The sequence below is a fragment of the Procambarus clarkii genome, chromosome 56, assembly GCF_040958095.1.
Source record: "Procambarus clarkii isolate CNS0578487 chromosome 56, FALCON_Pclarkii_2.0, whole genome shotgun sequence".
NCBI lineage: Eukaryota > Metazoa > Arthropoda > Malacostraca > Decapoda > Cambaridae > Procambarus > Procambarus clarkii.
This window is the reverse complement of record NC_091205.1, coordinates 32,741,484-32,813,572: the sequence shown is the minus strand read 5'-3', so window position 1 is coordinate 32,813,572 and position 72,089 is coordinate 32,741,484. Positions and strand designations below refer to the sequence as shown.

Genomic DNA, 72,089 nt, shown 5'->3' with positions numbered 1-72,089 from the left:
ATACCCGGGGTCGCCTCCTTGAGCCGTTTCTCCTCTCTTCTTCCCTGTCTCTTCTGAATTCTGGTGAGCCCACTCATTTGGACTCTCGAACTCGCACCCTTTCTTGTCTTGATCTTTCTCTCTGCTCTTCTTCTCTTTACTTAGATTTCACGTGGCAGGTTCTTGATGACCTCCATGGAAGTGATCATTTCCCCATCCTTGTTTCCTTTTTCTCTTTTCGCCCTTCCCTCTCTTTCCCTAGGTGGCAGTTTGCTAAGGCGGACTGGACCCTATTTTCCCTCAGTGCTACTCTCTCTGACCTCTCCCTTCTGCCCCTCTCTCGCGCTCTCCTCCTTTTTCATGACACTGTCTTCGACGCTGCCCTCCGCTCTATTCCTCGCTCTTCCTCTCGGGGTCCACGGAAGTGCGTTCCCTGGTGGAATGCGGACTGTGCTCGGGCTGTCCGCTGTAAGCGTGCAGCCTGGAAGAAGCACCGCCGTAGGCAGACGACCGATTCTTTTCTTTTCTTTCGGAAAGCGAGTGCGGTGGCCCGTAGGGCCATCTGTACGGCTAAACGTGAATGTTGGGCATCTTATGTCTCGACAATTACGTCCGAAACCCCTCTGGCCCAGATCTGGAAGCGTATCCGCAAGATAGCGGGTAAGTTCGTTCCCGATGTTTCACCGGTCCTTCACCTCCATGATACTCTTGTGGCGGACCCGTTGCAGGTCGCTTCCGAACTGGGTTCCCACTTTTCTTCTGTTAGCTCTGGTCTTCATCTTCCCCAATCTTTCCTTCTTCGTAAACCTGTCCTTGAGTCTCGTCCTTTAGATTTCTGCACTCATCTTCAGCTTCCCTATAATGATCCCTTCTCTCTCTCTGAACTTCGTTCTGCCCTGGCCCTCTGCGGTTCTACGGCGGCGGGCTCCGATGGTATTCATTATGAGATGCTTCGCCATCTCCCTCCGAGCACGTCTCAGTATTTACTGAGTCTGTATAATCGTATCTGGGAGTCGTCGTCAGTCCCTGAGGACTGGCTCGATGCCGTTGTCCTCCCTGTTCGCAAACCGGGGTCTCTGGGTACTTCCCCTTAGGACTTTCGCCCTATTGCTCTCACAAGTTGTGTCTGCAAACTCTTTGAACGTATGGTTAACGTTCGTCTGATGTGGTTCCTGGAACACCATCACCTCCTCTCCCCTTCTCAATTTGGTTTCCGCAAGTGCCGCAGCACGACAGATGTCCTGGTGAACTTGGAGGTCTATATTCGTACTGCTTTTGCTGCGAAGACCTCCGTTGTTGCCGTCCTTTTTGACCTAGAAAAGGCTTACGACACCACTTGGCGTTATCATATCCTATCTCAACTTCATTCTTTTGGCCTTCGTGGTCATCTCCCTCTCTTTCTCCGCAGCTTCCTCTCTCGTCGTTCCTTTCGGGTGCGCCTTGGTACCGCTCTGTCTCCCTCTTTTCAGCAATACGGTGTGCCCCAGGGTAGTGTTCTGAGCACTACTCTTTTTCTGGTTGCCCTCAATGGTCTTCTTTCCTCTCTTCCTTCTGGTGTCTTCCCCGCTCTCTATGTCGATGATCTTACCCTTTGTTGTCAGGGTGATGATTCGCCTCTCCTTCAACGCCGGCTTCAACTTGCAATTGATGCCGTGTCGTCTTGGGCCACAGGTGATGGCTTCAAGTTCTCTACTTCTAAGACTTGTGCCATGACTTTTACGCGGAAACGGGTTGTTTTTCGTCCCTCTTTGTCACTTTATGGTCATCCCCTTGAATACAAAGATTCCGCGAAGCTTTTGGGGTTATTCCTTGACACTCGTTTGTCTTGGTCTCCCCATATCTCTTACCTCCGTGTTGAGTGCTCTAAGGCCCTAACCCTCCTTCGGGTCTTGTCCCATACTTCTTGGGGGGCAGATAGGCGCACTCTCCTTGCTTTACATTCCCCTCTCGTCCTGTCTAAGCTCGATTATGGTTGCCCTGCTTACTCGTCTGCTTCTCCTTCTACTCTTCGCCGTCTTGATGCTTTGCACCATACTGGGTTGCGCCTCAGTTCTGGTGCCTTTCGTTCGACTCCCGTCCTTAGCTTGTATGTTGACACTGGCTTCCTGTCTCTCCAGGACCGCCGTGATCGCTACTGTCTTCGCTATCTTGCGCGGTCCTTGCAACATCCTTCCTCTCGCCTCTGTCGTGCTTTAACTTTTACCCCTCCTGCGGTTCCTGTTCCTCTTCACCACCTCCCTCTTTCTGTCCGGTTATCTCGCCTACAGGATTCTCTTTCCGTTCGTATTTCTGATGTTTCTCCTCGTGTTGTTCCTTCTTTGCCCCCGTGGAGGGTCCCTCTTCCGCGGTTTTGTACATCCTTGACTCGTATCACTAAAGCTTTTACCCCTCCTACGGTTCTAAAACGCCTTTTCCTCGAGCACTTTTCTTCTCACTCCCGCTCCGTTTCTGTCTTCACCGATGGGTCTAAGTCAGCGGACGGTGTTGGCTACTCTGTTGTTTTTCCTGATCGCACTTATATGTGTCGCTTGCCTCCGGAGACTAGCATCTTTACAGCGGAACTTTATGCTATTCTCTATGCTCTTCGTCTCCTGCTTTCTCGTTGTCAGTCTTCCTTTGTGGTTGTTGTTGACTCTCGTAGTGCCCTTATGGCTCTCGGGTGCTTTAATCCAGTTCATCCAGTAGTTGTCGAGATCTAGCATTGGCTGTTTCTCGTTCACAGTAAATTTAAGTCAGTTGAGTTTTGTTGGGTTCCCAGCCATATTGGCGTGTCTTTAAATGAGCGTGCGGATGCTGCCGCTAAGGAAGCTGTCCGCTCTTGTCCCATCTCTCGTAAAGGCATTCCGTAATCCGACTTTTACCCGGTTATCCATTCCTCAGTCCTTACCCGTTGGCAGGCTTCTTGGTTGTCTGTTACTGGTAACAAGCTACGTACTCTTAAATGTTGTGTTTCCTCGTGGCCGTCCTCCTTCCACCGTAACCGGCGGTGGGAAACAGCTCTGGCGAGGTTGCGTATTGGCCATACTCGCTTAACCCATGGTCACTTGATGGAGCGCCGCCCTGCTCCTTATTGTCCTAGTTGCATTGTCCCTCTTACGGTCGTGCATGTCCTTCTTGAATGTCCTGACTTCCAGGACGAGCGTGTGTCTTGCTTTCCGACCGCCCCTCGCGGTCACCTGTCCCTCGATAGAATTCTTGGTGACTCGGATACTTTTGATATCGTTCGCCTTATGCGTTTTTGTTCTCGTATTGGCATCCTTGGTGATATTTAGCGCCCTCTGATTATTTTGCGTATTTGATGGTGCTACATAGCCTTCCCGGTTTGGTGCCTTCTTTTGATAATTACTTACTTACTTACTTACCAATATTTCGATACTACTTCATGTTTTCTCACGATATGTGATTTGGCATTCTAATCTCAGAATTTCGCATATTTTGCATTTTTAAGCACGTTTTCTTGTATTTTGTTTTGTACTAAAAATCATCGAATTTAGCAATATTTTGACGTTTATCATCCCCTTTTCCTTTATGTGATTTAAACAAAATATTATCGAATTAGGCAATATCTTGACTTTTTTTACGTTTTTATGAATTTTCAGTTTGTTATTAATTCATTATATATACGATAAAAATGATGCAAACACATAATTGATATGAAAACAACGTGATTTTTATCATTTGTATTGGAAACAACAATTTCAAATGTTTTTTCATTTATCTAAAGAACACGATACCTCGCTTTAATATTTAAAGTAAAAATCCTCAAATTTGGTAATATAGTGAATTTTTTCACGTTTTTCATGTAGTATGATTTTAAGTAAAAAATATTCGTATATACCAATATTTCGATACTTCTTCATGTTTTCTCACGATATATGATTTGGGCTGCAAATCTCTGAACTTCGCACGATATTGCATTTTAAGCAAGTTTTCTTCCATCTTGTTTTGTACTAAAAATAATTAAATTTAGCAATATTTTGACGTTTATCATCCACTTTTCCTTTATGTGATTTAAACCAAATATCAACGATTTAGGCAATATTTTGCCGTTTTTCCACGTTTTTGTGAATTTGTAGTTTATTGGTATTTAATTAAATAAATATACGATAAAAATGATGCAAACTCAATAATAGACAACAAATTATCCTTAAATACTTTATTTTCAATAAACTATTGGACCTCCTAGAAACACTGAGTAGGATATTGAATAGGAGAGAAGTTCTGTTTTTATTGCATATATTGACGTTTCATCCGGATTAGAGCTGTTTTACGCATACATCTTCCATCGGTAATATAAACGGAAAATCAGGAACATTTTAGTTAATTCCAATGAAAACAATGTTATTTTTATCATTTGTATTGGAAATATAATTTCATGTCTTTTAAAGAATCTAAATAACACGAAACCTCGCTTTATTATTTGAAGTATAAATCCTTAAATTTGGTAATATAGTGAGTTTTTTCACGTTTTTCATGTAGTGTGATTTTAGCTATAGATATTCGTATATACTAATATTTCAATACTACTTCACGTTTTCTCACTATATGAGATTTGGCCTGCAAATCTCAGAATTTTGCATAATATTGCATTTTTAAGCAAGTTTTCTTGCATTTTGTTTGTTACTAAAAATCATCGAATTTTGCAATATTTTGACGTTTATCATCCTCTTTTCCTTTATGTGAAAAGATGTACGCGTAAAACAGCTTTAATCCGGCTGAAACGTCGATATATGCAATTTAAAACCGAACTTCTCTCCTATTCAATATCTTACTCAGTACTTCTAACAAGGTAAAAATAGTTGGTTGAAAATAAAGTATTTAAGGTTAATTTGTAATCAATTATGTGTTTGGATCATTTTTATCGTATATATAATGAATTAATGGCAATAAACTAAAAATTCCCAAAATCATGGAAAAACGGCAAAATATTGCCTAAATAGTTAATATTTGGTTAAAAAAACAGTAAGGAAAAGGAGATGATAAATGTCAAAATATTGCTAAATTCGATGATTTTTAGTACAAAACAAAATGCAAGAAAATTGCTTAAAATGCAATATTATGCGAAATTCTGAGATTTGCAGGCCAAATCCTATATATTGAGAAAATGGAAATGTTGGTAAATACGAATATCTTTAGCTAAAATCACACCTACATGAAAAACGTGAAAAAAACTCACTATATTACTAAATTTGAGGAATTATACTTCAAATATTAAAGCGAAGTTTCGTGTTATCTAAATTCTTGAAAAGACATGAAAATTTTGTTTTCAATACAAATGATAAAAATTACGTTGTTTTAAATACAAATGATAAAACTCACGTTGTTTACATTAGAATTAACTAAAATGTTCCTGATCTTCCGTTTATATTACCGATTGAAGACGTAGGATCTCTGCACGTATTCGCAGTTTGAAATTCCGTTTTTTTTTATACCGAAAATAAGCCAATTACTGAGAACAGCGGTGGGTCACATTTTCCCAAATCCCCTCTGCAGTTCTCTTAATATCCCAAACATCCAAAATTCAATGCCAGAGCCACATTTTGGAGCCAAAATCTGGCTCATTGCACGTATTCGCATTTTGAAAATTCAACTTTTTATACCGAAAATGTGCGAATTACTGAAAGCGGCGTTGGGTCACATTTTGTCCAAACCCACCTGCAGTTTTCATAATATCCCAAACATCCATAATTCGACGCCAGAGCCAAATTATGGGCGAAAATCAGGCTCTCTGCACGTAATCGCAGTTTGAAATTCCGAATTTTATACCGAAAATATGCCAATTACTGAAAGCGGCGGTGGATCACATTTTACCCAAACCCCCCTGCAGTTTTCATAATATCCCAAACATCCATAATTCGACGCCAGAGCCAAATTATGGGCGAAAATCAGGCTCTCTGCACGTAATCGCAGTTTGAAATTCCGAATTTTATACCGAAAATATGCCAATTACTGAAAGCGGCGGTGGATCACATTTTACCCAAACCCCCCTGCAGTTTTCATAATATCCCTAAAATCCTAAATTCGACGCCAGAGCCAAATTTTGGAGCGAAAATCTGGCTCTCTGCGCGTATTCGCAGTTTGAAATTATGAATTTTTATACCGAAAACATGGAAATTTCTGAAAGCGGCGGTGGGTCACATTGTGCCCAAATCCCATCTGCAGTTATCAAAATATCCCTAACATCCCAAATTCGACGCCAGAGCCACATTTTGGAGCCAAAATCTGGCTCTCTGCAAGTATTCGCAGTTTGAAATTTCGTCTTTTTGAACCGAAAATATGCCAATTGCTGAATGCAGCGGTGGGTCACATTTTCCCCAAACCTCCCCTGCAGTTTTCAAAATATCCCAAACATCCCAAATTACATCCCAAATTCGACGCCAGAGACACATTTTAGAACCATAATCTGGCTCTCTGCACGTATTCGCAGTATGAAATTCCGTTTTTTTTATATACCGAAAATAAGCCAATTACTGAGAGCAGCGGTGGGTCACATTTTTCCAAATCCCGTCTGCAGTTCTCTTAATATCCCAAAAATCCTAAATTCGACGCCAGAGCCACATTTTGGAGCTAAAATCTGGCTCTCTCCACGTATTCGTAGTTTTAAATTCCGAATTTATACCGAAAATATGCAAATTACTGAAAGCGGCGGTGGTCACATTTTGCCCAAAGCACCCTGCAGTTTTTAAAATATCCCAATCATCCGAAATTCGACGCCAGAGCTACATTTTGGAGCCAAAATCTGGCTCTCTGCATGTATACGCAGTTAGAAATTCCGACCTTATATGCCGAAAATATGCCAATTACTGAAAGCGGCGGTGGTCACATTTTGCCCAAACCCCCTTGCAGTTTTTAAAATATCCCAAACGTCTCAAATTCGACGCCAGAGCCACATTTTGGAACCATAATCTGGCTCTCTGCACGTATTCGCAGTTTGAAATTCCGGGTTTTTTATACCGAACATATGCCAATTGCTGAAAGCAGCGGTGGGTCACATTTTCCCCAATCCCCCTCGCAGTTTTCTTAATATCCCAACAATTCCAAATTCAACACCAGAGCCACATTTTGGAGCTAAAATCTGGCTCTTTGCACGTATTCGCAGTTTGAAAATCCAACTTTTTATACAGAAAATATGCCAATTACTGAGAGCAGCGGTGGGTCACATTTTCCCAAACCCCCCTTGCAGTTTTCATGATATCCAAAAATTCCCAATTTCGACGCCAGAGCCACATTTTGGAGCCAAAATCTTGCTCTCTGCAAGCATTCGAACTCTGAAATTCCAACTTTTTATACCGACAATATGCCAATTCGGAATTTCAAAATGCCAATATGTGCAGATTTTTGCTCCAAAATGTGGCTCTGGCGTCGAAATTGAGATGTTTGTGATATTTTGAAAAATACAGGTGGGTTTGGGCAAAATGTGACCCACCGCTGCTTTCAGTTATTGGCATATTTTCGGTATAAAAAGACTGAATTTCAAACTTCGAATACGTGCAGTGAGCCAGATTTTGGCTCCAAAACGTAGCTCTGGCGTCGAATTTGGGATGTTTGGGATATTTTGAAAACTGTAGGTGGGTTTGGGCAAAATGTAACCCACCGCCGCTCTCTGTAATTGGCATGCTTTCGGTATAAAATTCGGAATTTCAAACTGCGAATACGTGCATACAGCCAGATTTTGGCTCTAAAATGTGGCTCTGGCGTCGAATTTGGGATGTTTGGGATATGAAGAAAACTGCAGGAGGGGGGAAGGGAAATGTGACCTACCGCTGCTTTCAGTAATAGGCATATTTTCGGAATAAAAAACCGGAATTTCAAACTGCAAACACGTGCAGAGAGCCAGATTATGGCTCCAAAATGTGGTTCTGGCGTCGAATTTGGGATGTTTGGGATATTTTGAAAACTTCAGGGGGGTTTGAGCAAAATGTGACTCACCGCCGCTTTCAGTAATTGGCATATTTTCGGTATAAAAAGTCAGAATTTCAAACTGCGAATACGTGCAGAGAGCGAGATTTTGGCTCCAAACTGTGGCTCTGGCGTCGAATTTTTGATGTTTGGGATATTTTGAAAACTGCAGGGAGGCTTTGGGCTAAATGAGATCCATCGCTGCTTTCAGTAATTGGCATGTTTTTGGTATAAAAAGTAGGAATTTCAAATTGCGAATACGTGCAGGGAGCCAGATTTTGACTCCAAAATTTGGCTCTGGTGTAGAATTTGGGATGTTTGGGATATTTTGAAAGCTGCAGGGGGGTTTGGGCAAAATGAGACTCACCGCCGCGTTAAGTACTTGGCATATTTTCGGTATAAAATTTTGGAATTTCATACGGCGAATACGTGCAGTGAGCCAGATTTTGGCTCCAAAATGTGGCTTTGGCGTCGAAATTGGGATGATTGGGGTATTATGAAAACTGCAGGGGGGTTTGGGCAAAATGAGACCCACCGCCGCTTTCAGTAATTGGCATATTTTCGGTATTAAAAGACGGAATTTCAAACTGCGAACACGTGCAGAGAGCCTAACTGTGGCTCAAAGATGTGGCTCTTTTGTCGAATTTGAGATGTTTGGGATATTTTGAAAACTGCAGAGGTGTTTGGGCAAAATGTGACCAACCGCCGCTTTCAGTAATTGGCATATTATCAGTATAAAAATTCGTATATTTGCATATTTTGCATATTTTCGGTACAAAAATTTGAATTTTCAAAATGCGAATACATGCAAAGAGCCAGATTTTGGCTGCAAAATGTGGCTCTGGCGTCGAATTTGGGATGTTTGGGATATTTTGAGAACTGCAGGGGGGGTTTGGGCAAAATGTGACACACCGCCGCTCTCAGTAATTGGCATATTTTCGGTATAAAAATTCGGAGTTTTAAATTGCGAATACGTGAAGAAAGCCAAATTTTGGCTATACAATTTGGCTCTGGCGTCGATATTGAGATGTTTGGGATATTATGAAAACTGCAGGGGGGGGGGGGGTTTGGGCAAAATGTGACCCACTGCCGCTTTCAGTAATTTGCATATTTTCGGTATAAAAATTCGAATTTTCAAAATGCGAATACGTGCAAAGAGCTAGACTTTGGCTCCAAAATGTGACTTTGGCGTCGAATATGGTATGTTTGGGATATTAGGAGAACTGCAGGGGGGATTTGGGAAAATGTGACCCACTGCTGCTTTCAGTAATTAGCTTATTTTCGGTATAAAAAATAACGGAATTTCATACTGCGAATACGTGTAGAGAGCAAGATTATGGTTATAAAATGTGGCTCTGGCGTCGAATTGGGATGTTTGGGATATTTTGAAAACTGCAAAGGGGTTTGGGCAAAATGTGACCCTTAGCCGCTTTCAATAATTGGCATATTTTCGGTATAAAAACTCGGAATTTCAAACTGCGAATACGTGCAAAGAGCCAGATTTTGGCTGCAAAATGTGCCTCTGGCGTTGAATATGGGATGCTTGGGATATTACGAAAACTGCAGGGTGGTTTGGGGAAAATGTGACCCACCTCTGTTTTCAGTAATTGGCATATTTTCGATATAAAAATACGGAATTTTAAATTGCGAATACGTACAGGGAGCCAAATTATGGCACCAAAATGTGGCTCTCGCGTCGAATTTGGGATGTTTGGGATATGTTGAAAACTGCAGGGGGGTTTGGGCAAAATGTGACCCACCGCCGCTTTCAGTAATTGGCATATTTTCGGTATAAATTTCGGAATTTCAAACTGCGAATACGGGCAGAGAGCCAGATTTTGGCTCTAAAATGTGGCTTTGGCGTCGAATTTGTGAAGTTTGGGATATTTTGAAAACTGCAGGGGGGTTTGGGCAAAATGTGACCCACCGCTGCTCTCAATAATTGGCATATTTTCGCTATAAAAAGGCGGAATTTCAAACTGCGAATACATGCAGAGAGCCTGGTTTTGGTTCCAAAATCTGGCTCTGGCGTCGAATATGGGATGTTTGGGATATTTTGAAAACTGCAGGGAGGGTTTGGGCCAAATGTGACCCACCGCCGCTTTCAGTAATTGGCATGTTTTCGGTATGAAAAATCGGAATTTAAAACTGCGAATACGTGCAGTGAGCTAGATTTTGTCCCTAAAATGTGTCTCTGGCGTTGAATATGGGATGCTTGGGGTATTAGGAAAATTGCAGGGGGGTTTGGCGAAAATGTGACCCACCGCCGCTGTCAGTAGTTGGCATACTGTTTGTATAAAAAGTTGGAATTTCAAACTGCGAATACGTGCAGAGACCCAGATTATGGCTCCAAAATGTGGCTCTGGCGTCGAATTTGGGATGTATGGGAAAATTTGAAAATTGCAGGGGGGTTTGGGAAAAATGTGACCCACCGACGTTTTCAGTGATTGGTATATTTTCGGTATAAAAAGTCGGAATTTCAAACTGCGAATACGTGCAGAGAGCAAGATTTTGGCTAAAAAATGTGGCTCTGGCGTCAAAATCTGGCTCCCTGCATGTTTTCTCAGTTTGAAATTCCGACTTTTTATGCCGAAAATATGCCAATTGCTGAAAGCGGCGGTGGGTCATATTTTGCCCAAACCCTCCAGCAGTTTTCAAATATTCAAAACATCCCAATTTCGACGCAAGAGCCACATTTTCGAGCCAAAATCTGGCTCTCAGCACGTACTCGCTGTTTGAAATTATGACTTTTTATACCGAAAATATGCCAATTACTGAAAGCGGTGGTGGGTCACATTTTGCCCCCCCCCCCCCTGCAGTTTTCAAAATATCGTAATCATTCCAAATTCGACGCCAGAGCCACATTTTGGAGCGAAAATCTGGCTTTCTGCTCGTATTCGCAGTTTGAAATTCCGAATTCTTATACCGAAAATATGCCAATTGCTGAGAGCGGCGGTGGGTCACATTTTCCCCAAACCCCCCCTGCAGTTTTCAAAATATCCGAAACATTATAAATTCGACGCAAGTGCCACATTTTGGAGCCAAAATCTGGCTCTCTGCACGTATTCGCAGTTTGAAATTCCGACTTTTATACCGAAAATATGCCAATTACTGAAAGCAGCGGAGGGTCACATTTTGCACAATCCCCCCTGCAGTTTTCAAAATATCCCAAACATCCGAAAATCCACACTGAGCAATATTTTGGAGCCAAATTCTGGCTCTCTGCGCGTATTCGCTGTTTGAAATTCCGACTTTTTTTACCGAAAATATGCCAATTACTGAAAGGAGCAGTGGGTCACATTTTGTCCAAACCCTCCTGCAGTTTTCATAATATGCCAAACAACCCAAATTCGACGCCAGAGCCACATTTTGGAGCCAACATCTGGCACTCTGTACGCGTTCGAAGTTTGAAATTCCGACTTTTTATACCGAAAATATGCCAATTACTAAAAGCGGCGGTGGGTCACATTTTGCCCAAACCTCCCTGTAGTTTTCATAATATCCTAAACATCCAAAATTCGACACCTGAGCAATATTTTGAAGCCAAATTCAAGCTCTCTGCGCGTATTCGCAGTTTGAAATTTCTACTTTTTATACTGAAAATATGCCAATTACTGAAAGTTGCGTTGGGTCACATTTTGCCCAAAGCCCCCCCTCCCTGCAGTTTTCAAAATATCCTAAACATCCAAAATTTTACGCCTGAGCCACATTTTGGAGCCAAAATTTTTCTCTCTGCACGTATTCGCAGTTTGAAATTCCTACTTTTTATACCAATAATATGGCAATTACTGAAGGCAGCGGTGGGTCACATTTTGCTCAAACCCCCCAGCAGTTTTCAAAATATCCCAAACATCTCAAATTCTATGCCAGAGCCACATTTAGGAGAAAAAATCTGGCTCTCTGCACGTATTTGCAGTTTGAAATTCCGACTTTTTAAACTGAAAATATGCCAATTACTGAAAACGGCGGTGGGTCACAATTTGCCCAAACCTTTCTGCAGTTTTCATAATATCCTAAACATCCCAAATTCGACGCCAGAGCCACATTTTGGAGCCAAAATCTGGCACTCTGCATGTATTCGTAGTTTGAAATTTCGACTTTTTATACCGAAAATATGCCAATTACTGATAGCGGCGGTAGGTCACATTTTGCCAAAACACCCCCTGACGTTTTAAAAATTTCCCAAAGATCCCAAATTCGACGCTAGAGCCACATTTTGGAGCCAAAATCTGGCACTCTGCATGTATTCGAAGTTTGAAATTCCGACTTTTTATACCGAAAATATGCCAATTACTGAAAACGGCGGTGGGTCACATTTTGCCCAAACCCCCCCCCCCCTGCAGTTTTCAAAATATCCCAAACATCCCAAACATCCCAAATTCGACGCCAGAGCCACAATTTGGAGCGATAATCTGTCTCTCTGCACGTATTCGCAGTTTGAAACTCCGACTTTTTATACCGAAAATATCCCAATTACTGTGAGCAGCGGTGGGTCACATTTTGCACAATCTCCCCTGCAGTTTCCATTATATCCCAAACATCCCAAATTCGACACCTGAGCCATATTTTGGAGACAACTTCTGGCTCTCTGCATGTATTCGCAGTTTGAAATCCCGACTTTTTGTACCGAAAATATGCCAATTACTGACAGCGGCAGTGGATCACATTTTGCCCAAACCACCCTGCAGTTTTCAAATATCCCAAATATCCCAAATTCGACGCCAGAGCTACATGTTGGAGTCAAAATCTAGCTCTCTGCACGTATTCGCAGTTTGAAATCCCGACTTTTTGTACCGAAAATATGCCAATTACTGACAGCGGCGGTGGATCACATTTTGCCCAAACACACCTGCAGTTTACAAAATATCCCAAACATCCCACATTCGATGCAAGATCCACATTTTGGAGCCAAAATCTTGCTCTCTGTACGTATTCGTAGTTTGAAACTCCGAATTTTTATACCGAAAATATGCCAATTACCGAAAGAGGCGTTGGGTCACATTTTGCCCAAACCCCCAAGCAGTTTTCAAAACATCTCAAACATCTCAAATTCGATGCCAGAGCCACATTTTGGAGCCGAAATCTGGCTCTCTGCATGTATTAGCTGTTTGAAATTCCGACTTTTTATACCGAAATAATGTCAATTACTGAGAGCGTCGGTGGGTCACATTTTGCCCAAATCCTCCTGCAGTTTTCATAATATCCCAAACATCCCAAATTCGACGCCAGAATTACATTTTGGAGCCAAAATCTGGCACTCTGCACGTATTCGCAATTTGAAATTCCGAATTTTTATACCGAAAATATGCCAATTTCTGAATGCGGTGGTGGGTCACATTTTGCCCAAACCCCCCTGCAGTTTTCAAAGTTTCCCAAACATCCCAAATTCGACGCCAAAGCTACATTTTGGGGCCAAAAGCTAGTTCCCTGCACGTATTCGCAGTTTGAAATTCCGACTTTTTACTCCGAAAAGATGCCAATTACTGAAAGCAGCAGTGGGTCACATTTTTCCCAAACTCCTCCTGCAGTTTTCAAAATTTCCCAAACATCCCAAATTCGAAGCCAGAGTCACATTTTGGAGCCAAATTCTGGCTCACTGTACGTATTCGAAATTTGAAGTATAAGTTTTTTATACCGAAAATATGCCAATTACTGAAAGCGGCGGTGGGTCATCCTACTAGATTAGTAGGATGTAGGTTTAGAGAAATCCTACTAGAAATCCTACTAGAAATCCTAAATGGAATCCTACTAGAAATTATCCTAGAAATCCTACTAGAAATCACCTAGAAGTCATATTAGAAATCCTTATAATAATCCTACTGAAAATTCTACCACGAATCCCCTAGAAATCCTACTAAAAGTCACCTAGAAATCCTACTAGAAATTCTACTAGGAATCTTACTAGGATTGCCCTGGAAATCCTTCAAGAAATCATCCTAGAAATCCAACTAGAAATCACCTAGAAATCCTACTAGGAATCCTACTTGAAATCCTACTAGGAATCCCCTAGAAATCCTACTCGAAATCCTACTAGGAATCCCACTAGAAATATTACTTTAAATTCCCCTAGAAATCCTACTAGAAATCCTACTAGGAATCCTACTAGAAATTTCTAGAAATCATCCTGGAAATCAGACTAGAAATCACCTTGAAATCCTACTAGAAATCCTATTAGAAATCCTACTCGGAAATCCTACTAGGAATCCTACTAGGAATCCTACTAGAAATCCTAATAGAAACCTTACTAGGAATCCTAGTAGAACTCCTACTAGATTTTTTTAGAAATCCGACTAGAAATCATCCTACAAATCCTAACCTAACCTATCCTAACCTAACCAACCTAACACAACCTAACCTAACCTAACCTAACCTAACCTAACCAACACACCCTAACCTAACCTAACCTGACCATGTACAGTGCAGTACGTTGATCTACTATACATTGTTGTACCATACTGTCCATTGCTGTACTATACAGTACTGTACAGTGCTGTACTGTACATTACAGCACTGTACTGTTCAGTACAGCACTGTACAGTAAAGCACTGTGCATTACAGTACTGTAATGTAGAGTAAAGTGCCGCACAGTGATCTACTGTACAGGGGGATACAGTTCTGCTTTTCATTTAGCAGGGTTGATGTCTGTTGTCGAAATATCATAGCATTGCATTTAGAAGAGTTGAAGTCTGTTGTCAATTTATCATAGCATTGCATTTGCAGGGTTGAAGTCTGTTGTCGAAATATCACAACATTGCATTTAAGTTTGTTCTCGAAATTTCACAGCATTTCATGCTGTGAAATTGCATGCTAACCTAACCTAGCCTAACCTAACCTAACCTAATCTAACCTAACCTAACCTAAAACTTAACCTAACCTAAAACCTAACCTAACCTAAACCTTACCTAACCAAACCTAACCTAACCTAACCTAAACCTAACCTAACCTTAATCCTAGCAAAGCCTAAGAGATTCACATCTAACTCAATACCCTCAAGGGAGAAAATACGTTCTTGTAGGCATGTTAGAGATCTGAGATATGCTGAAATATCCCAGCTGTACGAAGACCTACCCTCGCCGGAAACGTAAGCCCTTGAGAGCAAACATACACTAGTTACTCCCTCCAATACCCGACTTGACACCAGCACAAAATACAGTTTTAAAGTTGGTTTGATGTGACTCTAAGATGTGCACTCTCACAAACTTTTCTCGCAAGAGTGCTGATGATGTATGTAGGGACACACGGTGGTGTGAGGCCGCACGACGTCTCGGGGATTAACACGGCATCCTTAATACGAGCAGAGCACAGAGCGGTTGTCACACTCTATTTCCTATCATATATCCCTATGTTCCAAGAGTCCAAGAGCCAATGTTCGATCCTGCAGGCACAAATAGGTGAGAACAAGTCGGTGAGTACACACTGGTCTAGAAAATTGCTACTCAAGTTCAACTCAGGAAAGTGTAAAGTAATGAAATTAGGCAAGAGTCAAATAGAGAGAAAGATCTGGGGGGTTGATATCACACCGAACCTGTCCCCAGAGGCATACATCAAAAGGATATTATCAGCGGCATATGCTAGACTGGCCAACATAAGAACTGCCTTTAGAAACTTGGGTAAGGAATCGTTCAGGATCCTGTATACCACATATGTCAGACCAATCCTGGAGTATGCAGCTCCAGCCTGGAGTCTATTCCTAGTTAAACACAAAACAAAGTTAGAGAAAATTCAACGTTATGCCACCAGACTCGCCCCGGAACGGAGAAGTATGAGCTACGAGGAAAGGCTAAAGGAGCTGAACCTCACGTCCCTGGAAAACAGAAGAGTAAGGGGAAGACATGATAACCAACTACAAAATTCTCAAGGTAATTGACAGGGTGGACAAAGACAAACTCTTTAGCACGGGTGGAACACGAACAAGAAGATACAGGTGGAAACTTAGTACCCAAATGAGCCCAGAGACATTAGAAAGAATTTTTTCAATGTCAGATTAGTTAACAGATGGAATGCATTAGAAAGTGATGTGGTAGAGGCTGACTCCATACAGAGTTTCAAATGTAGATAAAATAGAGCCCAGTAGGCTCCAGTTGAGTGATGGTTGAGAGGCGGGAACAAAAAGCCAAAGCTCAACCTCCGCAAGCACAACTAGGTGAGTACAACTAAGTGAGTACACTAGTTGAGCCCTCCCCCCCTTCCCCTCATATACCTTGCTGCTGGCCTATACAGCAGATCTTGACTGCTCAGTGTAGGTCTATACAGGTCAATGTAGGCTTAAACGTGCCTTTGCAGTTCTATACGGGTCTGTGCAGGTTTATTCAGACCTACACATGTTTATTCATATCTATACAGGCCTACATGTTTCATATGGGGTTGTATAGGTCTATATGAACCAAAGGATTAGTGTAGGCCAATTTTTGTCAGCAAAGGCCTATACAACTCAGTGCAGGCCCATATAATATACATAACAGCCAGCATACTGAATTTATAACCAGAGAAGCCTGAGAGTAGGAATTAACTTAGAATTTTATTTACATTTTGACGGAGAATCAGATTACCTTTTTATTTATTTATTTAATTGTATTTATTTTTAATTGTTTTTTATTCCTACCTGTTTTCGCTTACCTACTCCTCACCTCTCATCTCACACTCTTACTTTATATTTGCCCGTCCCTTCCTCTCTTCTTTACGGGCTCACCATAGCCTGTGCTACATGGACATTTCGTGTCTCTGTATACCAGTTGATTGATGGTTGAGGCGGGACCAAAGAGCTGAAGATCAACGCCTGCAAGCACAACTAGGAGAGTACAGGTCAATGGAGCTATTCAGTGCTTTCATGTTGTTCACACTTATCAAACGATACTAGAAGATAAGATCAGCTCAAAACCAATACGCAAGGAACGACGAATGGTTAGCCGCGGTGAGATAAGATTATTAGGAATGACAATAACAATGTGATTATAGAAATAGTGAAGGTAATTAGAGATGAAGAGTGCTTATGTGTGTTTACTATTTGTTTGCAATTTACTATTGTGCCTGCAGAATGAAGATATTAGCTTTTGGACCTCACCTTTCTAACCGATCTATTTTTTCTCTATTATATCTCCTGCATATATGTGTTTCTAACACACAATCCCCAGGATGCACCCCGTTTCAGCTGCCTAACTCCCACGTACCTATTTAATGCTAGGTGAACATGCGGAAAAAACTTTGCCCATTTGTTTCTGCCTCGGCAGGAAAGCGCAGTCCACTTGGCCGCGAGGCCCTGCAGCAGGTATATAGGTGTGTGTGCGTGTGTTCTCAAATGTGCTTGCGGGGGTTGAACTTCGGATCTTTGGTTCTACCTCTCAACTGTCAATCAACTGGTGTACAGATTCTTGAGCCTATCGGGTTCTATCATATTCTCGCTTGAAAATGTTTATGGAGTCTGCCTCCACCACATCACTGCTCATTGTATTCCATTATTCCATTTGTTAATTTCATTGACACTGAAAAACAATTGTCTCTGTGGCTCATTTTGGTACTCAGTTTCCACCTATGTACCCTTCGGTGTGTTCTACCTATGTTAAATAATCTGTCTTTATCTACCCTATCAATTCTTTTGAGAATCTTTTATATGGAGATCATGTCTCCCCTAACTTTCTAAAGGCAGTTCTTATGTTGGCCAACCAAGCATATGCTGTTGATGATATCTTCTTGATGTGGACTTCAGGGAACAGGTCTAGCGTCATATCAAGCCCAGATATTTTTATATCCTTAATTCTTGAACTATTTTATCTTCCAAATGGTACCTTGTAACTGGCCTCCTGCTCCCTGCACCTGTCTTCATTACTTTTCATTTGCTTGAGTTATACTTTAAGAGCCATTTGTTGGACCATTCCTTCAGTTTGTCCAGGTTATCTTGTAACCTCATGCTGTCCTCCAGTCTTACTCCTTCCCATAATTGTGGCATCGTCAGCAAACATTGACAGAAATGAGTCAATACCCACTGGAAGATCATTTGTATATATCAGAAACAGGATAGGTCCGAGTACAGACCCCTGTGGCACTCCGCTGATGACATTATGCCATTCTGAGATCTGACCCCTTACAGTACCTCTCTGCTTCCTATTGCTTAGGCACTTCCTTAACCACTGTAGTACCATATCTGTTAGTCCTGCCTGTTTCTCCAATTTACGCAACAGCCTCTGATGAGGTACTTTGTCAAAGGCTTCCTGTCAGTCTAAGAAAATGAACTCACCCCACACTTCTCTTTCTTGTTTAATCTTTGCCAACTGGTCGTGAATTCTAATAAACCTGTGAGGCAAGATTTGTTATCCATGAACTTATGTTGGTCGTGTCTCATGAAATCCCTTCTCTTCAAATGTGTCAGTAGGTATTTTTCTCGCATGCACCTTACATGGTATATAAGTTAGGGACACTGGCCTGTAGTTTAGTGCATCTTGCCTGTCACCATTTTTGTATATTGGGACTTCATTAGCTGTCTTCCATATTTCTGGTAGGTCTCCCGTCTCCAGTGACTTATGGAAAACCATGGAGAGTTGCAAGCAAAGTGCTTCATCACACTCTTTTAGTATGCATGGTGAGACTCCATAAGGTTCAACAGCCCTTCTCACATCCAGATTCAACAGATACCTCCTAATCTCATCTTTGGTAATTTCGAAATGTTCCAACGCTGCCTGTTTTATTGCAACCTCTCTTAGTTCAGGGACTTCTCCTCATACTATTGCGAAGAACTCCTGGAATATCTTATTGAGTTCTTCACACATATTTTCATTCTTTGCGTATTTGTCCTCACCCGTTCTCGGTTTCATTACCTGTTCCTTCACTGTTGTTTTCCTCCTTATATGGTTGTAGAGCAGTTTTGGTTCGGTCTTGGCTTTATTTGCTATGCCATTTTCATACGGACTCTCAGCTTCTCTTCTAACACTGAGATACTCATTTCTGACCGTCTGGTATCTTCCTTTGCTCTCTGGTGTTCTGTTATTTTTGTAGTTCCTTCACATCCTAAGAAATGTACACTTTTTTTACTCAGAATGTTCGGTAATATGCACATTATTTGTGATGCGTGTACATTACATTATATATATATTATATTATATATATATATATATATATATATATATATATATATATATATATATATATATATATATATATATATATATATATATATATATATATATATATATATATTATTAAATATGACCGAAAAAGTAACATTAATAATTCTAACACGAATTTTCTCAATATTTCGTATGTTTCTTTTCACTGTTGATGGTAATTGAAAAATCAATTCTCCAAAATTCATTTTTATTTGGAGAATTGATTTTTCAATTACCATCAACAGTGAAAAGAAACATACGAAATATTGAGAAAATTCGTGTTAGAATTATTAATCTTACTTTTTCGGTCATATTTAATAATATATGTCTACAGGAAAGACTGCTACCAAAATATACTAATATAAAGGTGCAGTTTTAGGCCTCACCCTGAACCCTTCTAAATGTGAAATAATATGTTCCAACCAGGGCATCGTAGAGAGAATAGACGGTCTTCTGCCAAATATCCATAAAACTAAACCTAAAGACAGCACACTCTTAGGAGCCCCCGTGGGGTTGAAAGCCATCGAGGAGGTCCTTGATAAGAAAATCGCCGACCTTAAGAGGATGGATGGGAGGATTGAGGATATTGATGCTCATGATGCACTCTACCTCATCACCAGATGTCTGTCCCTCCCCAGGTTAACCTACTTTCTGAGGTGTTCACCATCTTACAGTAGCCCAAAAACTAGGTGAGTATGACCGGTTACTAAAATCAATGCTAGAAAAACCCCTTAACCTCTCTTGATGACCTACAATGGAAACAAGCCTCTCTTCCCGTAAGACTTGTGGGCCTCGGAGTTCGAACAGCCAGCAAATCGCTGTTCCAGCCTTCCTGTCCTCCTTATCGGCATCCGACGACCTTGTGAAGGAAATTCTACCTGCCCACTTACATCAGCTGGCAGGTGTACATGATCCCAATTTTACGTGCTGTGCCAGAGAGTGGGCCACTCGTGCGGGCCCATCACCTCAACCACCATCCCCGAAAGCCCACAAGCAATCCAGCTGGGATGGCCCCATTGTAGACCAAGTTGCTGCAGAGTGCCTGGGTGCTGCAACAACACAACACGACATTGCTCGCCTCACAGCAGTAGCAGCCCCACATGCAGGGGATTTCCTGTTAGCAACCCCAATGTCGGCAACTGGCACGCGTCTCACACCACACGCCCTCCGAATTGCTGTGGCCCTCCGCCTTGTTGCCCCAATCCACACCAGATATAGGTGTATTTGCGGCGAGGTGGTGGCTGACAGGTACGGCCACCATGGCCTACTCTGCCAAAGCACAGGGGGGATGGCATTCGAGGCACAGTGAAATTAACGACATCATCAAGAGGAGTCTCACCACAGCTGGATGGCCAGCTGAAAGAGAGCCCCGTTACCTAACGCCCCGTAACTCTGATGCTCTTATTGGTCGCCCGGATGGTATCACAGTGAACCCCTGGAAGAATGGCAAGCAGTTGGTATGAGACTACACATGCGTATCAACCCTGGCTAACACCTACATTGATCTTAGTGTTGCACAACCAGGTGGCGCTGCCACCCACAGGGAAGCAGCCAAATCCCGTAAGTACAGAGAACTGGATCACCACTACAATTTGGTCCCCATTGCTTCTGAGACAATCGGCGCCTGGGGTAAAAGTGCTACCAGTTTTTTGAAGAAACTGGGTTCTAGGTTCATTGAAACAACAAGGGACCCTATAGCTGCCAGCTTTCTTTTCCAGCGCCTCAGCGTGGCGATACAGAGGGGAAATGCGCACTGCATTCAGGGTTCCTGCCCGCCATCTGAGGAGCTGGAGGAACTCGACAACCTATGATAACCATCTTTGTACCCTATGTGTAACTCCGTTTTTGTAACAAAGTTCAAATAAAACAAATATATATGTGTACATACAAAAGAATGGAGGTGGAAGGAGAAGATAATATTAGTGTTCAGTGAGAAACCACAAGGTCTCCTCTGAATACTTTTTATTTTCTTCTCCGAGGCTATGGGTCCCCACATTGGCACCAGAGGTGGTACCCTTACACACATAAAAATATTATATTATATATTATATATTATATATATATATATATATATATATATATATATATATATATATATATATATGTATATATATATGCATTGTTATAATGCATAAGCAACAGGACTCCATTAAGGAACATATAATCTCTTCCCACAACCAGACCATCACCAGAGAAGTTTTAACAAACAACACAGAAATCATCGATAGATACAGCGATAGCAGGCGGCTTGACATCTGCGAAGCATTTACAGCGTTGTGGCTCAAACAAAATTCGTCAGTGAAGCACTTGTTCCGGAAGTGTTCGAACGAAATCAGTTGAGAGTTGTGTGTAAACCGTTTTTCATTCATAGACAGGGGGTTTGGCGGGTGCATGGAATCACTTTTGGGTCTTAGTTTGGAAGACGGGCTGAGGGGCAGCCGGCAGACCGCACCACAGCGTAAAGAATCATTTTGCGAAGCCAGTGTTTTGAGGATGAGACGACTCGCTCATGAGGACACTTTTCTTATCACAGCTTGAATCCGTGACCTTGAAAACTCTTAATTTGACAACTATATCACCAGAATCTCTATATCAGATGCAAATTAACAGATAGTGGGTGTCAGTGTGATATCTATCACTGAGTCACGTAGATCTCTGAACCCAGTAAATAAGTCTAGCTTTGTCCCTGAAGTCTTCATCTCACATCATCAACCATTTCCCAGCGGCCACAGAAACCAAGAGTGGTGTTGTTGGTTCGATGTTGAATCAACCTTCATTAACGTTAATTTAACGTTGAATAAACACTGATTCAACGTTGAATTAACGTTACACACAAATCACAATAGCGTGATACATCAAATGAACAAATCCACAAGGGCCGTGATAAGGGTTCGAACTTACATCCAGCGCGCAATCTATTAAGAACTTATGTCGTGACGCAGTCGACTAAGGCGCGTCTAGGATCATCAGTAGGCAAATTGGAATTCATGTTAAGGTAAAAGTCGAAAACAAATTCTTCTAAGAGACCATTGTTTTAAATGTTTAACTTAAAATTTCACATTTATTGAATACTTTGTTCTTAGTTACAGCACTATAATTTAGGGATTCATCTCTACAGACAAACTAACTGTTCATTAAACACTTGCTAAATATAGCAAAAAAAGAGGTAATAATCGAGAACTATAAAGAATATAAAAAACAGAAAACAGACGGCTTTTGGTCTATACCAAGATTATCTACTAGGAACATTATGCTATGTCTATACTAATATTATACTAATATAGCTATACCAAAGGAAACTTAGAGTTGGTATAAATGGGGGTTAAGTCAGAGTGGGAAAATGTTGTAAGTAGAGTGCCTCAAGGCTCTGTTCTGGGATCTCTGGTATTCATAATATATATAAATGATTTAGATTCAGGTTTCAGCAACAATATTCCAAATTTCCTGATACAAAAATCTGGAGGGAAATAAACATGGAAAGACTCGCTATCACTTCAAGACGATCTAAATTGGGTTTTGAAATGGTCAAAAGATTGGCAGATGCAGTTTAATGCTGACAAATGTAAGGTTTTAAGGCTAGGTAATGATGATATAGTTACAAGATACGCTTGAAACAATTAAGGGATCCTACTTCTATTATGAACATAAGAATGAAGGTAACTACAGAAAACCTATTGACCCATAATTGACCCAACACCAGGTGTTCTATTACTAATCTTCAGGTTACCTTTGAAGGGAGTTAGTCGGCCGAGAGGACAGCACGCTGAACTTGTGATCCTGTGGTCCCGAGTTCGATCCCGGGCACCGGCGAGAAACAATGGGCAGAGTTTCTTTCACTCTATGCCCCTGTTACCTAGCAGTAAAATAGGTACCTGGATGTTAGTCAGCTGTCACGGGCTACTTCCTGGGGGTGGAGGCCTGGTCGAGGACCGGGCCGCGGGGACACTAAAAAGCCCCGAAATCATACCAAAAAGATCAAGATAAGATACCTCAGGTTAAGATGCAGGCTAAGGGAGTTGGCGGCTAAGCGGACAGAACACTGTACGCGTGATCCTGTGGTCCCGGGTTCGATCTCGGGCGCCGGCGAGAAACAATGGGCAGAGTTTCTTTCACTCTATGCCCCTGTTACCTAGCAGTAAAATAGGTACCTGGATGTTAGTAGTAGTAGGGTTGACACGCCACAGACGATTTTTTTTTTTTGGGCGGAGGACCCCTGTGCGGTGTAAGACGCACAGACGATTTTTTTTTTTCAGGTCCAATATCCCGCGTGTGAGCCAGGGTTTTTTCAGGTGAATTTAGAAATTCATGTTTGTGAACCAGGGTTTTTCAGGCGAATTTGGACAGTCACAGATTTTAGAAGTAAGGATTTCTTATGAGAAAAATAATTTCCGAGACTTAGAAGTTTGTTAAGGCCTTATGGGACAAATTCAAGTAACGTATGTAGCTCTTTAGGGCTTCCAGGAGAACTCTACGGACATATTTTACATGTTTTCAACTTACAAAATCGTCTATGTAAGCCTTAGTTATTCATATAAATTTAGAAAATCACCTGTGTAAGTCATGGTTTTCAGGGTTTCGTACATCACACCCCCCTCCCTCCCCCCTTACCTCGCAATCTCTCGCGTCACCTTTATTTACCTTACGCCCGGCCAGCCAGACCTCTTATCTTATCTTCTCCATAATAATATCTCAACCGCCCCTCCTCTCTCTCTCTCTCTCCTTTCATTCAGTTCAACTATTTTCCAACATCGTATGTTTGCTCCTTTTCATTAAGCAAGTCAGTTTTACACAAATAAATCATGTTAGTAAGCATGTTCTAGCTCACGTTCCCCCACCTTAGTCCCCTGTCGTATAATGAATACTATCATTCCAATCCCTCTAAAATTTAAAAATAATCATATTTCAAATGTAGTTCAATACAGTAATTTAGTTACCAAGCTCCAGCGCTTGTCCTCCGCCTTAGCTCTCTCTCGTATCTTCGTTAGTATCAGTCCAATTTCCCTGAAATTTCTACCCTCTGTATTTCAGGCACCGTAAATAAGATCAAAACAGTTACCAAGCTCCAGCGCTTGTCCTCCGCCTTAGCTCTCTCTCGTATCTTCGTTAGTATCAGTCCAATTTCCCTGAAATTTCTACCCTCTGTATTTCGGGCACCGTAAATAAGATCAAAACAGTTACCAAGCTCCAGCGCTTGTCCTCCGCCTTAGTTCTTTTTCGTATCTTTGTAAATAAACCATCAATTTCCCTTAAATTTTTACCCTCTGTATTTCAGACACCGTAAATAAAATCAAGTCAGTTATCGAGCTCCAGCTCTCGTCCCCGCCCTAATTCTCTTTCGTATCTTTGTAAATAACCCATCAATTTCCCTAAAATTAAAAGCAGACATACTTCAAAGTTAGTAAATAAGATCAAGTCAGTTACTGAGCTCCAGCTCTCGTCCCCCACCCTCTTCCACCCTCAAGTCTTTGTAAATAAACCATCAATTTCCCCGAAATTTTTACCCTCTGTATTTCAGACATAGTAAATATGATGAAAACAATTATAAAACTCTAGCTCTTGTCCTCTGTCCAAGTTCACTCCTGTAAATTCATTACTATCAATCCAAATCCCCCTGAGATTTAAACACCCAACTACATTTTCAGACATAGTAAATAAAAACCAGTTCAGTTATCAAGTTTCAACTCTTGTGCCCCAGCTTAGTTCATTTGTGCAAGTTCTTTATTTCCAACTAAATCATCCTAAGATTTAAGATCACCTTATTTTCTAACGTAGTAAAATTAATCAGGGCATTAACCAAGTTCCATTCCCTCAGCCTTAGATCATCAGACATAAATATTTTCGATCAAGTCCGTCTCCAAGCTTAACTCTTACCCTTTCCCTCCCTTACCTTCTCATCCCCAACGTATCAAAACCTTCAATAATCATACTGTATTTGCATATTTTCTCTATATTCACTGTGTTCTTCGTATTCTCATCCGTGTTCACTCCATGTTCTTCAAATGTTCACAGTCCCATTCAGTTCATATTTTCACAAGTATCTCCATTTTTTATGTAATCTTTCTCTTAGTCTCATTATGTTCTCTACAAATTCTAGTCATATTTTCTATGTTTTCATATTCATCACATGTTCTCTTTACAACTTTTATACTCAATATTCATGCTAACTTCCATATTTTGTGTTCTTTGTCAATATTCATGTTCCTCTACAAGTTCATGTTCCTCACAAGATCACTTCGTTTTTCACCTTCACTTACATGTTTTCTACATTCTTTTGTCATATTCTCCATGTTCTTCACAAGTCCATTGTTCATTCTTTGTAATCCCTATTCTCCTTATCATGTTTTCATGTTCTCTGTAAGTTCATATTCCCAGCATGTTCACTGTATTCATCAACTTTTCTTACATATGTTCTTTGCCATGTTCCCCATATGTTCTCTAGGTTTTTCCCCTTACATGTTATCTAACGTTCCTTAACTAAAAAATCTTTCACCAATCAACTAAAAACATAGTCACTTTCGTCATTTCTCAACTAAACTTATTATCCAGTCAACTAAAAATAGTCAGAAATAGCCTCGTTCAACACTGTTCTTAACTAAAACAACCTTTCTCTTAGCTAAAAATTGTCAAAGGAAACTTTTTTCAGCACTTTCTTAACAGGCGCTATGTTTCATCAAGAAAAAAATTGTCAAAGGAAACTTTCCAAAACTGTTCATATCTAGCTTTTATCCATCGTCAATCAACTAAAAATAATAACTTTCATCATTTCTTAACTAAACATATTCCCCATTCATCAGAAAATAACCGTGTTCATCATGTTTCATTGTCATTTCATAACTAAAATTATCTGCCAATCATCAGAAAAAGTCATGTTCATCATGTTTTGTCTTTTTCCTTAACTAAAGTATTCATCAGTCAACTAAAAATAGTTACTTCATCATGTTTCCTTGTCATTTCTTAACTAAAATATCACTTCTCTCATCTGAAAATAGTCATGTGTAGTCTCTTTCCAACACTGTTCTTAACTAAAACAGCCTTTCGCTTAGCTAAAAATTGTCAAAGGAATCTTTTCAGCACTGTTCATAACTAACTTTATCCATCGTCAAGTCAGAAAATATAGTCAAAGATATCTATCATCGTCGTTCTTAACTGACATTTATACTTTGTGGAGCACTAAAATAGTCAAATGTAACTTTTTCAGCACTTTCGTAAAAATTATATGTCGTCAAGTACGAAAAAAAATAGTCAAAGGTGCTCTCCGTTACACCAAAGTTACTCTTCGATAAATCAAAGACGCTCTTCAATACATCAAGGACTTACTCAAAGACACCAAAGTTACACTCTAAGACATCCTTCGAGACATCAAAGACTTCCTTAAGACTTCAATGGGACTCTTCCATTCATCAAAGACATTCTCTAAGCCCTCAAAGTTATTCTCAGCACAATCAAAAGTTATTCCGAGACAACAAAAGTTATTCTCAGAACAATCAAAAGTTATTCCAAGACAACAAAAGTCATTCTCAGAGCTATCAAAATTATTCTCGGAGTCATCAAAAGGTATTCTCTAACTCACTTTTGGTCATTAAAGTTAATTTCTATGTTATAAAAGTTTGTCTCAGAGACATCTAAAGTTAATCTTAGAGTTATCAAATGTAATCTCTAACTCTCTTTTGTTCATCAAAGTTGATCTCAGAGTTAACAAAGGTAATCTCTAACTCACTCTCGTTCATCAAAGTTGTTTCAAAGACATCAAAGTTATTCAAAGAGCTAACAAAAGTTATTCTCAGAGTCACCTTCGTTCTTCAGAGAAACTTTCCAAAACATCTTTATTCATCAAAGTTATTCTCAGAGGCATAAAAGTCATTCTCAGAGCTATCAAACTTGTTCTCAAAGTCATCAAACTTATTCACAGAGTCATCAAAGTTAATCTAAGACATCATTTTTCATCAAAGATATTCTCTCTAAACCATCAATGTTCTTCTCTAAGACATAAAAGTTATTCTCAGAGTCACCTTCGTTCGTCAGAGAAACTTTCAAAACATCTTTGTTCATCAAACTTGTTTTCAAAGTCATCAAAAGTTAATCTAAGACATCTTCTTTCATCAAAGTTATTTTCAGAGACATCTAAAGTTATTCTCAGAGCTATCAAACTTGTTCTCAGAGTCATCAAATGTTATTCTCGAAGTCATCAAAGTTATTTTCAGAGACATCTAAAGTTAATTTCTATGTTATAAAGTTATTTTCAGAGACATCTAAAGTTAATTTCTATGTTATAAAGTTATTCTCAGAGACATCTAAAGTTAATCTTGGTCATCAAAGTTATTTTCAGAGACATCTAAAGTTAATTTCTATGTTATAAAGTTATTCTCAGAGACATCTAAAGTTAATCTTGGTCATCAAAGTTGTTCTCTAAACATCAATGTTGTTCTCCAAGACATCAAAGATGTTCTCAAAATCATAAAAGTTATTCCCAGAGCTATCAAAGTTAATCTCAGAGTTATCCAAAGATATTCTCATGTCCACAAAAGTTATTCCAAGAGACGTCAAAGTTGTTTCAAAGACATCAAAGTTAATCTCAGAGTTATCCAAAGACATTCTCAGAGACATCTAAAGTTATTCTCTAAGACATCAAAGTTGTTCTAAGAGTTATCAAAAGTTATTCTCAAAGTCATCAAATGTTATTCTCTATGACATAAAATTTATTCTCAGAGACATCTAAAAATAATCTTGCTCATCAAAGTTTATCTCTAAGGCATAAAAGTTATTCTCAGAGGCATAAAAGTTATTCTCAGAGCTACCAAAGATGTTCTCTAAATCATAAAAGTTAATCTTAACTCACCTTCGTTCATTAGAGAAACTTTCTAATCCATATTCGTTGACCAGAGTTATTCTCAGAGTCATCAAAGCGATCTCTAATTCATCTTCGTTCTCCAAAGTTGTTCTCTAAGACACCTTCATTCATCAAAGAAACTCTCCTTCTTCCATCATGTTATTCTTTAAGACATCTTCAGTCATAAAATTTTCTCTCCAAAATGTAACTAGTTCAGCTTTTCATACCAAACCTGCATTTCTGTTAAAACATATTTTCTTAGTTGCTTTACCCTAAAACTGTTCTCTGAACTACACTGTTCAAACCTACGTAACCTATCCTCTCCACCCAATGTTACTTAGTTAACGTAACGTTCCTAAATCTAGCTTTACCTATCCTAACATACCTTACCTTACCTTCCCTATCTTACCTAACTTCACCTATCCTAACATAACTTACCTTACCTTCCCTAACTTAACCTAACTTTACCTATCCTAACTTAACTTGCCTTTCATAACCTAACTTTACCTATCCTAACATAACTTACCTTACCTTCCCTATCTTACCTAACTTTACCTATCCTAACATAACTTACCTTACCTTCCCTAACTTAACCTAACTTTACCTATCCTAACTTAACTTACCTAACTTATTCTGCTTAACATAACTTACCTTACCTTCCCTATCTTACCTAACTTTACCTATCCTATCCTAACCTAACTTGTCTTACCTAACTTAATCTTACTTTCCCAAACTGATGTATCCTAACTTATCTAGTCCAACCAGACATGATCTAACTTAAGTATTCCTTCTTGTCTTTGTGTTTCGTCAATCATTGTCTCATATTCATTTACTCATTTCATTAGTTAATTTCTCAAATGGTCACTTATGCATTTCAAGTGCTATTTGTTAGAGATTGGATTTTAAGCATTTCAAAGAATTATAATTTCTCAAATGGACGTTTTTGCATTTCAAGTGCTATTTGTTAGAGATTGAATATTTAAGCATTTCAAAGAATTTTTGTTATATATGGGCATTTACTCATTTCAAGGGATAATTTCTCAAATGGGCGTTTTTGCATTTCAAGTGTTATTTGTTTAAGATTGGGTATTTAACCATTTCAAAGGATTTTTGTTATATATGGGAACTTACTCGTTTCAAGGGCTAATTTCTCAAATGGTCATTTTTTGCAGATCAAGTGTTATTTGTTTAAGATTGGGTATTTAACCATTTCAAAGGATTTTTGTTATATATGGGAACTTACTCGTTTCAAGGGCTAATTTCTCAAATGGTCATTTTTGCAGATCAAGGGTTATTTGTTAAAGTTCATCAAGTTGCCCAAAAGTTGTATTAGTAGGTTCTATCTTATGTTCTTATTCCCCAACCCCTTAACCTAACCTCTTGTAATCTTAGTGTATTTAGTAGGTTCTATCTTATGTTCTTATTCCCCAACCCCTTAACCTAACCTCTTGTAATCTTAGTGTATTTAGTAGGTTCTATCTTATGTTCTTATTCCCCAACCCTTTAACCTAACCTTTCAGATGTAGTTTGTTGAATATATTATCCTTTTCCTAACCTTTCAGATGTAGTTTGTTGAATATATTATCCTTTTCCTAACCTTTCAGATGTAGTTTGTTGAATATATTATCCTTTTCCTAACCTTTCAGATGTAGTTTGTTGAATATATTATCCTTTTCCTAACCTTTCAGATGTAGTTTTGTTTCTCCTTTTTGTATATTTTTACCCAAACCCACCATCCCACTTAACCTTCTTTCCTTCTTTACTTTGTTTTCACATATAAGTTCATTCTTTATCATAGTAATAATAAAATTACAATAGTAAAGAATCAGATCTACTAAGACTTGAAATTGAGAAACAAGAGCTCAAGGGAGTAAGAGCATGAAAGAAGAGCAAGGAGTAAGAGAGAGGGGGCGGAAGAAAATGGGACCAAAGAAGAGAGAATGAGAGAGAGTGTGGGCATGGGAGCACTAAGACTTGAATTGAGAAAAAGAAAAACTAAGTGAATGAGAATGAGGGTGTGAGAATGGGAGCAATAAGACTTGAATTTGAGAAACAAGAGAGCATTTGAGCAAATGAGGGAGAGAGAGGGGGAGGAAGAGAGAGAATAAGGGAGAGAGATAGAAAAGGAGGGTTAGAAGGAGTAGGAGAATCAAAGTAAAGAAGGAAAGATGGTTTGGGAAAAAATATACAAAAAGGAGAAACAAAACTACATCTGAAAGGTTAGGAAAAGGATAATATATTCAACAAACTACATCTGAAAGGTTAGGAAAAGGATAATATATTCAACAAACTACATCTGAAAGGTTAGGAAAAGGATAATATATTCAACAAACTACATCTGAAAGGTTAGGAAAAGGATAATATATTCAACAAACTACATCTGAAAGGTTAGGTTAAAGGGTTGGGGAATAAGAACATAAGATAGAACCTACTAAATACACTAAGATTACAAGAGGTTAGGTTAAGGGGTTGGGGAATAAGAACATAAGATAGAACCTACTAAATACACTAAGATTACAAGAGGTTAGGTTAAGGGGTTGGGGAATAAGAACATAAGATAGAACCTACTAAATACACTAAGATTACAAGAGGTTAGGTTAAGGGGTTGGGGAATAAGAACATAAGATAGAACCTACTAATACAACTTTTGGGCAACTTGATGAACTTTAACAAATAACCCTTGATCTGCAAAAATGACCATTTGAGAAATTAGCCCTTGAAACGAGTAAGTTCCCATATATAACAAAAATCCTTTGAAATGGTTAAATACCCAATCTTAAACAAATAACACTTGATCTGCAAAAAATGACCATTTGAGAAATTAGCCCTTGAAACGAGTAAGTTCCCATATATAACAAAAATCCTTTGAAATGGTTAAATACCCAATCTTAAACAAATAACACTTGAAATGCAAAAACGTCCATTTGAGAAATTATCCCTTGAAATGAGTAAATGCCCATATATAACAAAAATTCTTTGAAATGCTTAAATATTCAATCTCTAACAAATAGCACTTGAAATGCAAAAACGTCCATTTGAGAAATTATAATTCTTTGAAATGCTTAAAATCCAATCTCTAACAAATAGCACTTGAAATGCATAAGTGACCATTTGAGAAATTAACTAATGAAATGAGTAAATGAATATGAGACAATGATTGACGAAACACAAAGACAAGAAGGAATACTTAAGTTAGATCATGTCTGGTTGGACTAGATAAGTTAGGATACATCAGTTTGGGAAAGTAAGATTAAGTTAGGTAAGACAAGTTAGGTTAGGATAGGATAGGTAAAGTTAGGTAAGATAGGGAAGGTAAGGTAAGTTATGTTAAGCAGAATAAGTTAGGTAAGTTAAGTTAGGATAGGTAAAGTTAGGTTAAGTTAGGGAAGGTAAGGTAAGTTATGTTAGGATAGGTAAAGTTAGGTAAGATAGGGAAGGTAAGGTAAGTTATGTTAGGATAGGTAAAGTTAGGTTATGAAAGGCAAGTTAAGTTAGGATAGGTAAAGTTAGGTTAAGTTAGGGAAGGTAAGGTAAGTTATGTTAGGATAGGTGAAGTTAGGTAAGATAGGGAAGGTAAGGTAAGGTATGTTAGGATAGGTAAAGCTAGATTTAGGAACGTTACGTTAACTAAGTAACATTGGGTGGAGAGGATAGGTTACGTAGGTTTGAACAGTGTAGTTCAGAGAACAGTTTTAGGGTAAAGCAACTAAGAAAATATGTTTTAACAGAAATGCAGGTTTGGTATGAAAAGCTGAACTAGTTACATTTTGGAGAGAAAATTTTATGACTGAAGATGTCTTAAAGAATAACATGATGGAAGAAGGAGAGTTTCTTTGATGAATGAAGGTGTCTTAGAGAACAACTTTGGAGAACGAAGATGAATTAGAGATCGCTTTGATGACTCTGAGAATAACTCTGGTCAACGAATATGGATTGGAAAGTTTCTCTAATGAACGAAGGTGAGTTAAGATTAACTTTTATGATTTAGAGAACATCTTTGGTAGCTCTGAGAAAGACTTTGTTGTCTTAGAGAATAACTTTCAGGACTTAGAGAATGTCTTTGATGAATGGAAGTGAGTTAGAGAATAACATATCATGACTGAGAATAACTTTTGATAACTCTTAGAACAACTTTGATGTCTTAGAGAATAACTTTAGATGTCTCTGAGAATGTCTTTGGATAACTCTGAGATTAACTTTGATGTCTTTGAAACAACTTTGACGTCTCTTGGAATAACTTTTGTGGACATGAGAATATCTTTGGATAACTCTGAGATTAACTTTGATAGCTCTGGGAATAACTTTTATGATTTTGAGAACATCTTTGATGTCTTGGAGAACAACATTGATGTTTAGAGAACAACTTTGATGACCAAGATTAACTTTAGATGTCTCTGAGAATAACTTTATAACATAGAAATTAACTTTAGATGTCTCTGAAAATAACTTTGATGACCAAGATTAACTTTAGATGTCTCTGAGAATAACTTTATAACATAGAAATTAACTTTAGATGTCTCTGAAAATAACTTTGATGACTTCGAGAATACCATTTGATGACTCTGAGAACAAGTTTGATAGCTCTGAGAATAACTTTAGATGTCTCTGAAAATAACTTTGATGAAAGAAGATGTCTTAGATTAACTTTTGATCACTTTGAAAACAAGTTTGATGAACAAAGATGTTTTGAAAGTTTCTCTGACGAACGAAGGTGACTCTGAGAATAACTTTTATGTCTTAGAGAAGAACATTGATGGTTTAGAGAGAATATCTTTGATGAAAAATGATGTCTTAGATTAACTTTGATGACTCTGTGAATAAGTTTGATGACTTTGAGAACAAGTTTGATAGCTCTGAGAATGACTTTTATGCCTCTGAGAATAACTTTGATGAATAAAGATGTTTTGGAAAGTTTCTCTGAAGAACGAAGGTGACTCTGAGAATAACTTTTGTTAGCTCTTTGAATAACTTTGATGTCTTTGAAACAACTTTGATGAACGAGAGTGAGTTAGAGATTACCTTTGCTAACTCTGAGATCAACTTTGATGAACAAAAGAGAGTTAGAGATTACATTTGATAACTCTAAGATTAACTTTAGATGTCTCTGAGACAAACTTTTATAACATAGAAATTAACTTTAATGACCAAAGTGAGTTAGAGAATACCTTTTGATGACTCCGAGAATAATTTTGATAGCTCTGAGAATGACTTTTGTTGTCTTGGAATAACTTTTGATTGTTCTGAGAATAACTTTTGTTGTCTCGGAATAACTTTTGATTGTGCTGAGAATAACTTTGAGGGCTTAGAGAATGTCTTTGATGAATGGAAGAGTCCCATTGAAGTCTTAAGGAAGTCTTTGATGTCTCGAAGGATGTCTTAGAGTGTAACTTTGGTGTCTTTGAGTAAGTCCTTGATGTATTGAAGAGCGTCTTTGATTTATCGAAGAGTAACTTTGGTGTAACGGAGAGCACCTTTGACTATTTTTTTTCGTACTTGACGACATATAATTTTTACGAAAGTGCTGAAAAAGTTACATTTGACTATTTTAGTGCTCCACAAAGTATAAATGTCAGTTAAGAACGACGATGATAGATATCTTTGACTATATTTTCTGACTTGACGATGGATAAAGTTAGTTATGAACAGTGCTGAAAAGATTCCTTTGACAATTTTTAGCTAAGCGAAAGGCTGTTTTAGTTAAGAACAGTGTTGGAAAGAGACTACACATGACTATTTTCAGATGAGAGAAGTGATATTTTAGTTAAGAAATGACAAGGAAACATGATGAAGTAACTATTTTTAGTTGACTGATGAATACTTTAGTTAAGGAAAAAGACAAAACATGATGAACATGACTTTTTCTGATGATTGGCAGATAATTTTAGTTATGAAATGACAATGAAACATGATGAACACGGTTATTTTCTGATGAATGGGGAATATGTTTAGTTAAGAAATGATGAAAGTTATTATTTTTAGTTGATTGACGATGGATAAAAGCTAGATATGAACAGTTTTGGAAAGTTTCCTTTGACAATTTTTTTCTTGATGAAACATAGCGCCTGTTAAGAAAGTGCTGAAAAAAGTTTCCTTTGACAATTTTTAGCTAAGAGAAAGGTTGTTTTAGTTAAGAACAGTGTTGAACGAGGCTATTTCTGACTATTTTTAGTTGACTGGATAATAAGTTTAGTTGAGAAATGACGAAAGTGACTATGTTTTTAGTTGATTGGTGAAAGATTTTTTAGTTAAGGAACGTTAGATAACATGTAAGGGGAAAAACCTAGAGAACATATGGGGAACATGGCAAAGAACATATGTAAGAAAAGTTGATGAATACAGTGAACATGCTGGGAATATGAACTTACAGAGAACATGAAAACATGATAAGGAGAATAGGGATTACAAAGAATGAACAATGGACTTGTGAAGAACATGGAGAATATGACAAAAGAATGTAGAAAACATGTAAGTGAAGGTGAAAAACGAAGTGATCTTGTGAGGAACATGAACTTGTAGAGGAACATGAATATTGACAAAGAACACAAAATATGGAAGTTAGCATGAATATTGAGTATAAAAGTTGTAAAGAGAACATGTGATGAATATGAAAACATAGAAAATATGACTAGAATTTGTAGAGAACATAATGAGACTAAGAGAAAGATTACATAAAAAATGGAGATACTTGTGAAAATATGAACTGAATGGGACTGTGAACATTTGAAGAACATGGAGTGAACACGGATGAGAATACGAAGAACACAGTGAATATAGAGAAAATATGCAAATACAGTATGATTATTGAAGGTTTTGATACGTTGGGGATGAGAAGGTAAGGGAGGGAAAGGGTAAGAGTTAAGCTGGAGACGGACTTGATCGAAAATATTTATGTCTGATGATCTAAGGCTGAGGGAATGGAACTTGGTTAATGCCCTGATTAATTTTACTACGTTAGAAAATAAGGTGATCTTAAATCTTAGGATGATTTAGTTGGAAATAAAGAACTTGCACAAATGAACTAAGCTGGGGCACAAGAGTTGAAACTTGATAACTGAACTGGTTTTTATTTACTATGTCTGAAAATGTAGTTGGGTGTTTAAATCTCAGGGGGATTTGGATTGATAGTAATGAATTTACAGGAGTGAACTTGGACAGAGGACAAGAGCTAGAGTTTTATAATTGTTTTCATCATATTTACTATGTCTGAAATACAGAGGGTAAAAATTTCGGGGAAATTGATGGTTTATTTACAAAGACTTGAGGGTGGAAGAGGGTGGGGGACGAGAGCTGGAGCTCAGTAACTGACTTGATCTTATTTACTAACTTTGAAGTATGTCTGCTTTTAATTTTAGGGAAATTGATGGGTTATTTACAAAGATACGAAAGAGAATTAGGGCGGGGACGAGAGCTGGAGCTCGATAACTGACTTGATTTTATTTACGGTGTCTGAAATACAGAGGGTAAAAATTTAAGGGAAATTGATGGTTTATTTACAAAGATACGAAAAAGAACTAAGGCGGAGGACAAGCGCTGGAGCTTGGTAACTGTTTTGATCTTATTTACGGTGCCCGAAATACAGAGGGTAGAAATTTCAGGGAAATTGGACTGATACTAACGAAGATACGAGAGAGAGCTAAGGCGGAGGACAAGCGCTGGAGCTTGGTAACTGTTTTGATCTTATTTACGGTGCCTGAAATACAGAGGGTAGAAATTTCAGGGAAATTGGACTGATACTAACGAAGATACGAGAGAGAGCTAAGGCGGAGGACAAGCGCTGGAGCTTGGTAACTAAATTACTGTATTGAACTACATTTGAAATATGATTATTTTTAAATTTTAGAGGGATTGGAATGATAGTATTCATTATACGACAGGGGACTAAGGTGGGGGAACGTGAGCTAGAACATGCTTACTAACATGATTTATTTGTGTAAAACTGACTTGCTTAATGAAAAGGAGCAAACATACGATGTTGGAAAATAGTTGAACTGAATGAAAGGAGAGAGAGAGAGAGAGGAGGGGCGGTTGAGATATTATTATGGAGAAGATAAGATAAGAGGTCTGGCTGGCCGGGCGTAAGGTAAATAAAGGTGACGCGAGAGATTGCGAGGTAAGGGGGGAGGGAGGGGGGTGTGATGTACGAAACCCTGAAAACCATGACTTACACAGGTGATTTTCTAAATTTATATGAATAACTAAGGCTTACATAGACGATTTTGTAATGTTGAAAACATGTAAAATATGTCCGTAGAGTTCTCCTGGAAGCCCTAAAGAGCTACATACGTTACTTGAATTTGTCCCATAAGGCCTTAACAAACTTCTATGTCTCGGAAATTATTTTTCTCATAAGAACTTTAACAAACTCGTATGCCATTATTTTTCATTATAAGAATTCCCTAATTCCAAATCTGTGACTCCCCAAATTCGCCGGAAAACCCTGGCTCCGCACAGACGATATTGGAATCTGAAAACCCTGGCTCACACCGACGATATTGGAATCTGAAAACCCTGGCCCGCACAGACGATATTTTCCCTTTGGAACCTGAAAACCATGGCCCGCACAGACGATATTTGACCTGAAAAAAAATATCGTCTGTGTGGAGCCATCCCTACTACTGTTAGTCAGCTGTCACGGGCTGCTTCCTGAGGGTGAAGGCCTGGTCGAGGATCGGGCCACGGGGACACTAAGCCCCGAAATCATCAAGATGAGCTCAAGATTACCTCGAGATGATTTCGGGGTTTAGCGTCCCGCGGCCCGGTCCTCGACCTGGCCTCCTTTTTGTTACATATCCCCAGGAAGCAGCCCCTAGCAACTGTATAACTCTGGGGTACCTATTTACTGCTAGGTGAACAGGGCATCAGGGTGAAAAACTGTTCATTTGTTTCCGCTTCGCCGTTGATCTAACCCGGAACTTTAGGACTACGAATCCCGGACGCTGTCCACTCAGCTGTCAGGCCCCCTTCAATAAATAAATTCCAGTGTTCTATTTGCCTTATAACGAACTTTTATGCATTGATTAAAGGGCCTATTTGATAGATACAATGTTGAACGGAATCTTGAGTTTTAACTGCAGCCTTAGCAAGGGCGTCAACTATCATTTTCCTGCAGGCCAATGTGAAGGAATCCACAACATTCTGAATCATTGGTAGAAATCCAATCTGAAATGATGAAGTGGGAATAGACAAGCAGAAGGCTCTCTCCTAACTCATCTTACACTACTAGTATTAACAATAGTTGGCTATACCGAAACATAGAAATTAAGTACGAGAGACAGAAAAAGTATAAACAACACCAATGTAGGTTAAACAAAATACATACTTAAAAAATAATATATTGTATAAGCCGTTTAAGTAGATCACTTCATTTACTTTTGCACCTTGCAACACAGAATTAAGAAATACCACAACCTACATTAACACACCACAACTGAATAACGCATTGTTGAAAAGGAGAGTTTTTAAATGGGCGAACATATATATAAGTGATAATGGTTCATGAGTAAGTAATTAATTATCAAAAGAAGGCACCAAACCGGGAAGGCTATGTAGCACCATCAAATGAGCGAAATAATCAGAGGGCGCTAAATATCACCAAGGATGCTAATACGAAAACAGAAATGCATAAGGCGAACGATATCAAAAGCATCCGAATCATCAAGAATTCTAACGAGGGACAAGTGACCGCAAAGTAATGGTTCATGAACATCAACAAATAATCATTTATTAAGAAACATTACATAATTTTGGAAGAAGAACGACCTGGGGCCAGATTTCCGAAGCAGTTACGCAAGCACTTACGGACCTGTACATCCTCTCAATCTTTGGTGGCTTTGTTTACAATTAATAAACAGTTAATGAGCTCCGAGGCATCAAGAGGCTGTTTATAACAATAAGAACTGTTGATTGGGAAGTTTTCATGCGTGTAAACTGTTTAATAAATGTAAACAAAGTTGTCAAAGATTGAGGAAAGATGTACAGGTTCGTAAGTACTTGCGTAACTGCTTTGTGAATCTGGCCCCTGATTTTTGAGGATCTGAGAAACACACAAATGAAACAATGTAGGATGACGGTCATGATATTAAAATGAAAAACACTTCATATGAGGACGTCGAGAGACAGGAAGAACGAGAGATAGCATAGAGATAAATAGTAAAAGAGAAGGATAAGATAGCGAGTTCATGGTAAAGAGAGAGACCGAGACGGGAAGAACGGCAGCTCGCAAGACAGATAGGAAGAGTGAGCAGGAGAGACTGAAAACATATACACAGCTGTTCCAAAAGATGTTATCAGACTGTGCATGTATTACCCCATGTGTGCGCATGCGTGTACATGCGTGGATGTGTTAACTAACACGCTATGATTGCCAGAGCCGAGCTTCACCTTCTACTCCACTTTTGAGATTCCAACTGACTGGTGTAAAGGTTCCTGACCCATCAAATCTACATTTGAAGCCGTGTATATAGCCCTTCTCTACAACTCCACTTCGTAGTTCAGTCAGTTTATTCAATGTGTGGAACACAGGAACTAGGGAAGATATGCTATGTTCAAGTGTGGCTGAGGGAAATATCTAAGAGGTGATGCTGTTTCCCGAGCATAATTATGAAACTGGACCTGGCTCGAACTAATGAAAACCAGTCAAGCCTCGTCCAACGTGTCAGTAAGTGTAGTATAGTTGTGACCTTTTGTGGCTGAAGGTAGTGTGGGGCTGCAGGCCCGGTGTGCCAAGTGTGGCTTCAACACCATCCAGGGGTAGTCGTCTATAATGCAGACAAGGGTATCTGTACCATCCTGGCTACTGCTGCCTGGACCTCGCTGGCAAGATGGGTGTTGTCATGGGTGTCTGTGTTGTGGCTTTCTGTTGTCCGGGGGGTGTCAGCTTCCGGTGTCCGGTGGTTGTTTGCAGGCGATGTCAGACGGGTGTGGGCATTAGATGCCGGACAGGTTTGGGAAACTGGTTCAAGTTGAGCACGTACATCGAATGCCGGGCGGATGTGAGCATCGTATGCCAATCGGGCATGGACTGGCAGGGCTTGGGTGAGCATGATGACCCCGGCTTGCGTAACACCAGTAGAGCGGAGGTCCAGGAACGCCAAAGTGGAGCAACAGAGACTCCACATCACAGCCTCTTGGTCCTGCTTCTCTCCAACAGTCTTCACTCCCCAGCCAGTCTTGGTGCTCGTATCCTCACCATTACTCTCATCTTCTTCCACCTTCGTATCAGCGTTATTCACCTAAGGGTAAAAAACTGTTTTCTGACTGTTAATTTTAATCTTGGTTTACCTAATTATTACCATCAGAATGATACTTATCCACTAACATCGACAGAGACTCCTATCGCCACCTACATGATTGCCATCTGGGATTAGTGTAAATGAACAAATTCCACAAGGGCCGTGATGAGGGTTCGAACCTACGTCCGAGAGGGTCCTAGACGTGCCTTAATCAACTTTACTGTGACATGGTAAAAGAATTGCAACCGGGAGTTCAACTGACCTCACACGGATCCTGCAGTCTCTCCGAGACACAAACCAGGATTTTACACAATTTCCCCATGCACCCGAGCGCTGTCAATAAGCTGTTCTACCTCTTCGCCCTTACTTTATTACACAGAAATCACAATAGCGTGATGCACCAAATGAACAAATTCACAAGGGCAGTGATGATTGACAGAGCCCAGGTGCATAGGGAAATTGCGTAAAACCCTTGTTTGTGTCTCAGATTGCAGGATCCGTGTGAGGTCAGTTGAACTCCCGGTTGCAATTCTTTTACCATGTCATAGCAAAGTTAATTAAGGCACGTCTAGGATCCTCTCGGACGTAGGTTCGAACCCTCATCACGGCCATTGTGGATTAGTTCATTTAATGCATCACGCTATTGTGATTTCTGTTTGTAATGAGAGCGCTGAATTGGAGATAGTCGGGTATAGGGAAGGAAAGGGAGGGTACAGTAATGGGGAAGCTGAGAGCAGTGGAGTAATAGAGGGAAGTGGGGTTCGTGATTGAGGAGAGGGAGGGGGATTTGGTGGAGGACAGTGGATGGTAGTAGAATGAGGTAGGACAGGATATGGTATGGTGGAGTTGGGTACCTGCATGGAATGGGCTTTGCTTGGCACCATTTTCATCAGCATCTTAGAGGCAAGGCTCCTGAAGGCAAGGATCCAGCATCCGCCTGGGCTGACGTTGAGACTGTTGTTGTAGGACTTTGGGGAGTGTGCGAGGGCGTGGCGTGCAAGGGCGTTATAGTGGGCGTGGTTGACGGTCACCAGGCCCCATACGCCTTCGTCGTCAACGCCCTGGGAACCAAGCACATCCACTACCTGTGAAAACGAGTGTTCAAGTCAGGTGGGAAATGAACGCCCCACCGGACCCCCTATGTTGGTTACTGTGGCAATGCTCGTGCTGCTCTGAGCCAATTGAAACTTAAATAGGAGAGGGATGATATTGCTCAAGCTATTCTCACCCCGACTCTGAGTCAATGTTTCTTCAAAACTTTTTCGGTTTATTCATTGTTATAGCCAATGATCATGTTTCATCTAAATTCACTTCAATGTGCTTACAATTTACTTTTCCTATGAAAAACATTGTCACACACACACACACACACACACACACACACACACACACAGTGTGTGTGAGTGTGTGTGTGAAGGTAGTCACTGAAGGTTTCAGTGACTACCTTCAAGGTAGTCACTGAAGGTTCCATAATAGGAACAATAACAACTGGAGGGCAAAAAATTATAATCGTAGTCATATATAATCCGCCACCAAATGACAGAAGACCCAGACAGGAATATGATAGAAACAATATGGCCACCATTAACATAATAGAGAGAGCAGCTTCTGTTGCTAGCAGGAATGGATCTGGACTACTAATCATGAGAGACTTCAACCATGGGAAGATAGATTGGGAGAACAGAGACCCACATGGAGGACCAGAAACATGGAGAGCTAAGCTGCTGGACGTGGCAACAAGAAACTTTCTAAGCCAGCACATCAAGGATCCAACAAGAATGAGAGGAGAGGATGAACCAGCAATGCTTGATCTGATATTTACCCGAAATGAGTGGGATATAAGGGAAGTCAAGATGGAAGCGCCCTTGGGAATGAGTGATCACAGTGTATTGAACTTTGAGTACCTGATAGAGCTAGGAATTATCCCCAAAAAAAAGAACTGGGAAACAAAAGGCTGGCATACCGAATGGGAAATTATGAGGATATGAGAAGCTTCCTAAAGGAAATACTTTGGGACACAGACCTCAGAGCTAAGTCTGTACAAGATATGATGGACTATGTCACCCAAAAGTGTCAGGAGGCAGTAAGCAGATACATCCCGGCCCAAAAGGAAAAATCCGAAAAGCAAAAGAAGAATCCATGGTATAATAGGGCATGTATGGAAGCAAAGAAACTGAACAAAAGGGCGTGGAGGAACTTCCGGAATAGCAGAACACCAGAAAGCAGAGAGAGATACCAGAGAACCAGGAATGAGTATGTCAGGGTGAGAAGAGAAGCAGAGAAAAGTTATGAAAATGATATAGCAAACAAAGCCAAGACCGAACCAAAGCTACTCCACAGTCACATCAGAAGGAAAACAACAGTGAAAGAACAGGTAGTGAAACTTAGAACAGGCGAGGACAGGTATACAGAGAATGACAAAGAGGTGTGTGATGAACTCAACAAGAAGTTCCAAGAGGTCTTCACAACATAACAAGGTGAGGTCACTATGCTAGGAGAAAGGGAAGTAAACCAGGCGGCCTTGGAAGAGTTTGAAATTACGAGAGAGGTGGTCAAGAGACACCTGCTGGACCTGGATGTTAGAAAGGCTGTTGGTCCAGACGGGATCTCGCCATGGGTACTGAAAGAGTGTGCAGAGGCACTTTGCTTGCCACTCTCCATAGTGTATAGTAGGTCACTGGAGACGGGAGACCTACCAGAAATATGGAACACGGCGAATGTGGTCCCAATATACAAAAAGGGCGACAGGCAAGAGGCACTGAACTACAGGCCAGTATCCTTGACTTGTATACCATGCAAGGTGATGGAGAAGATCGTGAGAAAAACCTGGTAGCACATCTGGAGAGAAGGGAATTCGTGACAAATCGACAACATGGGTTCAGGGAGGGTAAATCTTGCCTGACTGGCTTAATAGAATTCTATGACCAGGTAACACAGATTAAGCAAGAAAGAGAGGTCTGGGCGGACTGCATTTTCTTGGATTGTCGGAAAGCCTTGGACACAGTACCGCATAAGAGGCTGGTACATAAGCTGGAGAGAGAGGCAGGTGTAGCTGGTAAAGTGCTCCAGTGGATAAGGGAGTACCTAAGCAATAGGAAGCAGAGAGTTATGGTGAGGGGTGAGACCTCCGATTGGCGTGAAGTCACCAGTGGAGTCCCACAGGGCTCTGTACTAGGTCCTATCTTGTTTCTGATATATGTAAATAATCTCCCGGAGGGTATAGATTCATTTCTCTCAATGTTTGCAGACGATGCCAAAATTATGAGAAGGATTAAGACAGAAGAGGATTGTTTGAGGCTTCAAGAAGACCTAGACAAACTGCAGGAATGGTCGAACCAGTGGTTGTTAGAGTTTAACCCAACCAAATGTAATATAATGAAGATAGGTGAAGGGAGCAGGAGGCCAAATACAAGGTATCATCTGGGAGAGGAAAATCTTCAGGAGTCAGAGGAAGAAAAAGACTTGGGAATTGATATCACGCCAGACCTGTCTCCTGCAGCACATATCAAGAGGATAACATCAGCGGCATATGCCAGGCTGGCCAACATACGAACGGCATTCAGAAATTTGTGTAAAGAATCATTCGAAACTTTGTATACCAAATATGTCAGGCCAATCCTGGAGTATGCAGCCCCAGCATGGAGTCCATATCTAGTCAAGGATAAGACTAAACTGGAAAAGGTTCAAAGATTTGCCACCAGACTAGTACCCGAGCTGAGAGGTATGAGCTACGAGGAGACTACGGGAATTAAACCTCACTTCGCTGGAAGACAGAAGAGTTAGGGGGGACATGATCACCACATTCAAGATTCTCAAGGGAATTGATAGGGTAGATAAAGACAGGCTATTTAACACAAGGGGCACACACACATGGGGACACAGGTGGAAACTGAGCGCCCAAATGAGCCACAGAGATATTAGAAAGAACTTTTTTAGTATCAGAGTGGTTGACAAATGGTATGCATTAGGAAGTCATGTGGTGGAGGCTGACTCCATACACAGTTTCAAGTGCAGATATGATAGAGCCCAATAGGCTCAGGAATCTGTACACCTGTTGATTGACGGTTGAGAGGCGGGACCAAAGAGCCAGAGCTCAACCCCCGCAAGCACAACTAGGTGAGTACAACTAGGTGAGTACACACACACAAAAAAAAGACAGTGGGGGGGGTCTTGATAGCAGAGTGGAGGGCGCTATGGACTCTTAATCCTAGGGTCCGGGTTCAATCCCCGGCGATGGCAGAAACAAATGGGCAGAGTTTCTTTCACCCTGATGCCTCTGGTACCTAGCAGTAGGTAGGTACCTGGGAGTTAGACAGCTTTAACGGGCTGCTTCCTCTGTACTTACCTAGTTGTACTTACCTAGTTGTGCTTGCGGGGGTTGAGCTCTGGCTCTTTGGTCCCACCTCTCAACCATCAATCAACTGATGTAAAGATTCCTGAGCCTACTGGGCTCTATCATATCTACATTTGAAATTGTGTATGGAGTCAGCCTCCACCACATCACTTCCTAGTATATTCCATGTACTAACTACTCTGACACTGAAAACGTTCTTTCTAATGTCTCTGTAGCTCATTTGGGTACTCTGCTTCCACCTGTGTCCCCTTGTGCGTGTACCACCCATGTTAAATAATTCATCCTTGTCTACCCTGTAAATTTCCCTGATAATTTTGTATGTGGTGATCATGTCTCCCCGAGCTTTACCGTCTTCCAGCGACGTGAGCTGCAGTTCACGCAGCCTGTCCTCATAACTCATGCCTCTTAGTTCTGTGACTAGTCTAGGTGGCATATCTCTGAACGGTTTCCAGCTTCGTCTTGTGCTTGACTAGGTACGGGCTCCATGCTGGGGCTGCATACTCTCTGATTGGTCTTACATATGTGGTATACAAGGTTCTGAAGGATTCTTTACACACACAGAGAGAGAGAGAGAGAGAGAGAGAGAGAGAGAGAGAGAGAGAGAGAGAGAGAGAGAGAGAGAGAGAGAGAGAGAGAGAGAGAGAGAGAGAGAGAGAGAGAGAGAGAAAGTAATATGGGTCGGGAGTCAGCAGATTAGACAGCCATTTGTTAGAAAGGCGAGGTCCAAGATCTAACAGCTTGATCCTGCAGACAGAGTAAATACTCCCCCCCTCCCTTACACACACACACACACACACACCTGAAGGTTGGGGCAGTGGGCGCCGAGGGTGGCCAGCAGGAGGTTGTGGCCGCAGTACTGCAGCTTCAGGACACGGAGATGCACCATGGTGGTGAGGGCGTGAGCAGCCAGCCCCAGCTGCCGTTGGCTCAACGTCCAGGTGGAGTCCTGCGACCACACACACATGTACCAACAGCCCCGTCAACCTTAACAAGAGATGTAATGAGCCACACAGGAATAATTTATTGCAAAAAAAATTACGTTAAGTTTGGTTTTCTAAGCTTCAGTGCTAGTTTGGGCTAGTTCCAACCGAACAAGGAGATGGTAGTTGTGGCGATGGTGGTGGGGGTGGGGGAGGGGTGTATCGTCTTACCTTAAGCTGAGCGTTACTTCAGTTTATCTCATGATGCTGAATATTAGATTACCCTGTTACAGATGTCTGCACACGCACGCTGATGTCCCCCCCCCCCTTACCCCCCCCCCCCCCCCCACACACAATCAATGCCACAGAGACATTAGAAAGAATATTTTCAGTGTCAGTAGTTAGTAAATGGAATGCACTAGGCAATGATGTGGTGGAGGCTGACTCCATACACAGTTTCAAATGTAGATATGATAGAGCCCAGTAGGCTCAGGAACCTGTACACCAGTTGATTGACTGTTGAGAGGCGGGACCAAAGAGCCAAAGCTCAACCCCCGCAAGCACAAATAGGTGAGTACACACACATACAACTTGCAATCTATAAAAATGATAGCCGAGTTGACCCTCTAAATTATAGGCCCGTGTCATTAACAAGCGTGGTAGGCAAAACAATACAAACAATAGTTAAGCCAAATGGGTAGAACACCTGGAGTTATGACATAATAACACAGCAGACAGTATGATTTTCGAACATAAGATGCTGAGTAACAAATCTACTTAGTTTTTATGATAGAGCCACATTGATACTACAGGAAAGAGATGGTTAGTTTGACTGTCTATCTGAACTTAAAGAAAAGGCTTTTGACAGAATCCCACAAAAGAGGCTGTTCTTGAGACTAGAACATGCTGGAGGAGTGACATACTTCCGACATAGATGAAATTTTTTCTGACTGATTACCGCCCTCATATGTCTGAGACGATATAACTGACTGGAGGAGTGTTACTATTGGAGTACCACATGGTTCAGTTCTTGCACCAGTAATGATCATCGTCTAAATAAACGATCTACCAAAAGGAATACAGAATTATATGGACATGTTTGCGGATGATGCTAAGATACCGGGGAAGATAGGAGACTCAGACGATTGTCATGCCCTTCAAATTGATCTAGACAAATTAAGTCCTTGGAGCGTCAAGTGGCAAATTAGGGGCCTGACAGCTGAGAGGACAGCGCTTCGGATTCGTAGTCCTAAGGTTCCGGGTTCGATTCCCAGTGGAGGCGGAAACAAATGAGCAGTTTCTTTCACCCTATGCCCCCTGTTACCTAGCAGTAAATAGGTACCTGGGAGTTAGTCAGCTGTCACGGGCTGCTTCCTGGTGTGTGTGTGTGTGTGAGATGGAGAAAAAAAATAGTAGTAGTAGTAGAAACAGTTGATTGGTAGTTGAGAGGCAGGCCGAAAGAGCAGAGCTCAACCCCCGCAAGTACAACTAGGTGAATACAACTGAATACAACACACACGAGCAAACGCAAAGTTATGGAAATGGGACTATTAATTTATTAATAACATCTTTATTGAGAAAATTAATTACAATTTGGCCTAATCTGAGGATTTCGATTAAGTCATATTAAAGTGAGGATAATGCTGGTATTCTCTGTCACACAGGACAGAGGGTCATACATAAGACAATAGGTCTAAACTGTAGGCGGAAGTACATATATATCATATTACAATCAATGTTTTAATGTATGGATATATGAAAACCACTTTCTATTGTGCACTGCCACACAAGGGCAGGGATGGGTTCGTAAGTGATGCAGCTTAGAAGTAATATAAATATAAATTGTTCTTCATTCTTTAAAATGGACAAGCAAGTTTTGGGTAAATTGTTAGGATGTCGTCCAGGACACCTGAGTCAATGAAATAGTTACCCAGTTGGTGGTACAAGAGGCCAGGAGGTCTAAAGTCCTTTACGGTTTCACATTCAACAATATAGTGTTATAGTGAATGCACTAAAGGTTTATCACAGAGTTTACAATCTGAATATTCTGGTGCCTGGTCCGGTTCACATTGCCTGGTCCGGTTACTGTGCTGACCATACAAATACCTATTATTACAAAACTTGTCATAACTTTTAATACTGCAGCTTTCAGGTCTCTGGAGATTTCTTAGTTCTTCTAAATCTGAATTAATTTCTTTAATTTGTATGGTTCTAATAATTGCATTAGATAGTCCAAAGTCATAATCAATGTTTTCTTTCCTGCAAGCCTCATTGGCCAATCGATCTACAAAGTCATGTTTTCCAACTCCAACATGGGATGGGATTCACACAAATTTTATACAAGAGTTATTGTCATTGGCAAAAATTACATTCCATTTAATATTACAAGCTACTTCCGACATACATTGTGATGGGTTATTTAAGGACAGCAGAGTACTTTTAGAGTCACAGAAAATAACGTGATAGGAGACCAAAAGGTCAGTACACAATGAAGGGGAACTACCTACCTGTAACGACGCGAGAGAGAGACCTGGGCGTGGACGTAACACCTAATCTATCTCCTGAAGCACATATAAATAGGATAACGACAGCAGCGTACTCTACTCTGCCAAAAGTTAGAACATCATTCAGAAACCTAAGTAAGGAGGCATTTAGGGGGCACTACACTGCCTACCTGAGGCCAGTCTTAGAGTATGCCGCCTCATCATGGAGTACCCATCTGAAGAAACATATAAGGAAACAGGAAAAGGTTCAGAGGTTTGCAACGAGACTCGTCCCAGAGTTACAAGGGATGGGGTATAAGGAGCGCCTGAAGGAACTGTGCCTTACGACACTAGAAAAAAAGAAGGGAGAGGGGGGGGGATATGATAGGAACGTATAAAATACTCAGGGGGGATTGACAGTGGGCATAGACGAAATGTTCACGCGGAATAGTAACAGAACGAGGGAACATGGGTGGAAGCTGGAACCTCAGATGAGTCACAGAGATGTTAGGAAATTTTCTTTTAGCGTGAGAGTAGTGGAAAAATGGAATGCACTTAAGGAACAGGTTGTGGAAGCAAATACTATTCATAATTTTAAAACTAGGTATGATAGGGAAATAGGACCTGAGTCATTGCTGTAAACAACCGATGCTCGAAAGGCGGGATCTAAGAGTCAATGCTCGATCCTGCAGACACAAATAGGCGAGTACACACAAACACACACTAGGGAACGCAGGTGGAAATTTAGTAACCAAATGAGCCATAGACAATAGAAAGGACGTTTTAGTGTCAATAGTTAACAAATGGATTGCATTAAGCAGTGATGTGGTGGAGGCAGATTCCATACACAATTTCAAGTGTAGATATGATTGAATCCAATAGAGTTAGGAACCTTGACAGTCGAGAGGCGGGACCAAAGAGCCGAAACTCAACCCCCGCAAACACAAGTAGGCGAGTACACACGCGCGCGCGCACAGACACGGATGAGAGGACACACACCTAAACAAGATAACACACATACCTTGATGATAAGAACTCATCTAGACGACAAAACATGGATGAAGTAGCACATACATGATGGTAATGACACATATGAATGAAATAATCACAAAACACTGAGCACACACCTAACGAAGCGAACACCCACACACCTGAAAGCTCAGTTCCCTGAGGCCGGCGAGGCGAGGCAGGAGACTAATGAGGTCGTCGCGGTAGAAGGTCCTGACGTGGACGAGACGAAGAGAAGTGGTCGTAGCAGAGAAGAGCAGATCCAGCAGCCTCAGACTCACTGTGTCGTACACCCGCCAGTCACGTAGCACCCGCTCCTGCAACACTTTCTGATTACCCTCATGCTTCTGCAACACTTTCTGATTACCCTCATGCTCCTGCAACAGATATAATTGGCTCCTGCAACACACACAAAAGGCTACTGCTCCAGTAACATTCCCTTCCCCTTCCAGTAACACACAGCTAATAGGCTCCTGCTCCTGTAACAGAGGAAATTGGCTCCTGAAACACTGAAATAATAGGCTAATGCTTCTGTAACACAAAGATAATAGACCCCTGCAACACAGACAATATGTTATTGCTTCTGTAACATAAATAATAGACTCCTCCTGCAACACAAAAATAATAGGCTCTTTCACAACACCAGTTACGTTCCTCAACCAAAAATATTTACACGTCGTCAAATATTCATAGCAGGTTTATGCAACATTTTGTGTCCAGAACTGCAATTGTAAAATATATGCAACTTTCTCGTGCAACACAATATTAAAATGAACAGCCTTGCAACTTGGTGCATTTTATATATATATATATATATATATATATATATATATATATATATATATATATATATATATATATATATATATAAATATACATTGTACAGCTTCTGCAAAAATTAAACTGCCATCCGTCAATACAGGTCGACACGATATATACCTTTCGTTGCTGCAATGTCTTGCTGGATATTACTGATTGGTGCAATTCTGACAAAATAGAGAGTTTACAAAGCTAACGTTGTCAATGACATGGTAAACCATTGCTTCATGGTGGCACCTGACGCTGGAGTGCCATCATCACCCACTGCTTCATGGTGACAGCCGAGTCACACTTGCAGACCTTCGCTACGCTGGCAACAGCAGCTGCTCAACCAAGTTACCAAGTACCATAATACTGGCACAGGTGGATTACGGATGACCTCTTACTGTAAAGGTTGTCAAGGAGGTGCAGGGCCAGGCAGTGCATGTTAGGACGCTTGAGTACCACTACAGCAATGTTTACAAGTCTCTACCAGACGACCACAGTAATATCTACAAGTCTCTACGTGACCACTCAAGTAATATGGAAGTCTCTACAGGACAAGACAGTAGAGTATTGTTTACATGTCTCTAATGAAAAGTCTCTACAGTAATATTTACACATCTCTACGTAACCGCTACAGTAATGTCTACACGTCTCTACCGGAAAAGACGCTACAGAAGCAGGCCACTGCAGTATTTTGAGACGCGGCAATGCTAGCCAAAAGTTTCCCCATCATCAACATTCTTCACATTCTTATGTTCTCTCTTCTATAACTGGACACTTTTAGCAGTTATTAGCTTCCGATAATTTCTCTTTTCTTAAATGCAAAATACTTTTGTGTTTAATATGAAATCTAAAAGAAAACCCCCGGCTTAATTTGTCTTCAACACCCGTGGCGCCACGAACGTGTCCCGCTTCCTTCCTTCGCGCTACAATAACAGGATACTAGAGAAAGGAAAGCTGAAAGAGGATAGAAAGGAGAGGGAAGATAAAAGTGAGGGGTGGTGACAAATATTTTTTTATATAATGGCCATGAAGACTCACAGGCTGCTTCTGCACCTGCTCGACATCTGTGGCTGCACCTCTGATTATAAAGTTAGCTCACACCTCGAGTATGCTCCACTATTTGGAAACACCTGTCCATTATCCCATCCCGACTTTTGGACAGGGTAGAGATCCGTGAAGGGTCAGCTCAAGCCTCGACCCGTCTAGGCCGGTCCTCACGTGAACATCAGAAATATGTTATTAACGGATGAAATCTAAACATCAAGGTGGCACCACTGGCCATTTCCCTCAGCTCAATGAACACTCCATCAGCAATTACTCATTCCTCTCCTGACACGCATCAAATGTTTCATAATTTTTTGTTAAATCCAGTCAGACGAGGAAATCAAAGATGCAGACCAAAGGAGAGACTCCAACTTCACTCACCACCCGGCATAAAATTTGCTTGCTATTAAATATAGTCAAACTTACAATAAAGCAAATGATAAACCTAGGCGTCGAAAGGAGCTGTTAAGGCAAAAAGAGAAGGACCAGGCTTGAAAAAAGAGAGAAGGACCAGGCTTGAAAAAAAGAGAGAAGGACCAGGCTTGAAAAAAGATAGAAGGACCAGGCTTGAAAAAAAGAGAGAAGGACCAGGCTTGAAAAAAAGAGAGAAGGACCAGGCTTGAAAAAAAGAGAGAAGGACCAGGTTTGAAAAAAAGAGAGAAGGACCAGGCTTGAAAAAAAGAGAGAAGGACCAGGCTTGAAAAAAAGAGAGAAGGACCAGGCTTGAACAAAAAAGAGAGAAGGACCAGGCTTGAAAAAAGAGAGAAGAACCAGGCTTGAAAAAAAGAGAGAAGAACCAGGCTTGAAAAAAAGAGAGAAGGACCAGGCTTGAAAAAAAAGAGAGAAGGACCAGGCTTGAAAAAAAGAGAGAAGGACCAGGCTTGAAAAAAAGAGAGAAGGACCAGGCTTGAAAAAAGAGAGAGAAGAACCAGGCTTGAAAAAAAGAGAGAAGAACCAGGCTTGAAAAAAAGAGAGAAGGACCAGGCTTGAAAAAAAGAGAGAAGGACCAGGCTTGAAAAAGAGAGAAGGACCAGGCTTGAAAAAGAGAGAAGGACCAGGCTTGAAAAAGAGAGAAGGACCAGGCTTGAAAAAGAGAGAAGGACCAGACTTGAAAAAAAGAGAAGGACCAGGCTTGAAAAAAAGAGAAGGACCAGGCTTGAAAAAGAGAGAAGGACCAGACTTGAAAAAAAGAGAAGGACCAGGCTTAAATAAAAGTCTGATGAACAGCTTTTATTATATTTTCCTGCTGCTGATTAACCACCAAAATTTTAATTTAAAACTGGGTAGAAGAAAGAAAAAATAAAAAGTAAAAGAAATAGAAAGAAAAAGAAAGTAAAAAAAGAGAAAATGAAAATAATTAAGTAAGAGGATGGGAACGCTATGAAGAGTTGAGGACACGCAAGATTGAACATAATGAAGAGAGAACAAGCTAATATTTCAGAAACGGGAAATAGAAGACAAAGCGGAAATGAAAAATAAGAGTCGAGATAAATATGGAAGCAAAGATAAAACTTACGAGTAAAACAAGTGTAGAGGCGAACACACACCTGCATACGCTGGCGGACGATGTGAGGGAGGTGGGCGTGAACTATGTGCGTGATGTGCGCCTTGTTCCCCTGCCAAGACCTCTTCTTTGTGGCCCCCGTCATGAGCGTCAACACCGCTGACTCCGCCAAGGCCTCCAGGTGCGGCGCCTGCGCCCTCCTGTCCTCACCACCAAGATTTACCTCGCCATTATTACCATTGTTTCCGTTAATAGCGTTAATTCTGTTGTAACCATTGTGCACCATCTCTGTTGGGAGGAAAACCACGCACCTAAATTAAAGATGACTTTCAAAGACTCAAATATTGTTACTAATTTATTCCAACGCAAATTGTGACTGAATGTTCATTTGAATAATTAAGGAATAGAGAACATTAAAGAATATTGTGTAAGTGAACACTTTGATTAAATTCAAGAATATCAGATTAAATAACTTTCATGAAGGCGAGGGAAGTCAATTAGAAGCTTGGGTAGATCAGGAGAGTATGAGCAAAAGATGAACATTCATAATCCCAATAAGAACAATGTACTTTTCTGCGATGAGACAGAATAATTACATTATATATTTTCAGACTTAAAAGCAATATATTTATTCTCGTATTAACAGTAAAAAGCTTAAATCTGTTACCAACAGTAAAAATTAATCTGTTAGCAACAGGAAAAGACAATGTATTAACAACAGGTAAATGCTACATCTACTAACGATATCACAAAGGCTACATCTATTAACAGTAGTTAAAGGCTAAATGTATTAATAAGAACAAAATGTTAAATCTAATAAGCTAAAAAATCTCACTGAACTCTCTCACAAAATCTCACTTTCGTCTGTCCCGACTTTCAAGTTTGGAAGTTCAATTGAACTTTAATTATCTGCTTTGTGATCATTCAAAGCGTACCTTTACGACATACGGTTCTATAACTCCAAAGTTTGAGCTGTATGGTTAGGTCACAGTAGTTAGCTGACTGATATGTTCATCTCATTTCCTCAGCCCATCCTCTAAGACAGGGGTGGGCAGCCTTTTTAAATGTGCGCGCCAAAATCTCCAAATCTTTGATGCAAAATTTTCTCGCATACCAAACGAAATTTTGGGGAGCGTGTTATTATTTTCTGCCTTAAGTATTGGGAGAACTTTTCAAATAATCAAATTTCAAACTAGTGCGGTACAATCAAAGTATATTCCACGAGTGAATATTTTAAGTCGTGTAAGATTGCATGAATGTAAAATTTACTACCGAAATTAATAATGGTCGTTCTTCCCTGTTGATAGCACGGTTATTTTTTTATTAGCCTTTAAATGCAATTCTCGCTGGCATTTACAGCCACACGATTGAAGGTAAAAAATGCTAATATCAGCAAAAGACTAAACAATAATTCTGAATCTTTTTTTCTTATATATATATCAGATTAATCAGCCATAAGTTTTTTCAAGTTTTCCAAATATATTCCAGCACCCACACTCAGTCGTTTTACTTGGCTAAAGCACAATAAAATAAAGAAAACTATTATATTCTGGGATTAATTCTTAATCCCTTATGAGTAATACATAAAAATTAAGCAGCTCAGAAAATCTTATCGTAATTACCCTGAAATATGGGGAAAACCTAGAAATTTTATTCAATTTAGTTATTCATTTATTTATTTATTAAATAAGTTAAATTTAATTTGATATTAAATTATTTCTTTAGAGAGCGTACTGTATATTTTCAATTTCATCCCACTAGTAGCCTCCTTTACAAACTTGGATTGTTAAAGATCAAATTTGTATATTTCTATATGTTCTACCAAATCAAAATTAATTGACTGATAAATTTGTTACTACTGGCTATTCTACGATTTCAAGAATGGTTAATATTATGGATACGGACAAGCTTAGCTGTCTTTGTAGAATGCAGCCTGGTTAACAAGCAATAGACACATCTGAATCATGTAAACTGTCTCCTCGTTGACCATGTGGTTATGGTGTCGTCGCGTGTAACGTGATAAACTAGTCAAGTTGCTACTAATGTGTCATGCCGTCACAATTTCACGTGCCGGAATATGTAGTACTACGCTGCGTGCGCCTCACGGGAAGTCAACCTTGATGGCGTTGTCTCTGTACAATGGCTTCTCCGCCTCCCTTCCTGCTCCGGACGCGTCCAGAACGGTTCGGTTTTTATTTCGAGAGGAGTTAGTTTATTTAATATATTTGTTTATAGATGATTCTGTTCATCACAGGAAAGTGATTTTTAATATTCATCGTATTCCACAGACTGCTGTTTTAAAGATTATTTATTAATATTATTCTTGAGTGAATTTAATATTGATGACGTGGCAATGTAACATTTTCTAGTAGACCCGCCATAAAAAATTTTTTAGTAGGGTTAACCAAGGTATTTGATAATTATATTTTAGTATTAATTTAACATAAAACAGCAACTCCTTTCTTACATATTATGTTAAGGGTTAATAAATGATGTCAAATTTCTACACTGAATACACCTCCCAGGTTTTATGAAATTCGTTTCGTGGATAAGCAAATCAAGTTACTACAATTATGCACCTTCCTACAGTAATGGTGCAGAAGTCAGTCGACGTGTGGCCGCCTGGCGAGTGGCCCAGCTAAACGGGACAAAACTTGTGAATCAGTGTATCGCAGACACACATGGCTGAGAAATCAGCCCGTTCTCACGAGGGTTTCTAACGTCAAAAAACTATTGTACTAAAGTGTCTTATTCTAACTTGCCAGAGGAACCGCGAACAGAAAACGGAATATTACGTCAATTTCGTGAGCAGCTATCATTTTCTTGTATGACAGTTTTTGGCTTTATGTAAAGTATACGTCCAAATGCGATGTGCTATTAGGAGGACGAGTTGGTGAACATGTCATGTTTGTTTCATTCTTAATACTTAAACAGTTATCAGTGTTTGTTTCTTTATTGCATTTTATTTGGTATCGCTCAACTTAATAAAATTGCATTTTATATACAATTCAGCGAAGTTGAATATATATTTAATTATTTTTTTATAGTGAGCTTTGTGCTTCGGGTGCCGGAAAAATGTCGTTTGCGTGCCAAGAGCCCACCCCACCCCTGCTCTAGACCAAGCTGAAAGTCATATTGATATCTGACGAAGTTAAAGTCAGCATTTGACTTGTATAGCAGCTAACCTACTGAAAATTGTATAATAAATTTTATTTCGGAAATAGATTAATACTATATTGTGTGGGTTTAGGTTAGGTTTGGTATAGTGAAGTAGATTTAGAGAGAGCAATAGTGATTGAAAGTGAATAAGTACATTACGAGTTTAGAACGTCGTTAAGTATACTATATCAAATGCTGACTTATGCAGATTTTAATAATTCACAATTTGACTTAACTGTGAACCCGACGCCGTGTTTTGACGATAGGCTGTGTTTACCCTACGGCTGCTCAGCCCGTTTTCTTGATTTGCTATTGTAAAAACTAAAATTTTACTTTACCAGAAACGTACGAATCCAAGCAACCCATCTAAACCATCGACTCCGATGCATAGAAAACGGATATTTTTATGAGCCGTTATTTCATGTTAATTGGTTGCATTTGTGACGTTGAATAAGATGACGTAAAATTAAGCGACCGATTAATTGAGCGGACTGGCTGGTCTGCTTGCTGCCAGAGCTGACGAGTTCAGGTGTTGGAGGCCGACCCCAGACACACCGACTGTGGAGGTCGACTTCCTCAGCATCACTCACCAGACCACCCCGTCCTCAGCATCACTCACCAGACCACCCCCCGTCCTCAGCATCACTCACCAGACCACCCCCGTCCTCAGCATCACTCACCAGACCACCACCGTCCTCAGCATCACTCACCAGACCACCCCCGTCCTCAGCATCACTCACCAGACCACCCCCGTCCTCAGCATCACTCACCAGACCACCCCCGTCCTCAGCATCACTCACCAGACCACCACCGTCCTCAGCATCACTCACCAGACCACCACCGTCCTCAGCATCACTCACTAGACCACCACCGTCCTCAGCATCACTCACCAGACCACCCCCGTCCTCAGCATCACTCCCCAGACCACCACCTTCCTCAGCATCATTCACCAGACCACCACCTTCCTCAGCATCATTCACCAGATGATAACTTACCTCAGCATCACTCACCAGACCACCACCGTCCTCAGCATCACTCACCAGACCACCCCCGTCCTCAGCATCACTCACCAGACCACCCCCGTCCTCAGCATCACTCCCCAGACCACCACCTTCCTCAGCATCATTCACCAGACCACCACCTTCCTCAGCATCATTCACCAGATGATAACTTACCTCAGCATCACTCACCAGACCACCACCGTCCTCAGCATCACTCACCAGACCACCCCCGTCCTCAGCATCACTCACCAGACCACCCCCGTCCTCAGCATCACTCCCCAGACCACCACCTTCCTCAGCATCATTCACCAGATGATAACTTACCTCAGCATCACTCCCCAGACGATAACTTACCTCAGCATCACCTCCACAATACCAGTTAATGCTTCCTTGTGCACTACAAGTAAGAAAGGCCATTTATTCATTCCCAAGAAGAGAAAAGAATTGATCAATATATAGACTGTCTGCAGTGGCGCCTAACATCCTAGTTGACCAAACCATTAACTAGGAGGCCTGGTTAGAGACCGGTTGGCTGTAAGGACATTGATCTCCGGAACCAGCATTAGGCAGACGCAAGTAGGTAGATGACTGGGTAAGTGACTGCGTGTGGAGGGACTCACTGGGCCTTCCGAGTAACAGGGCCAGACAATGACGAACTTCCTCCAACACCTCCGTCCTGTGGCAGCCAGTCCTGTGGCAGCTCGTTCTTGGCAGGTTAACTCTTTGTATTGTGTACGATGTGGCAAATCAAGAGAATAGGCTGAACACACACACATTTCCCATAGGAATGAGTGATCACATTGTATTGATTTTTGAGTACCTGGTAGAGCAAGGAGTAATCTCCCTCCAAAAAGAACTAGAAAGCAAGTGGCTGACGTGCCAAAGGGAAATTATGAGATGAGAACATTCCTAAAGGATATACCATGGGACACAGAATTCAGAATGAAGTCCGTACATGACATGATGAACTATGTCACCCAGAAGTGTCAGGAAGCAGTAAACAGGTTTATTCCGGCCCAAAAGTAAATAATTGAGAAGCAAAAGAAGAATCCATGATTTAATAGGACATGTATGGAAGCATAGGAAGTGATCAAAAGGGGGTAGAAGAACTTCCGAAATAACAGAACATCAGAAAGCAGTGATATACCAGAGAGCCAGGAATGAGTATGTCAGTGTGAGAAGAGAAGCAGAGAAAAAGTATGAAAATGATATAGCAAATAAAGCCAAGACCGAAACAAAGCTGCTCCACAGTCACATCAGGAGAAAAACAACAGTGAAAAAACAGGTGATGAAACTTAGAACGGGTGAGGACAGATACACAGAGAATGACAGGTGTGTGTGAAGAACTCAAGAGATTCCACGAGGTATTCACAATAGAATGAAGTAAAGTCCTTGCGCTAGGAGAGGTGGCAGTAAACCAGGCGGCCTTAGAAGGGTTCGAAATTACCATACATGTGGTTAAGAGGAATTTGTTGGATCTGGACGTGAGAAAGGCTGTTGGTCCGGACGGAATCTCGCCATGGTTACAGAAAGAGTGTGCAGAAGTACTTTGCTTGCCACTCCCCATAGAGTATGGTAGGCCACTGGAGACCTACCAGAAATATGGAAGACAACAAATGTAGTCCCAATATACATAAAGGATGACAGGCAAGAGGCACTGAACTTTAAGTAAACTAAACTCAAAGAGTTGTTGGGTTGGATTTACTTAGAGTATAGCAATGACGTAGAGCGGTGGAAATATGGTGAGGTGTGGGATCCTACTCCTGCCCCCGAGCCCTCCTCCAGTCATGACAGTAGTTACAACACCAATTTGTTCAAACGTACAAGAATGGACCTTTGGACCCAAAAGTACACGTTTTAAATTACTGAATTAGCCCAAATGGCTTACTTAAAAACGTAAAAGTAACCGAGGAATTTAACCTGACTTCACCAAGTCAGGTTATCATCGACCTAAGATACGCTATCTTAGGCCTAATATTGTACATGTATATGCTACACTAGGCTTAGGAATGTTTAAGTTTGGTTTTGGGCTTTTTATTCGTGCCCTCGACAAGACTAATACTACAAAACATGAACATTGTTGGCTGTATTATGTTGTGGGTTGGGTGGTGTCGTTGATCCTTCTTTATGGACAACCCAACCCAAAACTCGGTAGAGTGCTTATACTTTACCAGGAGATCACCCTGGGCGCTTCTGGCTCTTTGAGAGGGGCTCAACGTCACACGTTTAGAGGATGCGGCTCCAATACTTAGCCTCGTTGTCACATGCACACACCCACTCGAGCCGCTGTGACTCCCCACTTTCTCCTTATGTGATATGATTTCCTCAATCCCCTTTGACTTATAAGTTTTCCATTCTACCCTGTCCACAGCTGTGGTTCTTGGTTCTCTCTCTCTCCTTTCCTACTTCCTGGGAAGCCTCACTAGGACAAGGGCAAACACCAGCAAATTTGAATACATTTACTGGACAAAGCACATATACATACACACATATAATAATAATAATGAATCCTACACTCTATACTATTTCAGTCAGGTTGCACTCCAACACCATCAGAACTCTATCATCTGCTTATCCAGTGGTATCCTATCTCCTGATTCACCACCTAATACTACCAACCTCCAAGTAGGTCAAGTCTTATAACACAATGTTGCACTATCAGCAAGAGAATACATATATATACACATACAAGGAAAACCAGTGTATGGCTGCAATAACATAAATATTAGTATAAATGTTCCTTGATATACAACAATGATCAATCGATCACCCTATTAGTCCTAGAACACATATGTATATCTCTGCAGGTAATCCAGCCTACGACTATAACTCTATACTTCAGTATAAATACTCCTTGGCACAAACATGGCAAACTGTCACTCACCTTTCACTGCGTCTTGCACGCTAATGACAACCAAACACTCTACCAACTCCCTACAAGTAATCAACCAGAACTTCCCTTCCACCTCTGGAAGTTCACCACCTTGACATCTTCAGGTTCTTCCGGGTTTATCTACCAGGATCCTCCACAGCTCTCCTGGCTGCTACACCATGAAGTTTCCTCGAACAGAACTGGAGTTTCGCCACTGGTATTACAGAAGCACGTGACACTCCTCTTCACTGCTTCTCCTCACAGCTCGAGGACCTACTCTTCACTGTGGGGCTACTCTTCCTCAGAGTACACTACTCCTTCAACAGCCTTTGAGTCTCTTCAACTACTCCTTCTCTGCTGGCTTCGAAGTTCTCAGCAACTTCTTCCAAAGACAAACCTGCAACCCATTGACACGCCAATAAAAACGTTCCCCCTTAAACACATAAACGAAATAATCCACACAATATGTTTGCACCTAACATATCTCTGATCTCTTCATACTGTGAGAGTGGACTTCCCCGTTTGGGCTGGTCCATGCTCCGCCCGGCCAGGCGGCCCTCGAGGCCGCCTGGCCGGACCCCACCATTAGCTGGGGTCCCTCAGTCATCTGCCAGCACTCAGAGGAGACGGACGTCGCTTCGTCCTCCAGAACGTTCCTCCCTCTTCACCGTCTTATTTGAGGCCTTTTGCCTTACTAAAACATGTCTAACTTATCAATGAACATTCGCTACTGTCGCTGGGCACACGACCAACTACATGTAATCACTATAAACTGGCTTAAAATCGTGCTTACCACAGATTGTCTAGTCGAGGGCGCTCTCCCTCTGACGGAGTCTGATCAGGGCGCTCCCACGGCCCACGATAAAGTCTCTGGGCGGCTTAACAAACTCTCCTTGCCATCCAGGACTTTAGACCTCACGTTCCCAGCTCGATTCCACAGCTGGAACGTCTGCACACTTCCTTTCTCTTGAAGGTATATCACTAGGGGTTCCTCCCTGTCAGGAGCTCACATGGAGCACAGCTTCCCCTCACGATGTCTGGTACTAAAGTGGGGTCAGAGCCCTCCCGAAGCGAGCCTCCAGCAAATTATCCACATCTCATAACCAGTCATTTATCTATTTTCTTTTTCCCTGCCCATATTTTTAAACTCTCTGTAAAATTTACCCAATTATTTTTACATATGAATCTTCATGTCTATATATCTCCGACTTCCTAGTCAGGTCAGGCTTGATAGAATAATTCTCATAGGGGAGACTCGTTTTTCGGTTGCCTGGGATCATAACAGCTGCAACAGTATTTTTGTATGTTGGACCAAATAGCTGCTATTAGTATTATAATGTTAGAAGGATGGTTACTGGCTCCATTACCTACCAACCAACCAACCTCCCTCCCTCCAAGGATGATGAATATTCAGTACGGTATTCGAGTCATTCCACACAAGGCGTGCACAGGTGTTCCTTCATTAAAGACATCTTTTAGAGAATTAATAACACACAAAATCGTGTATTTTGTGAAGACAAGAAGAGTGCGTGTCCAGTTCATAACGAGCTGGGCGTCTCACATCCCGGCCTCTCCAATACCATCTAGTATTTTGACGAATAAAACCCATAAGGCCAAAAAACCGAGTTACTAAAAATCATAGCGACTTGCAAAATTGACGTGATAACCCGTTTTCTATTCGTGAGTCCTCGGTTAGGTTAGATTCGGAGGAATTAACGTTGTGAATGGTGGAGAGGGCGGGCCGCCGACCGTGTATACCTGGCTCCTCACCCCGGCCCCTCCTACTCACCCGTCAGATTCCAATAATGCTTATTGTGGGGGACAGTAAGCCTGTAAATATAGGCCTATTGCCGTCCTTGTAGCTCGAGTTACAGCCCCGCTTCTGTGTCAGGTAAGTCCACTACAGGGTTCGTCATAGCCCGTGCTACTTGGAACTTTATTCCTTTAAGCCGAGTGTAGAAAACAACAACAACGTCCCTCGAGACCAACTACTGACCTTTACCCATGATGCAACCTACCTACAACTACCCACAACAGTTGCTAAACTACCAGGTAGCTATTCACTTCTTGACGAACCGAGGCATCAGGTGAAATGAAACGTGCCCAATCATTTCTGCCTTGCCCGATGAATGAACCCGGCTCCCTCGGTTGAGTGCATGGAGGACAGACAATTAAGCTTCATGAATCATGCACATCAACAGCTTGGTAGTTTGGCTGGAAGGGAACAACCCTAAAGTTGTTCACTAAACCCTTTGTTTCTCACTCTGTTCTCCCGATTGACACTTTGGAAAAAATAAACTTTTAATTTGTCCAGTGTCAACCAGTTTTTTCAAAGTACAAAGGGTATTAAATGCATCAACATGGGCAGCTTATGTTCTCGTGGCTGCTTATGTTCCTAAGTCATTTTATCCTGTCTCTGTGTTGGCTCGGGGTCTTGAAGTGGGTAGAATGTAATTGTGTTAACTGGTTGCCTATTGCTGGCCGTTATTTTTTTATGTGAAGCGCCTCGCTGATGTCCATTCTTCTGTTGCCGTTATACCTGTCGATTATTTCACTGAAATAATCGACATAACAGAATACTGGACATCAGCAAGGAGCTACAGCTCAAAAAATCAAGTCCAGCAATCAGTAAACACTTAACACAATTATATTCTACCTACTTCAGACCTTGTGTGTATATATTACACACAAGTTTCCCTAAATATTCAAACCCGACGGAATAACAGATCAAGGATCAAGGAAAACATTTTTCTGTGCGAGACAAACAAACAAGACCAAATTAAACAGTACTCATTAAACACAAACAAGAGCATATCGTTGATACATGCACTCAACATGGTTCATATGTGGTCTACCTCCACAGCAGCCCATTTTCTCGATTTGCCTCCTCCAAAAATACACTACCTAACTAGAAACGTACAAACCCAAGCAACCTAACCTATCAAATCCGATGCATAAAAAAAGTAATTTGTAGGCCGTTACTTGTCACAGTAGGTTACGCTACATAACATATAGGTTGCGTTTTTTACGTTGAGAGGACGAGTTGGCGCGTGTGCGCACGCAAATACATGGGAAACGTTGGTTTAAAATCCTAAACATCCCGTACATACACACAAATAATAGTCCTAACGGTAAAACACCTTCTAACGTCACTATTATACACAGACGTTTATGTTCAAATGTTAGTATTCAATACACATCAAAACAAACCATTAAACATTGGACATCAAGTAAACATCACATTGCACGTGACATCGTTAAAAAGCAATACCTTTGAGATGATCTAATGTGAGATTCTGTTACAGAAACTCTCCTGTCCTTAAGCGAAAAGAATTTCACTGATAAATGAAGGAGCAGAGCGGTCCAACACCCTCACTCCTCAGCTGCACTAGACAAACTGTTCTCCTGGTGGCTGACTCGTTTGTAATTTGCTCCAGCTGTTGCCAGAGATTACGAATATAGTTGCCAGTTGTCCGCCAGAATTATCCTGACTTGCGACTTATAATACTTTGGTGTTTATGGACTACGTGCATTATAATGTAATGTTTCGTATTTTCTGTGTATTACACCTTTAAATTACATAGATTTGTGATATAGGAGATAATTGATTCTGTAGCCACATACAAACTATTTTTTTGCTGAAAGGAAACAAGCGCTGAGAGAATTTAATGATTTCTAGTCAAATGTGACGTCAACCAGTCATGTTTTTTTTTTCAGGGATATTCCTGCGCGGGCCCTAAGCCTCTGGCTAGCCCACTAAGTGTTGCTTGTTTCTGTTTTACTTGGGCGGAGTATGAGTATTTATGACTCGTATGGTCGCTTCAGTAAGATTTTGCCATATGTGTTTAACAACTTCTGCTCTAATGAATCTAAGTTGAAATCATAATGGGTACTGTGTTAGATAATGTTCCTGTGGTCTGTCGGGCATTTCTCCACAGTGCTGACATTTCCTCTCATCTTCCGGAACCTGTAAGCCTATTTCCCATGCACATGGGTATCCAAGCCTTATGCGATGTAAGTACTTCTGTTCCTCTACTGCTCCCTTTCAACAAACTAAGTGGCTCGCAATTGGTTGAATTATCATGAAGATCTGACAGTCACATGGTTAATATTGTGTGTGTGTGTTTACTATTTGTGCCTGCAGAATCGAACTATTAACTCTTGGACCCCGCCTCTCTGACCAATATATTTTTCCTCTATTATGTCTACTACATATATTTCTCTCTAACACACATCTCAAAGAAGCAGCCCGTAACAGCTGTCGAACTCCCAGGTATCTCTTTACTGCTAGGTGAACAGGTACATCAGGGTGAAAGAAACTCTGCCCATTTGTTTCCGTCTCCGCCGGAAATCGAACACGAGCCATTAGGATTACGACATCGGAGCGCTGTCCACTCAGCCGTGAGGTTCCCCTGTGTATTCACCTAATTGTATTCACCTAGTTGTGCTTGCGGGGATTGAGCTCTGCTCTTTCGGCCTGCCTCTCAACTGACAATCATTCAACTGTTACTACAGCCCGCACCGTAACTACTAATTTTTTCACACACATACACACACACACATAGAAGTGTGTGTGTGTATTTGCCTGCCAGAAATTTGGAAAGCAGCTAACGTAGTCCTGATATACAAGAAAGGGGATAGACAGGAGGCACTGAATTACAGGCCAGTGTCCCTAACCTGCATACCATGCAAGCTGATGGAGCAGATTGGGCGAAGAAAGCTAGTGGAGCACCTGGAGCGAAAGAACTTTGTAACACAGCATCAACATGGGTTCAGGGATGGCAGGTCCTGCCTCACAGGGTTACTTGAATTCTACGACCAGGCGACAAAAATAAGGCAAGAAAGAGAAGGGTGGGCAGACTGCATATTTTTGGATTGTCAGAAAGCCTTTGATACAGTGCCACACAAGAGGCTAGTGAAAAAGTTGGAGATGCAGGCTGGAGTGAAAGGGAAGGTACTCCATTGGATAAAGGAGTACCAAAGCAACAGGAGACAATGAGACTGTGTGAGGGGGGGTGAAGTCTCAGATTGGCGAGACGTTACGAGTGGAGTCCCGCAGGGGTCAGTCCTTGGACCTATACTGTTTCTGATATATGTAAATGATCTCCCAGAGGGTAGAGAATCGTTTCTCTCAATGTTTGCCGATGATGCAAAAATTATGAGGAGGATTGAAACTGAGGACGATAGTAGGAGGCTACAAGACGACCTAGACAGACTGAGTGAATGGTCCAACAAATGGCTGTTGAAGTTCAACCCGAGTAAATGCAAAGTAATGAAACTAGGCAGTGTAAACAGGAGGCCAGACACAGGATACAGAATAGGAGATGAAGTACTTAATGAAACGGACAGAGAGAAAGATCTAGGAGTTGATATCACACCAAACCTGTCTCCTGAAGCCCACATAAAAAGAATAACGTCTGCGGCATATGCGAGGCTGGCTAACATCAGAACAGCGTTCAGGAACCTATGTAAGGAATCATTCAGAATCTTGTACACTACATATGTACGACCAATCCTGGAGTATCTGGCCCCAGCATGGAGCCCGTACCTTGTCAAGCACAAGACGAAGCTGGAAAAAGTCCAAAGGTATGCCACTAGACTAGTCCCAGAACTAAGAGGCATGAGTTACGAGGAAAGGCTGCGGGAAATGCACCTTACGACACTGGAAGACAGAAGAGTAAGGGGAGACATGATCACAACCTACAAAATCCTCAGAGAAATCGACCGGGTAAACAAGGATAAATTATTCAACACTGGTGGGACGCGAACAAGGGGACACAGGTGGAAACTGAGTACCCACATGAGCCACAGAGACGTTAGAAGGAACTTTTTCAGTGTCAGAGTAGTTAACGGATGGAATGCATTAGGCAGTGATGTGGTGGAGGCTGACTCTATACACAGTTTCAAATGTAGATATGATAGAGCCCAGTAGGCTCAGGAATCTGTACACCAGTTGATTGACAGTTGAGAGGCGGGACCAAAAAGCCAAAGCTCAACCCCCGCAAGCACAAATAGGTGAGTACAAATAGGTGAGTACACATCCCCAGGAAGCAGCCCGTAGCAGCTGTCTAACTCCCATGCACCTATTTACTACTAGGTGAACAGGAGCATCAGGGTGAAAGAAACTGCATAAAATCATCAGGTCAAATGGGGGGACCCTTGACAAGCCGACGGCTTCCTGTACACGTCGTGGCCTAGTGAGACGTTGGTCCCTCAGGTAAACTGAGGAGTTTGAGTTGTTCTCCGCCACTTTGTGTGGGTCTGTATGAGCTTGACTGTGTACTCACCTAGTTGTGTTTGCGGGGGTTGAGCTCTGGCTCTTTGGTTCCGCCTCTCAACCGTCAATCAACTATTGTCCAGATTCCTGAGCCTACTGGGCTCTATCATATCTACATTTGAAACTGTGTATGGAGTCAGCCTCCATCACATCACTGCCTAATGCATTTTATCTGTTAACTACTCTGACATTGAAAAAAGATCTTTCTAACGTCCCTGTGGCTCACTTGAGTACTCAGTTTCCACCTGTGTCCCCTTGTTCACGTGCCACCCGTGTTACGGGCGGTGTGTGGGTCTACTTGACCTTCAGTTTGTGTTAGTTTGTTTGACCTCGATTACACAAGGCCTTGTGTAATCAAGGTTTCTGTAATCATTGTTTAACCTTGACTGTGTGGGGGTTTATGGCCCTACATGACCTTGAATTTGCGGCGAGTATGTGGGTCTGTATGACTAAGTATGTTGTGTTATTATAAGTAGGTCGTCCACTGCTTGCCTGATGTTTGGATGGAATAAATTGAAAATTTGTCCTTTCATGCTGCCTCAGATATATTGAATTTTATTGTTAAATGAACAATAACCAAGAGCCCCAAAGTCATGGAAGTTATTAACTGTTTGTTAAATGGTAATTTAATCTGTCCAAAAATTTCGGTAAAGTGTAATGCTTGACATGAAATAGTGTAAGTTTCTAGATGTTTGTAGAGTTGCTTAGGGTAGAAAGCTCAAGTATGATACAGAACCAATAGCATTATTCTTGTATGACTCAAAACCCATAACATTGGTCTCGTAAGACTGAGAACCAATAACAATGTCCAGTGTTCTGGCATACCCTACTCATGTGATTCAAGACCAATAACATTGAAATTCTCTGTAATCTGTATGAATCACACATTCCCGTGAGCTGAATTAATTGGTCTAATACAAGGCCGACATGTTACAATTTCTCCTTGCAAGAGTATATGAATTTGTTTTGCTCTCTCTCTCTCTCTCTCTCTCTCTCTCTCTCTCTCTCTCTCTCTCTCTCTCTCTCTCTCTCTCTCTCTCTCTCTCTCTCTCTCTCTCTCTCTCTCTCGCTCATTAAAAGTTGCTCTATTATAACATTTGAATGAACTATTTAGGAAAATCAGACGTACAGGCAGACTCCAAACACTGATTGTTGAGTGGTGGAGGCAGACTGCAAACAAACACTGATTGATTGATTCAGATCTGCCTTTGATTGTAGGAAGAGCAAGGCAAGTACAGCTGGGTAAATACTGTTTGGCAAGTACAAGTAAGCACGAAGTCTTAGGGAAGCACAAGTAGTTAAGTACACATGTACACCAACATAAACCTTGATATTATGTGACTAGAGAAGATCTGAAAGCTGTTCCATTTTCCTCGGCAATAAAATGTAGAGAAACCTCCCCAACCCTGCCTTACCTGTGGTCACGCGAGTGCCTGTCTGTCTTGTGTGTACAAGCGTCCTCTCTCTACTCCCGGCTACACTCCCGGCTACACTTGCTCTCTGTTATGTTGAGTCCGGTGTTATGATGTCATAAACCGCACCAGAGCTCTGACCCCTCCAGACACATATAGAAGAGGCAGGTGCCATGTCTGATTCTTTCAGGCAGTAAACTGCCATAATGGAAACAATTTCCGGTTTTAGTAAGTTGATAAGGGTTAGGGTATTGGATGTGCTCACTTAGCGTGTGATTCACCTATCCATCTACACTCACCCATTCACCCCCCCCCCCTGGCTCAACCATCATAATAACCCTCTCCACCCCCACCCCCCCCGGCTCAACCATCATAATAACCCTCTCCACCCCCACCCCCCCCCCTCCCCCCACCCCACACACATACGTAACCAGAAGAAGCTATTTGGCTTCGGACTCAGACTCAGGGAGGCTCTTTTAAATGCATAAGAGAATACACAAGATTACTCTACCGCCCGGACAATTCCTGCTACGTAAAGAATCTAAATTGCTCATAATCACATGAATTCGTTCTTGATTTACAATCGGGAATCCCGGGTGGGATTGAAATGGTTGGGCACGTTACCTGTCACCTAATGGATCTGCTCACCTAGCAGTAAATAGGTACCCGGGAGGTAGGTAACTGTCATGGGGTTGCATCCTAGGGAGGATCTCGATATCAGCCTAAAGAGTATATATATTCATTGGCTACCTGTCCCCAACAAAATGCATTATTGATTATTATAAGTGCAGCGCACCATGGACCTGAATACATGTTAGCGCAGAGCACCATGGACCTGTATACATGTTAGCGTAGCGAACCATGGACCTGTATGTAAGCTAGCGCAGCGCACCATGGTCCTGTATACAAGCTAGCGCAGCGCACCACGGTCCTGTATATATGTTAGCGCAGCGCATCATGGACCTGTATAAATGTTAGCGCAGCGCACCACGGTCCTGTATATATGTTAGCGCAGCGCATCATGGACCTGTATACATGTTAGCACAGCGCACTATGGGACTGTAATAAAAATATTCCTAATCCTCAGAGTTCTACAATTCTGATTTGCTAAGACAGGGTCTGGTCCCCGACACCCTGCTGTGTGGGGTGAAGGTGTGACTATCACAGATTATCATCTCTGCATCCCACATGGCTAACTCGCTCCTTAATCATCTTCAGCACCACCCTCTATGTTCCACTTCTTAATTAAATACAAAGTCATCTAAGTTAACTAATTTATAATTTTAAGAAACTAATTTTTTCACTAAACGTCTGAAATTTCTCCGTGTTCCATAAGTATAACGTTTTGAGAGGTTTGAGTTACATTTTAATCGAATTATGGAATTTGCATTAGTTTTATCCTCTCTATCTACCAGACGGAGAGGGCTGAAAAACAATTTAATAAAGAACTGCTCCCGCTAGGGCTCGAACCTGGGACCTTCTGCGTGTAAAGCAGACGTGATAACCACTACACTACGAGAGCCATTGAATCACTTGATGCCTAATGTTTTATACTAGATTTGACTATATTTGTTTAATCGCTGCAGGTTGTATCTTTAACAATAATTTGGAATGTAATACGTTATACTTATATCGAGGTACCACTGATGTCAAACTTCTGACCTTCCCCAAGAAATGTGGCCAAGATGCAACCACGCAACAGTTGGCTAACTCCCGGATACCTATTTACTGTTAGGTGAACAACAGTGGCATTAGGTGAAAGGTAACATGCCCAAGAAAGGTAACGTTTCTTTCCCACCCAGGCTTCGAATCCGGGATTCCCGATTGTGAGTTGAGAATGAACTTTGAACACTTGCTTCTCAGTATCCCATAATTGACTCATAAATTAACATGAAAATTATTGAACCTTGCTGCTTCTATCTATCATAATATCATAACACCATTTATCATAATACTTTCATAATATCGTGTACCATAATGCCATCTATCATAAACTGTCCTCCACACTTCCGTGGATATATAACCCGTCCTCGACTCAAGTCCATTACACCCAGCGGTCGACCCCACAGACGCATTCATAAATTTTAACATGCTGTTCATTCAAAACGGACATTTTCCGAAATATAAATTAATATTATAATATATTAGCATATTGTGCATATATAGACATGGTTAGGTTAGGTCTTTAGATTCTGTTGGGGATTATTTGTATTTGTAGTACGTGTGTAAAGCATTTACAGCGTTATGGTTCGAACAAAATTCGTCAGTGAAGCACTTGTTCTGGAAGTGTTCGAACGTCAACAGTTGTGAGTGTGAAAAAACGGTTTGTAAGCCGTTTTTCATTCATAAACAGGGGATTTGGCGGGTGCATGGAATCACTTTTGGGTCTTTGTTTGGAGGACAAGCTGGGATATAAATCTTTCATTCACCTAAGCTCCTGGAGACTCAAAATGCGGATTCAAAGCGTGAGTCCGAAGCTCTATCGACTGAGCTATCGAGTAGTCTTAATAGAAGAACAGCCCGTCCCCCAAACAAAGACCAAAAAGTGGTTCTATGCACCCTTTTCCCCCTCCCCCCACAAAACGGAGGGAAGGTCCCCTCCCCCCACAAAACGGAGGGAAGGTCCCCTCCCCCCCCCCCATCGTGCAAGCCACGTCAACAACGACGAGTGTCCAACCACCATGCACGCCAGGCACAGGTGGGTACCTCCGCACCCCCTGGCTGTCGGGCCCGAACCTTAACTGGTTGATAAAGATTTGGCGGGTCGTATTTCAGGGAAAATTAAGATTAAGGACCAGCCCGAAACGCTATGCATGCACGTGGCAGGTCTTTCTTTACGTAAGAGAAAGTAAGAACTCTTGTAAAGTATATATATATATATATATATATATATATATATATATATATATATATATATATATATATATATATATATATATATATATATATATATATATACATGTCGTACCTAGTAGCCAGAACGCACTTCTCAGCCTACTATGCAAGGCCCGATTTGCCTAAGAAGCCAAGTTTTCCTGAATTAATATATTTTCTCTAATTTTTTTCTTATGAAATGATAAAGCTACCCATTTCATTATGTATGAGGTCAATTTTTTTTATTGGAGTTAAAATTAACGTAGGTATATGACCGAACCTAACCAACCCTACCTAACCTAACCTAACCTATCTTTATAGGTTAGGTTAGGTTAGGTAGCCGAAAAAGTTAGGTTAGGTTAGGTTAGGTTAGGTAGGTTAGGTAGTCGAAAAAACATTAATTCATGAAAACTTGGCTTATTAGGCAAATCGGGCCTTGCATATTAGGCTGAGAAGTGCGTTCTGGCTACTAGGTACGATATATATATATATATATGTCGTACTTTGTCGCCAGAATGCGCTTCTCAGCCTACTATGCAAGGCCCGATTTGCCTAATAAGCCAAGTTTTCCTGAATTAATAAATTTTCTCTAATTTTTTTCTTATGAAATGATAAAGCTACCCATTTCATTATGTATGAGGTCAATTTTTTTTATTAGAGTTAAAATTAACGTAGATATATGACCGAACCTAACCAACCCTACCTAACCTCACCTAACCTATCTCTATAGGTTAGGTTAGGTTCGGTAGCCGAAAAAGTTAGGTTAGGTTAGGTTAGGTAGGTTAGGTAGTCGAAAAAATATTAATTCATGAAAACTTGGCTTATTAGGCAAATCGGGCTTTGCATAGTAGGCTGAGAAGTGCGTTCTGGCTACTAGGTACGACATTATATATATATATATATATATATATATATATATATATATATATATATATATATATATATATATAATGTCGTACCTAGTAGCCAGAACGCACTTCTCAGCCTACTATGCAAAGCCCGATTTGCCTAATAAGCCAAGTTTTCATGAATTAATATTTTTTCGACTACCTAACCTACCTAACCTAACCTAACCTAACTTTTTCGGCTACCTAACCTACCTAACCTAACCTAACCTAACTTTTTCGGCTACCTAACATAACCTAACCTATAAAGATAGGTTAGGTTAGGTTAGGTAGGGTTGGTTAGGTTCGGTCATATATCTACGTTAATTTTAACTCCAATAAAAAAAAATTGACCTCATACATAATGAAATGGGTAGCTTTATTATTTCAGAAGAAAAATTTATAATATATATATATATATATATATATATATATATATATATATATATATATATATATATATATATATATATATATATATATACATATATATATATATACATATATATATATATATATATATATATATATATATATATATATATATATATATATATATATATATATATATATATATATATTGTTACGATAATCTCCTTCAAGAGAGATTTGGCCTGGTCTTTCCTATCGTCATGTTACTTCAGTACATCTACAACATCTAGATACTACAAGCAAGTGTAGTACATATTTAGTCAACTACGTTTTGCCAGGCGCAAACATATCACACTCGCTCTCCACCCTCCCCCCTCCCTCGTCGCCGATCACCAAACTAGCATTTCCAGCCTGCCCGCTTCTGATTGGTGAATCGACGTCTGCACCACTGCACTTCTGCACCTCAGCACTATCTACCTAGCCGATGTCTGGGCCTGCAGCAGCCATTGGAGTTAGAATATTATGTGCTCTCAAGCTGAAACAACCATCTGATATACGCTCTGTCTATTAATGGATGTTCTCAGCCAGCGCTTTATTCTCAGCACCTGTTAATTTCATTTTGTGTTTATCCATTTTAGAGTAACGTCACCATTATATTATTTTATGTGATTTTTTTAATCTTTAGAGTTTGCACTGTACATAGCCAAGGAATTGTCTTATTCTTAATTTGTTTTAAATTTAATTAGAGTTTCATTGTTCATACTATGTGTTTTGCCTTACTTTACCACAGGACACAACAGCTACGCAGTCATTTTTTTTTCTTAAATGTGATAGGCATTGACACCAGCCATTGGGAGGTCTACCGAACACCTACACTTCTTTTTTCCATCACATTTAATGGGGGCCTTTCCTAGGAGCCTCACTCAGTTACTAGTACTAAAAAATCAATTTGTGGTAAGTGTACTTGGCTTTGATACAGTTGCTTTTCAATATTTTCATTACTTTTAAAATTTATATGGTGCTGTGTATTTTGTGCTTTCCGAGGGTAGGATATTGTGAGTGTTGGATAACTGTGGATCACGTGGTGACTGGAGGCCTCAGTCATTCTCTTAATTGGTCATCCCTCCTTCAGTGTTATTACTCGTGTATTCCACCTTTTTTGCCCCTAGGATATTTCTCAAATTACGGCAGATCATCATTTTTGGTACCCTGGTACTTCGATTTGTCTTCCTGCCAAAGCACTCTATCTTCTGCAATCCAACCACAGGAGGATACAGAGTTTCATATTTCCTCTAGCACGGACTACGCTGTTGAGTTGGGACCTCAAAAGCAGTTCTCGTCACCAGTTGACACTCGCACCCCAATACGTCGGTCAGAGATGATGATATTTACTCAGGTAGGGAATTAGTCTCTTTTTTTAGAGCATAAGGAACGCTAATTCTGTAAGTATCATATAATTAGAGTAGGAAAACCCCTTGCTTCTGTCCTATAGAGACTCTGCAAGGTATCCCTACATTCTTGGACTGTTCACTTTTGAAACAATTACAAGTTTCATTTGTTTTCGAAACTATCGGTTTCATTTATTTAGTAGGATTTTCTTGCCTTTATTCTCTAACATTGAGTACCGGGTACAAGATTTCCTGCGATTTTGATTGACTAATCATTTGCCAATTTAATATTAACGTTAATTGTTAACGATTCAATTTCCACAGGATAGTTACCAGTTGCCACGTCATCCTGTTATTGACACTTACAATATCACCAGTATATTCGTTGTACACTTATTTGCTATTTCAAAATGTTTCGTCTTTCAGCATTTCGTAACGATCCAGCAAGTGAAGTAGGGAACTTACGTCGTGCCAGGAGGACCGAATTACAAACTCTTGCACACGAGTATCAACTAGATGCTCCCCCTGGAGCCAACAAAAATGACTTACACAATCTTATCTTGGATTACCTCTTAGAAGAAGGAATTATAGACTCTGAAGCACACGAAAACTATTCTATTGCAGATAAACATGCTCTGGCAGCTATGAAGTTGAAGCTCGAACTAGCGAAAATCGAGCGGGAACAACTGCACGAACAA

General features: G+C 40.7%; 1 protein-coding gene and 1 non-coding gene across 7 annotated transcripts; both read right to left on the bottom strand.

Annotated features, from left to right (window-relative positions):
- Positions 1-36,801: 36,801 nt before the first annotated feature.
- On the bottom strand, positions 36,802-61,614 carry LOC138353153 (uncharacterized). Of its 6 annotated transcripts, XM_069306005.1 has the most exons (7): positions 61,456-61,613; positions 55,667-55,709; positions 51,196-51,440; positions 47,941-48,174; positions 44,186-44,332; positions 39,887-40,117; positions 37,121-39,032 (listed from the first exon to the last, which is right to left on the bottom strand). In XM_069306005.1, the coding sequence occupies exons 3-7, from the start codon at positions 51,436-51,438 to the stop codon at positions 38,559-38,561; spliced, it is 1,329 nt and encodes a 442-aa protein (XP_069162106.1). In that variant the 5' UTR covers positions 51,439-51,440; positions 55,667-55,709; positions 61,456-61,613; the 3' UTR covers positions 37,121-38,558. The 6 variants fall into 6 exon arrangements, with proteins under 6 accessions (XP_069162110.1, XP_069162106.1, XP_069162105.1 ...); XM_069306009.1 differs by lacking the exons at positions 37,121-39,032; positions 55,667-55,709 and adding an exon at positions 36,802-36,960 and having other exon boundaries at positions 61,456-61,614; XM_069306004.1 differs by lacking the exon at positions 55,667-55,709 and having other exon boundaries at positions 61,456-61,614.
- Positions 61,615-67,322: 5,708 nt separating this feature from the next.
- TRNAV-UAC (transfer RNA valine (anticodon UAC)) lies at positions 67,323-67,395 on the bottom strand. Its single transcript has one exon. It is a non-coding gene; the product is annotated as a tRNA-Val (tRNA).
- Between the last annotated feature and the right edge of the window lie 4,694 nt (positions 67,396-72,089).

Coding starts and splice junctions, on each gene's coding strand:
- LOC138353153 (XM_069306004.1), bottom strand. CDS start 51,438: ATGGTGCACAATGGTTACAACAGAATTAACGCTATTAACGGAAACAAT. Junction 44,333..47,940: donor TCAGGGAACTGAGCTTTCAG/GTGTGTGGGTGT, acceptor GTGTGGTCGCAG/GACTCCACCTGGACGTTGAG. Junction 39,033..39,886: donor GCAAAGCCCATTCCATGCAG/GTACCCAACTCC, acceptor TTTTACCCTTAG/GTGAATAACGCTGATACGAA.